The sequence below is a fragment of the Thermobia domestica genome, chromosome 11 (genome assembly GCF_964235325.1).
Source record: "Thermobia domestica chromosome 11, izTheDome1.hap1.1, whole genome shotgun sequence".
NCBI classification, from domain to species: Eukaryota; Metazoa; Arthropoda; class Insecta; order Zygentoma; family Lepismatidae; genus Thermobia; species Thermobia domestica.
This window is the reverse complement of record NC_137464.1, coordinates 124,484,246-124,556,334: the sequence shown is the minus strand read 5'-3', so window position 1 is coordinate 124,556,334 and position 72,089 is coordinate 124,484,246. Positions and strand designations below refer to the sequence as shown.

The following is a 72,089-nucleotide window of genomic DNA, read 5'->3' as shown; positions in this document are numbered from 1 at the left end:
ATTTCACTGTGATCTTCAGTATGTGTAGACCGTGGGAACAAGGCCAAACTTTCAATGTTGACTCGAAAAAAAAGTCCTTAACACGATTCTTGTTGCTACACACTACATGTTCCTAGCCACAGAAAAGATGCAGCGATAGGTAGGCTATTTTTCAATTGCTTTACATTAGCTTGATGTTTCAAGTCTTCTGTGTGTTTCTGAAGTTCACTTTTACCACAAAAGAGCTCAATATTAACATGTCTTACATAGCTTTGGTTCGATTCTCAACACGGACTGCAACTACCCGTTAAATTCTGCATCCGAAAGGCACTCTTTGTTAAACCTCGCTTATCACCGCTCATCTTAATAATATATATAACTTCACCGCGAAGCAAATGTTGCATTTCTCTCTTTGATCCTAACACAAAACAAAACTAACCACAGCTGTGACACGAAGGAGCTATTTCGAAAAGAAACAAGCTGTGCTTCATAGAGATGTGTACCAAATGATAGAAATATAAAGTATTGTTTAATATCCTGTTTATTGATATCAGTTGGTGTTCTTAATGAGTTTACTCATTAGTTTAGAAAGAGTATATATGGAATTTGGACATATGTTGTACGTATTCTCCTGAGAAATTGATGAGACCAGAAAAATTATAAGGACAGATGGAATAGGTTTAAGCGCATCTACGTGACTTTATCAAATATTTATTCTCCATAATGGTACCACGCGGAAAACTTGGTATAGGCCTACTTTTATCTTTGCCTCCCTCTGTTAGCTGTGTCGTATCATATATATCGGATGGTTTTGATATTTCTTCTGATCATTAAAACAACAATGGTACCTGTGTGCGTGCAGAAATGCAAAAGCACAAGGTAACTTCCTATTTGTTTTGGAAACAACAAACCCATTTCACGTGTGCGAGAGAAATTGAGCACAGCGAGATCGGGTGTTTACTCACGGTCAGTTCGCAGCAGGAGTCCATGGTAAAAGATTTGGCTATCTCGAAAACCTTACAAATACAAAAGACTGCGCTTCAAAGAAAGTTTAGACACAGATGTTTCAATTTTCTTTTAGCATCTTTCTTCAGCAAAAGAGTCGGTTCATTGTATTCGAAAAAGGGAAAGGAGAAAGGGTGAATTTATATTTTATGTGGGGGGTAACGTTGCAAGTAGTATAAACAATACATACCGCTTTCGACTCTGTACTGAAGCACTTCCATTAGCGGTATATCACTAGATCTATCCTGACCCTCATCCCACCTCAAGTTGTAAAGTAGAAAGGGACAGAAGTATTCAACATGACTGCGCACTTGAGTTTCAGTTCACAATACTATAACCAGTGAGCAAGTAAACAGTCTTTTGTAGGATCGTGTTTTACTTTTTGAATTTATTTTTGAACATTTCTGTGAATTCAACAACAGAACGCAGTAGAAATACGGACTAGTTTTTACTCCAATCATTACTTTCGCTCCAACCCATGGATGCCACATTTATGATTTCGTACTAGATTTAGTGATTTTACTATTGAACTAGTGATCTAGTACGTACTTGGGTAAATAGGCACATTCTAGTGATTTTTTTGCATTTTTTACTGATGCAGACAAATGAGAAGGAAATGGTTCTTAAAATAAAAGGAAGAAGTATATTGCAGTTCAAAACAAATGTAGAAACCTTAAATTATTTTTTCTTTTCCCTCTGACTGAATGAAACCCCTGCTGTGTAACGACCTTAGGTAAACAACGGCTATCTTTGGTCCGCTACCTCCTTTTGTTAGCCGACATGAGATGGGTTACTTTTTTTTTGGAAGAAAGTGAAGAAATAATTATCCAGTACATTTACGTTTTGTCAGGCACACAGGCGCAGTCTGTACTTGTTTCCTAACGAATTTTAGCAACATAACATAAATGAAACATATGTACCAGAAAATAGAGGCAATACAAACGGAAATTTTCATCTGTGACACATTTGATGAGAAATATAGTTAGATGTCACGTGCAAGCACTCTAAACATGTCCTATCCTGTAATTCTATTCGTATGTTTATGTAGGTGAGACTGAGAAATCAAGAAACAATAATAACTGGTTTTCTTCCAGGGGAAAAATCTAAATGTGAAGGGGTGTTACACTGGGACTTTAATTGCGTCCTTTGTACAAGATTAACAAGTAATAGCAATTTTTTAATTAATTTTAGTTCTTGGGGAGAGGAAGATGGAAGCGAACCCTCGTAAGGACCTCTGCAAGGAAACATAAATGCCTATGAATGCCGCCACTGTTTGTTACATTACACAAAATAGTTTTATATATATATATATATATATATATATATATATATATATATATATATATATATATATATATATATATATATATATATATATTGAGTTTTAGTCAGAGTTTTTATTCTGCAGGAGAGGGGGGGATAGTAATACCTGACGAACATTTTCTATTCTCAGAGTGTTGCAATGATGGCATTTCCTCCATTATAACTTGGCCAAGCTAGTTGCATTATATGTAAGGATTAAGTTAGCCTAAAAAGCTTAAATTTCTATGGCTGTTTTACTCTGTACCCATGTTTCTCATTTTCGGTCTACGGGACTCTGTGTCCGGAAATTTTCGATGGGTTCCAAGTCGGAAAATAAGTGTATCAAAGGCATATATATTATATCTATGGTTATATGAGGCATGGATCTACAGTTTAAAGTGGGATACCGGTAACAACTTCATGAGCTTCCACCGTAAATCGAACCAGAGTCTCCCGCGATCAAGGCGTATGTGTTAACTATACAGCCACGAGGAAATTCACATAAGCACACACACATATATATTGTTGAGTTGATTTTGACTTTACCGTCTCTTTCAGCAGCGAGGATATATGAAATGTAGACCTACTGATTAACGTGGAATCCGAACTACATGAGCTCGCGTCGGTAATTGAACCCGAATCTTCCACGGCAAAGACGCGTACACTAGCCGCGGAGTTCACACACACACAGAGAATCAGAGTCCTCACACACCAAGGGTGAGAGCTGTGCCACTGAGTCACAGCGGCCACGGGGCTAGGTCGAGTCCACTTTACGTTCATAGTTCCTTAGTACATAAATGTTACGATTATGAAATAGATTTTCCTTAATGAGCTGCATAAAAACAAAAGCTTTCGAAATGCATTAAACAATTAGCTCGATTTGAGTGTGAACTTAAAGTTATATCAGAGTGTAAATACGGATACGCACCAAAGCTCGAAAACTTAATACACTATTTCTCCTATATGGTCAGCATGTATCAAGCAATCGTTCAGCTTTCATTTGAGAGGATGGAAATCGAAGGCCCCTGAACAACTATATTACTAATGTGCGGAATGTATTTATCTTACAGTGAACTGCTTTGATGCCAAGTGGCCTAACTCCAAAATTGAAATTTTCCAGGAGTGAAAGTTGAAGTTCAATATCTCATGAACAATCCATATTTCTTTTATGTTGGGAACCAAAACCATAACTACTGTATGTAGTTCATTGTTTTATAACTTAGTGTTTACAAAAATCCTTTTAAAAAATTCCTATTCATAGAAGAGAATGGTACTTATCTGTACTAGTTCTTGGCATCCAAGCAGTCCATTTATTGTAATGCTAGCTTAATATACCCATTCTTCGCATGGGGGCTGTATTTTGAACTCAACACCTGTGGAAGTATCACCATTCATTTCAATGACCGTGAAAACTATGGATTTGACACTAGTATCAATCAATATGGGCTGTTTATACATGTCTCGGTATTCCTCACCCGCTGACACCCGGCCCGCATACAGTAGTAGCTGAATTTGCAAGTCATCGCTGATGGAAGTGTCACCATTGATCTCAGAGACCGTGAAAACTATGGATTTGACACTAATGTCGATCAATTTGGATTACTTTTACTACATGTCTCGCTAAACGCCCCCCTGAGACCTCCTGGTTCCAATTTTGACAAAAACGCTTCGCCTTAGACTTCGACCTGGACCAAGGTATCCGTGACCAAAATTTGGTAACTCTCGGTCAACTTGTCTGGTCCCAGGTCGGTCCCAGTAAACGCTCCCCCCCGAGACCCCCCTTGTTAGAAATTAAAAAAAAAACGCTTCGTCTTGATCTGGGGCCTGGACTAAGGTACCCGTGACCAAATTTTGGGAAATCTCGGTCCACTCGTCTGGTCCCCAGGTCGCACACAGACAGACAGACAAACACACAAACAAACTCTTTATTTTATTTATATTAGATAAGATATACTATGTAAAATAGTCTCGTATCATAATATGTGAGGTACAACAAATGTTACATTATATATTATCCGTAGCTCGTGATATGCTGCAACATATTAAAGCCTCAGAATAGTTGGACAAGCGAATAATCCAGAAGTTACGTAACCCTATTGCGTTCATGGGAACGAAAACACAATAATTATAACTATGCTAAATTACTATAGACTACCAACTGCTCATTCAGAGAATTTATGAAGTTCACTTTATCGCAATAGTTTTATACAAACTAGGTTTTAGACTACGGATAATAGTTTTATACAAACTAGATAATCAATTATTATTATTATTATCATTATCTTTGCAGTACAACCAAATACAACGACATTAACTATTAGTTCTAATTAACTGAATTGAGCTGAAAATTAAATCTTGATCTTTAAAGATTAACTATTAATTTTATGCGTTCTGTACCTTTCTGAAGGAATAAAAGCTGGAATTGGTTTCAAGGCTGTTTCTGAGTGAATACTTTCTTCAAAATAATATTAAAAATTATAGAAAGATTTTCGAGACATTCGAGTCGAGTCGAGATTTTTAAGAGCCGTCTCGACTCGACTCGTGTCTCGACTCGAAAATTCGAGTCGAGAAATACGTTTGTCTCGACTCGTCTCGAATTTTACAAAGAGTGTCTCGACTCGAATCTCGACTCGAATTCGAGTCGAGTCGAGTCGAGATTCGAGACATGTCTCGACTCGAGCGCATCCCTATTTATCCCATTACAGAGACATTTATCTCTTATAAAAACACCTTTCAAATAACTTTGTTTCGTAGATACAATTTGCAAAAACTAAGGCTCTCATTTGCAATTTCACCGATCCTTCTCGTTTCACTCACTGACGGAGTGAGGTTGGAGTGATAATTTTCTAGGAGTTAGATTTCTTCCTTTCCATTATGGCACTTTCATTCTAATCATCTTTTCGACTGTTGCAACATTCCCGAGATATAGAATGATAAATACCCTCTGTGATTTCCTATTCGAATATTTGTTCTGGTGTTTTCATATTAGTGATACTAGACGTTTTACCTGATGCAAGTATCATGTCTTGGTTGTCATTTTGAAAACGGTGACCCATATGAACAATCTTTTGCAAAACAGCACTATTTAGTTTTTAAAGATATGTCGAACGAGGTATCACTCATCCCATGTTTCCATTTACAATTTTGAGGTTGCGCCCTGGGCCCCCATGAAGGATGGCCCTGGGAGCCTCCGCGACAATATCAATCGATGTGCCACATGACATTTTCTATTTGAGTTTTTGTTCGGTTCATTTATGTTCAACCGTTTTCATATTAGTGGTACTGCACGTTTTACTGTATCTGATAGAGGCAACATGTCTTGTCGGTCATTTTGAATACAGTGCCCGATATGAAAGATCTTTTGCCACAACGCTTTTTAGTTTTTCAAGGTCTTTCGAACGAGGTACCACTTACCCCTTGCTTCCATTTAAAATTAAAGTTGGGCCCCGGGAACCTATGCAGGGCGGACCTGGGTGGCACCGCGACCATATATATATATATATATATATATATATATATATATATATATATATATATATATATATATATATATATATATATATATATAGACAGAGAGAGAATTCTATTTGCATCAGCAGTGGATTTTGTTTCGGGAGAGGCTTGAGGAATGAGTAAGAAACATTTGTGATGTACGTGCAATGCAAAAAATTATCACAAATTTATTTCGGGAGGGTTTTGAGCCCGATAACCACCCCCTAAATACGCCACTGTACATCAGTCAACCGCTCTCATATTATCTAACACAGCAACGAAACAAATTTTTAGTGAAGGCAATTTTAGTATCTATCAATATTCGAGACGAGACCGAGACTGACCTAAGTCTCGTCTCGGTCTCGTCTCGATTTATAGAGGTCTGTCTCGGTCTCGGTCTCGTCTCGGTATTTAAAAGTCCGTCTCGGTCTCGGTCTCGTCTCGGTATATAAAAGTCCGTCTCGGTCTCGGTACTATCCCTAGTGTGGCTGGTACCCTCTAGCTTTTAACGATTTTTGGTTCGAGTCCGGATATTTGCTCCCCCGAAACTCAAACCCACAACCTCGTGAACGATGTCCTTGCCTCCTAGACTTCACGACTACCGAGGTCAGCAGTCAACTAGTTTTTAGTATTCAGATACAAACCACCTATCTTTCATGTTTATACACGGTGTTATAATAATAATAATAATAATAATAATAATAATAATAATAATAATAATAATAATAATAATAATAATAATAATAATAATGTTATAGTAGAATAGTAGTAGTATCATTAATAATAATTATATTGTCAATCCCTTGGAAAATGGGCCAGTGTCTTGTATGGGATGTAACAAGTGTTGATACTTTCGCTCCTTCATACATAACACTAATTTGTGAGGAAGCAGGAAATGCAGCAGAAGCAGCCGTTAAACGAAAACATACAAAGTACTCCAGACTGAAAGAAGGTCATCTTTTTGTTGCCTTTGCTACAGAAACGATGGGGGTTTTTAGCAAACAAGCCAGTAAATTTTTGAATGAATTAGAATCAACTTTAATTAAGAAGACAGGCGAAACAAGAAGCAAACAATATTTACTACAACGAATAAGCCTAGCAATACAGAGAGAAAATGCAGTCAGCATTTTAAAATCCTTGCCGTCAGCACAAGAGCTGGATGATTTTTTTTTTACTTATCATAAATAGTATAAACAGTAGTATAAACAGGGACATCGATTTGTTTTTCTAAGAAATGAAAATGGACATTTGTCTTAATTTGTAAATAGGTTCATATGTAAATTTAACACTGGAAGATTATATTGTCTATGTAGAATACTTGAAGAAAGTGCTTGAAACTACACACAACATTTGGCTCGTTTTGGCTCAACTCGACTCGAAACTCGAGTCAAATTCGAGTCGAGTTGGAGGAAATTTTTTGAGCCGAGTTCTCGAGTCGAGCTCAAAGATATCTGTTTCGAGTCGAGTCGAGTTTCAATGAAAACTCGCTCGAACTCGCTCGTGCCAATCCCTATTATTTTTTCTCTGTCCAGGTCTTCTCTGAAAAAAAGGTGTTCTCTCCTCCAAATTTCACATTTCTAGAAGTAGCTATCAGTATCTTCTCGGCGTTGATGAGTGAGTCAATCACTTGTACACTTTCGTGTCACAGCATTGATTGCCTCACTTTCCCTCTTCAGTAGTGGATGTTTTGAAACACTGGAACCCGTGGATGAAAAAGAGAGAGAACTTTCTTAGTTACCTTTATAATGTGATCTGGCTGTCTCCAGTAGAAAGGTCAATTGGATTGGACATATCTTGCGAAGAAATTGTCTTCTTAATACCGTTATAATGTAGAAAGAAAGATGGAAGGAAAGCGAGGAATAGGAAGAAGAAGAAGAACACAACTGATTAATGATTTGAAAAATAGAGGAAAATACAGGAAGTTAAAAGAGAAAGTTGAAGTTTGAGAAACGTGGAAGAAACATTTGCAGGCCCAAACCTAAAATTGAAGAAAAAACAAAGAAACAAACAAAATCCTCATTAGTCCCTGCCAACAGGCATATTTAATAATAATAATAATAATAATAATAATAATAATAATAATAATAATAATAATAATAATAATAATAATAATAATAATAATAATAATAATAATAATACCATCATTTTCTAACAGAAAATTTTGAAGTTTACTACTATGGCTGGTCTTTTAGGAAGATGTTGATAATGGCGATTTCGTTCATAGTTCAAACATACAGTAAACGTTGTATAGACAATCGTATAACGATATAAATCATATCACGAAAAGTTTATCAAAAGGGATAGGTTACTGGTGCGGTTATTGTTTGCGGACAATTTTCTCAAAGAGACCTTTAACAATCATGTATAATTTAGGAATAAAGAAACCAAATGAAGTAAATCGTCATAAAAACTATCCAGTAGGAGAAGAGTGAGTTTTGCTAGGACAATTTCCTCAGAAACTGATCATGTGATTTTTTTCTCATTTTATTAATAATCCTAGAAATCAACAAATGTTGCTGTTAGGAAATTTAAAAAAGGTTGGTACTTGTGAGGACGAATTTTTCTCGAACATTTTTTTTTTCTGATACAAGTATTAATGATTTTGTTTATATTTCGTAAACAAATATTTAATCAATAATTCTAAAATATGACATAAATAACTCTAAAATAACCTCATGAAAGGTAGAATATGAAGGGGATGAATTCGTTTAGTATGTCATATTTAATAATTACAATGATTTTGTTTATATTTCATTTCTAACGCTACAATATTGCATTATTCATGATTTAGTTTGAAAAATGGATGCAAGACAGAGTAGTGCAGTGGGTCATACTCTTTTCCTTCTTTCTTAAGGTTTTGTAAACCACTGGTTATTGAATGAAAGAATTTTCCCTCTAATCGTATGTAAATTAATTGAACAATTAACCAGATACAGACATATACAACTGAAGACAAAAACTTAAAGATGCAAGTGTCTTTAGTTGAGAAATGTTCATTTATTTTTCTCTATCCACTAATATGAAGTTCGACAAGGGAGATCATGTATGTTATGTGTGTCAGTCAGAACTCTTATAGAACGGCTTTGTCCGTCTATCGACAGACGGTGTCAGAGCGCAAACGGATACAGATATCGATATGCGGTTTTCTGTTCAGTGTTCCAAAGATACGTTTCATCTCCTGCATTAACTCATTATCCAAACCAGAAGTGGTTAAAATTAGTCATCTACCATATACTTTCACAATGTTGGGTAAACACTAAAAAAGTTGTACCTTATCGGGAACCAAATTCACGAGAATTTCAAATTAATTTTCCCAAGAAGAGATGCTGGTGCTATGCTCAAGTACATCTTCTTCTTCCAGAGTACGTTTAATCATGGATAAAAAAGAACTCCTTGAACACAGGGGCGTCATTTAGGGAGGGCAGGAGGGGACAATTGCCCCTCCAAGAGTTTGAGTAATACATATACTTTAATCGATTGACTAAGTACAAAACGTGAAAGTCTTCTTATGTCGATGGTGCTTTTGCCCCCCTCAAGCGAAGTCTGAAATGACGCTCCTGCTTGAACACCGCTTAAGCTAATCACTTATGTTCTGTTTCTTGGCTTTGAGTAACAAAAATCTTTTAGTATCACTATCATTATTGGTGGTAATGGCTTTACGATTATATGACTTTTTTTAAATGAAATAATATTTCTTTTAAATATTAACGTGTGTTGAATATTTTTCACGGAAATTGTTTTAACAAACTAGCTAAAACGCTCGTTCTTTGCACGGGAAAAGTAGGTTTATAGAAAATATTTGCCCCTTCCCCTTTGGATACGAAGTTTTAATGAAAGCTAATGATAAAAACATTAAGATACTTTACTTTGGATATACATTTTTGAAACGTCCTCATCCCTCCCCTAGAACGCGCCCTTTAACCAAAGTGACATGATAAAAATCCAACTTGTGATGAGTACTCTCTATGCTCCAAAAGTAATTTCAAAGAGATCAACTGTGTTTCCGACTCCTAAAACTACGTGTATTCGACACTAATCTCGTCCATTTTAATAATTTTTCACCATTTCTTACTCCCATGACGATCGGAGCTGAATGTGGACTTAAACAGTACTGGAAGTGTCTGAGCGACCCCAATAATTGTGGATTCGACATTAATATCTGTCGTTTTCGATTAATTTTACACGTCCTCTCTTAAGCCTCCTAGCGGTGCTAGAGGTGTCTTAAAACGACAGTTTTTTTTAATTACTCCGGGAGTTCCAGTTATACTGAAACATACACTCACTTACACAAATACACATATCTATTTATGACTTAGTTTATGTAATTCTATGAGTCTGCACTTCCTCGTTTCCGAATGAAGATGACGCCATTAAGCTGAATTGCAAGTATAATCTGTTGATCCAGTTTTGAAATAAAATAATGAATAAAGCAGTAATCAATACAAAAGAACCCAGGAATGTTTCGACTTCGAATCTAGAACCATTCACTGAGATGCTGATCAGTAAGCATTCAACGGAGATAAATTAACTTATGACTTCAGTTCAATAGAAGGAAATACTATCCAACCAAGAAGATGAGAATAAGTGATTCAGCGACTATGAACTGTAGTAGTTGTTTATCTTAATGAACTGAATTCGAACTTATTTATTGTCAAAGAAAAGAGGAAAACATCCAACGCAAAACCAGAAATTTCAATAGTTGGCATGGCCAATAATTGGCATAATACTACGCAGAGATACAGGCAGGAAACTGTAGTTCAAATATACATGAATAGTATCCGGAGATAATTGAAGCTGATTCTATTTCATAAGAACACAAAAGACTTACCTTCAGTTTGTAGTAGTAGTAGTTAACTTTCAGCGACACAAATAAACCAAGACTGAAGAAGAAAGAATATTTCTACAAGCAAACAAAGCAAATGTTTATAACTTGATGTGATTTTCGTACAGGAACAATTCTGTACTTACAGCAAATGAAAGAGACAAAGTTCCATAAAATGTTTATTGAAAAAGTTGGCAACATTTTCCGACCAAAGAACGTTGACATTAAAAAAAGAATGTCTTTCAAAAGAATTGTGTCGCATTACAGAGTTTTGAACTTGGTATTGATTAACTCAACCTGCAAACTGCTTAGAGCAGCAAAACTCTATATTGTGACATTATAAAGAAGAAGAAAACATTGTACGGGAATTAAAAAAAAAAAAAAAAAAACCCGTACTTGTCTTTAAAAGTGAACATTTTAATGATACTCCTTGTCAGTCATAGAACTACGAATTTTGAGGAGGGGAAATGTAAGCATATGAGATAGATCTCATTCATGATTTAATAATTTTATTTAATTGTTGTTGTTTTATATATGTATATATAAGGGCCCAAAATTTCCGGTCGCCAGGTCGCCATTGGCGACTAGAAATTTAGAACTGGCGATCAGTGTTCAGCAGGAATGGTTTCTGCCTGAAGCCACGGGGCTGCGCTGCGCTTCTGTTTCGTACCAAGATAATTGTCACTGAGTGAGAGAAAACAACACGGAATGTGAAGTCTTCACAACGAACATGGAAAGTGGAGTCTTCACAACGTTGTAATTCGCCCCTCCTGTCTCACCATCCTGGCACGTCAACGCCAGAGATCTTTTCCCTCGCTGTTTCAAGCACGAACAGCTGAGGGAACAGTCCAGTGCCTATTATAGAATAAATCAACTAATCACGTCACGGTATCAGTAATAAATCAATAAATAACAAAATAAGTAAATACATAAAATATTTTTTAAAAAATAGATGTTTGCATGAAATACCGCTATCACTGGTCACCTAACTACTTTCTCTTTTCAGCCAATCAATCAGTCAATAAATAAATGAAGATGTATTATGTATGAATAAATTCTGAACCTAATTGTCTGGTTTTGAAATTTTATGAAGTGATGTAATCTCTCTCTTTGTCAAACCAAAGGCCGTAAGGCGGGGGGAAGCTAAGTTGTTGTTGTTTCCATCATACTTTGTTTATGTAATTCTTTGAGTTTGCATTTCCTCGCTTCGGAATAGAAATGGTGCCACTAATGTAAGCTGATTTCTATGCACAATCTCTTCATCCACCTTTGAAATAAAATAATGTCAAAGCAGATAATATCCGGCAATCCCAGATTACTACAACCTATCTTCAAAAATACAAAATATAAAATACCTGGAAATCTGTGGTACAACACAGATAGACAGAGCAGTTAGAGAGGAAGATTCAGTGAAGTAGTTGCGGAAGAAAAGTAAAAATTGTAAGTACCTTTATTACCGTGTACTACCATGATAGGTCACTTTTATCTTCATATCAGGACACCAATAAAAGCAGAATTAAAGGATCGGAATCTGGACATTTATTTAAAAACTCTATCTTGCCCTGGATTCGATGTCTTGTTATTATTGCCCCTTTTCACGAACTTTAAATAAGGAGTAGCAACATATAGATTTAACACTTTATTAGGAGAATTATTTTTCTTTTATTAGGGCTATAATAGTACAATGCTTTTCATATCCAGTCATTAAGAATAAAAAGGAGCTTATTTTGTAAAATACCTTTAATAGATAGAATCATTCAAATTTTAAAATCAAGGTTACAAGACGATGTAATTCAGGGAATAGGAAATTCTTATTATTATTATTTTATTTTATTTTATTTTAAATCACGTATCCCATCGCCGTAAACATTCTCCATTTTTCTAACTCACAATCTACATGCTTAAACATTTCACGAGTCAATAAAATTGTTTTATGACTGTTCTCTGAATAATTTATAGATTTATGTCTAAATTTTCTTCATACAGTACATGATTGCGATGATAAACACTAATGTTCTTTCACACTTCCAAACTATGCTATGAACAAGTATAGAAAGTCTTGTAGAACGGTTTTGTCCGTCCGTCCGTTTGTCGACAGATATCAGAGCAAAACCGGTAAGAAATGCATTTCTTTGCAATCGACTCATCGTCCCAATAATAGGTTCCATCTCCTCCGATAGCCCTATATTCAAACAAGAAGATTCAAATTAGTCAACGTTTATCGCCATAAAACCAAAAAGGTAACAGATAGCGAGAACCTGTTTTCGGAAACGATTTAGCGTATTAAGACAACGTACCATGACTATCCTGAACAGACTACCATAACTGAATATGGTTCAAGTTTAATATTACTTCCGGTTTCAATACTGATTTCCACAGAGAAAGAACGGAAGATATATGGAGATGCAGTTTTCTACAATTGATTCTTTTCCCCAGGAATAGATACCATCTTCTCCATTAACCTTCTATTCAAATCAGAAGTGGTTCAAATTTGCAAATTTCCGATTTCAACGTTTATCGCCATAAAACAGAAATGATAATAGATATTGAGAGCTGTTTTTAGCAAACGATTTAGTATCTCATGGCAACATACCATGACTATCCCGAACACTATCAAAACCAGGAAGTGGTTGAAATTTACTACTACTTCCGGTATCAATACTGATTTTCATAGAACAAAAACGGTAAGAGATTTCGAGATGCGATTTTTTGCAATTGATTCAGCGTCAAAGGAATAGATATTATTTCTTCCATTAACTCTCTATTCAAACCGAAAGTGGTTTAAATAAACTATTTCTGGTTTCTATATTTATCGTCATAAAACGAATGGTTATTAGCAGAGCCCGGATGTTGTTGACCTAAAATTTTCTAAAAAGTGACCTACAAAATGACACTAAACTTCCTGTAAAATGACCCTAAAAATCACAAAAATTGACCTTAAAACTTGCGTTTTCTTAAACGTTTATTTCGTTAAACATTGACATTTTTTTAATGTCAATTGGGTTTTCAGTTAACATTTCTCACTCATATTCAAAAAGTATTGTTTCACTTAGTTGCAGTCCATTGATCATTTATTTCTATTGATCAGTCCATTGTACGGCAGTGTAAGTATTGAAAGCGTCAATTCACTCCCGAGTTAAAGCTAGGAAGCACTCTTAAACAATAAAAGTTCGCAAATGTAGACTACATAAAAATAATAGACCTGTTTAAAATCCTTGTACGCCTTCTAATCAGGGGCGTCATTTAGAGGAGGCAGGGAGGGGCAATTGACCCCCCCTGAGTTTGATATTTCTATAGATTTTATCAATAAAATACTAGTAAATCAGTGAAATACGCGAAATTTTACTTATATCAAAGGGTTTTGCCCCACCCACCCCCAAGCAAAATCTGAAATGACGCTCCTGCATCTAATCCATTTTTAGTTATTCGCGTTATCACATCCTTTGAGGTCAACAACCCAAAACTATCTGTTTGGCCACCTACCAACCCCCACCTTTCGTTAACCAGCTACAGCTTAGTTTTCATTGGTTTGTTATGAATGCAGTTTTTCCACATTCGTAAACGTGTTCATGTAAAGGTTTCCTTACGTAGAAGAAAAAGAATAAAAAGAATAAAAATACCATAAGTGATCTAAAAGTTACCTTAAAATATTAAAAAATAACCTGAAATTTCAAAATGGCAAAAAGTGACCAAAAGTTGACCCTAAAAAACTATAGTTTTAGAACCTAGAGTTGATGGATAATGTTTTTATTTGAACTTGCCTTGTCCTATGCGTAACAGAAAAAAGTTGACTTGTCAACAAGGTCCGGGCCCTGGTTATTAGATAGCGATACGTGGTTTTCCGCAACGACTCAGGTGTGAAGAGAACATATCTCATGACTCACAATACGTACCATACCATAAGTAGTTGAAATGTACTATTAGTTCTAGTTTCAGTACTGATTTTCATAAAACAAGAACAGTAAGAGACATCGAGATGCTTTTTTTTTTTTTTTTTTTTTTTTTTTGCAGTTGATTCAGATTTCCAAGAATAGGTTCCACCTTCCCCATCAACGTTCTATTCAAACCACAAGTGGTTCAAATTAACGATTTCAGGTTTCAATCTTTATCACCATAAAAGAAAAACAATAAAGCATAGCGAATAATTGTTTTTTGATATGGATTCAGCGTCCGAGGAACAAGTTCTATCTTTGATCTTGTTAATCTATTAGAAGCAGTAGTTATAGATGTTCTACTAGGTTTGAGTATTGAATTCCCATAGGTTGGAAGTCTACTGTGGTTTCACATTGTGAAACGAAACTTACTTGTTTACTTTAAAATACCTAATACAAAAATATGTCTTATTTAATTCATTACAAAAGCTTTATCGTAAGAAAAAATAATAATATTCTATTGAATTCACTAGATTCCATAGATCTACTAAACATGAGACTGTGCTTTAAAACAGAAAATAAAGTTTATAGTTAGCCTACCTAAAAGTGAGTAGCGTTATTTTCCCTCAACAGTTAAGTTGTATTTTTTTTTTTAGATACAATCTCCTATTTTATACGCAATACATAAATAAGAAATAATCTATTCAAATAGAATAAAAAATATCAAGTGCATCAGATTGAAAATGGATGACATACTGTTTAACGCCATAAAATTATTTTGTTATGGATTTTCTCTCTTAAAAAAAAAGCATAATAGTTTACCCGTAAGGATGTAATTTTGTTTAGGTTAATGTGATCTATCTATCTATCTATCTATCTATCTATATATATATATATATATATATATATATATATATATATATATATATATATATATATATATATATATATACAGATAGATAGATAGATAGATAGATAGATATCGTTTTAGACCAGAGATCTTCAACTTTTTCGAGCCTAGCGCCTACTTGAGTGCTTTCCGTCATATTAACCCAATCCACCAATGTCCAAGGCTGAATGTAAGACTCGGACATTAACTTGTTCAATTCTTAAATCAGCTTGAAGAATGTATTGACAATCGGGGGAAGGCAATGGTAAGTACCATTTCTGTTAAATTGAGCTACTATATGGAATGGGTTGGGACTGGGCCACAACAGTATGAGGCTAGTTTACTTTCGAAAATGTACCTGCAGATGGTAGGGAAACATTTTTGATATGTATATACCATTACATTGCATTGGATGCAAATTTTGAAATTTCTCTCCCAGTTTACTTGAAAGTTAGAAAATCCCCCCCCCCCCACTAATGGGTATGCATAAAGTGAAAGGAAATTTTGTTTCTATAGTTCGATTTACAATAGCCATCTTTTCTTTTCATTTCCCTTACATCTCTTCCACCAAACGCCTCCTAAATAATCTGTAACATCTTTTTGTTCCACGTGCCCCTTTGCAAAGGAGAACGCCCCCTGGCGGCATTAATGCCCACGTTGAGAACCACTGTTTTACACCATCCCCAATAGAAAATCTTTGAAACGATTTTTGGTTTTGAATGCAAGAATATATTTACTTCTGATCTAGAGTAATGTTATAATTGAATTAACTCTGTTCTCTCCCTCTCACTCTTCCCCTGTGACCCTGAACACTCACTAAGTAGCCATGCAGCAGAAACTCTGGAGAATTCCAGTTGCTGAGTATTGATCGCCGCAGTTCTCGCTTCCTTCGGAATCGTTAACGGAAACGTAGTGCCGTGTGGTAGAATTTCTGTTAAGTTTTTTTGACATAGTCGGTGTAGTACGGGGTGAGAAAGGGAATTGAGAGTTTTGTTTTCTATATACATAGTTATTAATATCTTACCGAAATACGAAGCTTCATAACAACTAGTTAAACACAGGCACAGCTAGTTCCAGAAATTGGAGAGCATGCGCATCGCATCGGAGGGCTGGCATTAGATCATTGAATATTCATATCGGTGGTATCATCTGATGAAGCCATAGTTTACATAGTGATGGTGTTAGTTAAGTAATGGTGTGTGTGTTGGTGTGTCATTTAAGAAATTGGTGACCATAGCCGTGGGTGCCTTTGCCCAAACGATTCGGCGCGGCCACAAGATGAGTGGGAGGACAGCGCCAGGCGAACAACAGACACAACAGCAAAATGACGTGAAGTTTGCTGGGGAGGAATCCAAAGACAAAATGTATGAACCGAAGCAAAACAAGAAAATCATACGATTGCTCACTGTTATGGCCTACGTGTTCTCAGTGTCTTTGGCTGCGATAATGCTCTCTTTGTACTATGTCTTCCTTTGGGATCCTAAAATTCCAGCTGGACAAGTTGTTCCAAATCCTTCCCAGCAAGTGATGTGTAGCCCTAACCCTTCTCATGACAAAGTAGAAACATCGCCTCCGCCTACCACCTTAGGTAATGTATCTAAATAAAAAATAAATAAATTTTGTCTTAGCTAAAGTAACGTTTTCAACGAACAGTTGCAGTAGTACTTTATTTATTCGGGAAACAACGAAAAAAACATGATTCGGGGAGCTTTATAAAATAGCTTACTGAAATTCTAATTTTACACACTAGTTTTCAAGAGAGCGTATGCTCAAGCGCTATATCTGCCGTTAAAGGGAATATATTAGGACGGTGCTTTACAAATTTTGTACTTTAGATGGCTTATAGGGACGTCAAAAAGCATTCCAAAGTTTCATTTATTTATTTACTTTTAATGTAAATCAATTTGCTGTTCCAATTGGCTATGCTTTGACTTTACAACTGTGAATAGAAAAATAATCTATTTTGGATGGAGCAGTATATGCTACTGTACTCATGGAGAAATCATTGCCCAATCAACTTTTAGATGCGTGAAGTTATTGTTATTACTACTAGCTGAACCTGCGCTCTCTACACAGCGCATCATTCGCATATGAGCATAAATCTCCTTATCATTCCTTACAACATCTGTACATGTCCCTTTACAGACACAAGTGAAAGACGTATCGATTAAAAAAAAAAGCCAAGGGATATCATAAAGGGGAGACTTTTTTCGATTATTTTTTCTCAATATCTCGCACCGTTTGCAAGATTTGAGCCTGCTTCCGGTTGGAGTTTATAATTCATGTATGACCAGTGTTTTCTTTCTTCTTGCATGCAGTATGTAATAAGCAAATACATTACATATACAATTAATTATAATGTCAGTTATATATGGTGTTCATTGGGCAAAACACTCCCCCCTTCCAAAAAAAAAAAAAAAAAGGTTCATCTTAGACTAGAGAAATGCTTATCCTTCCTTTTCCATTATTATTTGGCCATGAAACAAACGCCTGAGACATATGCAACCCATATGTACAACAGTGTGGTGTTGAAATGTATAATGCTTAGGATGTGATGCTTTAGTCTTTTTTTTTTTTTTAAATTTCAACACTTCCAATGTACCCCGTAAAAATGTAATAAAAATTGTTCATTTATAATAACTTATCTTCTAATCAGGGGTGGTTCTGTAGTGTAGTCACTAAGAGATGGAGTGGGTCCCACCGACTCACTCTGACCTACCGACCTACTCTGCTCACTGTATTGTAGACAGTCTTTTCTAAAGACTGGTGAATTTGTCTACGTTTTACTTTCAAGACCTGCATTTCCCTTCCTTTTTTACTTGTTTCTGTCTACTTACCTGAAATGAGTATACTCGTATCTAAGTGAAAAAAGAACTTCAAGCACTTTTGGATATTGATATTTTTAATTGTAATAATAACAATAGGACTTTTACTACTACTTGGCTTTCAAGACCTGTGATTTTTAGAGGAGCTAACTACTGGAAAAAGTACATTTTCGAATCACTGTAATACATAAATTATTATGTAAAAGATTGAACGTAACTATGTGTGCCTGATCATCACTCCAAATTGCAAAATCAAATGAAATGGCTTTTGGTATGTAGTTAGGCCTTAATCCAAACTGGGATGTTACATCGAGTTCATTATAATACATATCCTAAGGAGGTAGTGGGGATCCGAATTTTTGCGAAAAAAAAATGAGTATCTCGCAAGTCGTTAAACTTACGGGGCTGAAATTCAGTGTATTAACTCTTCATTGAAAATAAACAGAATATGTCCTAGCATTTTTAAAATTCTCCTTCATAGGAGAGGGGGGATTTTCTATATATGGAAAATTGGTAGTGGGTTGGTTTGTAAAGATGATCGAAAATGATCGATATTAGTTGAGAGAAATTCAGAAACAAAAAATAGAGTGCTTCGCTTTATATATCCATTGCTTGCTACTATAATAAATGCCGATGCTTATGTTTATTATATGGAGTGCTTAGAGTACAGGGCAATCAACCCATAAAGTTGTGAGAAAAATAGACATAATATTTGTACTGTAAGCTTAATTACAAGGAAATTTTAAGTTTGAACTCTACGAATAATTATATGGAAAATTGTACACTTTTTTTCTTTACGTTGGTGTAATTACCTTGATTTGGGACTTTTAAATTTCATCCTTTTATCCACTGAAACGTATCGATAAGTCAATAAGGAAATAATTATACTATGATAATTTAATTGAAATTCATCGTAATTTAGCCCATGACAAACAGCAGTGTGGTAATTGAAGGGGAAGAAGAGGGGAAATTAACAGGCACCTCTGAACACTTTCCCGGAACCTCGTTCCCTTTTGCTTTCTAGAGGGGAGGGAACTTAGTAAGGACATCAAACCTTCATGTGTAATTAAATTTATAAACAAATAAGAAATCATCAGTTTATTAGGCTTTAATTGATAATGTATGCGCAAGAACCCAATCGAAGGTGTGGTAGATTAAGTTTCTGTTCTCCATGAGTCGACATTGCCAACTGACATGGTAGATATGGAAAAGATGTTATATGGTGATGGAGAGGTGATAATTCTTTCTGAGTATTTCAAAACTGACCTAGAAAATTCGTTATCAGACTTAAGTCTAACAAGAAGATTGTCGATGAGGAGTTGCAGAAATTTCTACGTCGGGTAGAAGTATTATCAATTTCCACGACAGAGTCCGAACGGGGATTTCCCCTTATGAATTTACAGATGACTGGTATTTGAAATAGACTGTGCTCAAATATTGTCTAACTTGTTGATCATTAATGTCAATGGCCCGCCGCTAGACAACCTCAAAGTAGACGAGTTTGTTATTTCTTGGCTAAAGGATGTACACTCATGTCCAAAATGATTGTCGCATATCTATAACTATCTTCTTGTAAGAATATAATTTGATAATGATTTTGCAGCGTACTTTTAATACTGATACTATGTGTATAATCGGGAAATGTATATTTGTTGTAAATTTCATACGAAAATAATTGTAAATACGAAAATTAGAATGAGTAAGACAAAATGTTGCAAAATGGACAAGAAAGTTTTATTTTCGTTTTAGTGTTCTTATTTACTGCTCTTTTGACATGAAATTTTGCCACATACATATCTAGGGATGCGCACGAGACAAGATTTGAGACTGTCTCGACTCGAAAATGTGCTGTAAAAGTGATGTCTCGACTCGAAAAATATATATTTTTCTATTGGAAGAGCCGTGTCTCGACTCGAATTTTGTCAGGAAAATTCTGTCTCGACTCGACTCGAACGCATTCCTATATCTTTGTCGATTATACACATACTAACATTATAAGAAATACCGGACGAATTCGTTATCAAATTATATTCCTACAACATATTTATAGACATGCGACAATAATTTTGGACATTTTAGTGTACATCGTTCCGCTGCGAATGATTTACCACGAAAAAGTTCTGGAGGCCAACAGGAAAGAAACACGATTTCAGATTTGTTTCAAGGTGGCAAATTACGAGTTACGGAAAATGTATACTTGTATTATTAATGGCTAATTTGTGTTATTCAACTTTGTACCTAATTTTAATAAGTCTCTCCTTGCTTTTTATAAACTAGAAGGTAAACTACTTTGAATAAATATTCATAATAATTGCAATTATGCATATTTGTAACTTAAAATTAACGTGGTGTTTTAGTGATTACACAAATTACAATTATGAGCATACTTTGTGGAGATACTCTCACAGAGGGTACCCGAGCACCTTTATACGCTATGAAAAACTGATTTTTCAAGTTTTTTTGTGAGAAAAATACTGTGGACTAAGAAATCATAACCTTTTCCATATTGTACAGGGGTATTTTCCTGCGAATAGAAGTTTGTTTTGGAATGCGTTGAGAAATTAACACTTGCAAGAATACTCTCCTAGTAGAAGTATATTTTAGGCACACACTATTCCCCCCCCCCACCTCGAAGTGCTTCAATTTCTACACTGACAAACACTTTACCATTTTATATCGTAAAGGTCAGATCCACCGTTATTGTAACAGAGTAGTACTTGAACGATTGACCGTAGAAATTCTAATTCCGATTAGTGACAATTTCACAGCCTTGTTTTATTACAAGTGAGTAGTCAAGATTTATTAAATTCTTTAGTCAGTAGAGAAGAGGCCGTGGATCATGTGTCAGAGTTGATGACGATGGATTTTGGTGAGTCAGAGTAGGTCACAGTGGATGAGAGTGGTTCATGGTGGGTGGTGGGTCAGAGTGGGTCACGGGTGGTTGTAGGTCAGAGTGGATGACGGTGGGTGGGGGTCAGTGGATCGTGGGTCACGATTGGTGGTGGGTCAGTGGGCCATGGGTCAAGTTTTCGTTGACCCACGCCAACTCTGGAGTCACTTGTCTTTCCAATTGACACGAAGAATAAAAATTAATAAAAAATAATTGCAGGCTTTTGTTCCTTATATGAATTAGGAACAACCGAACATATTTTAATTGTTTTAATATGGAATCTGCAGTCATATTGATGTCCATAAGAGATTTGACAACATAGCATAAGTAACGATGCTTGATGTTACTTACTATTCACATGTTCTCGCTTGGATCTTTCACGCGTTATTCTGCCTCACAGAACAGCCCTTTATGAACGCTTGCCTTTAAGTTCAATGAAATCACACTTTAATGTGATTGAAGCAATCGTCGGGGATCAAGTTTCTGGTGGACGACAATGTGTCTAGAGGTTTTCTCGTCTTCTCCCACATTCTCATTCTACGAATTCCTTCATAATCATCTACTTCCATTAATCATCTGTCTCCTTCAGCCTAAACGTCATAAATGTTAGACTTGAACTAGAAATTCACTATATTTCACGCACACTTTACAAATGCGCGTGAATGTTTTTTTAGTTTTGACACGATTGTTATCAGCAGATCAAGAAGTAATACACATTGAAACATATCTACTTGAAATGATTATATTTGTTAACCAACTAAATCAAGCACTCTCTCTGCTTAAAATAGTATCCATCAATGAAAATGCAGAAAATAACTCTGCTTATTATTTGAAAATATCATGAGCATTTTAACGTATCACACACGTTCTGTGGAATCTTTTCAGCGAATGATATATTGTTTCTCTGCTGATTAACGTTAATTGCAGCCAGGATCTATTGTTGGGAATTGTTCACGAGTTGAATAAAATCTGTATATATAAAATTTTTAGATGAACGTTAACCCATAGATTAACTAAAATTTTTATATTTCTTAAAAAAATCTTAGAACCACCAATCATGTTTATGTAAGTTTTACAAGATAAGACCGCCAATCCTCGATATTACACAGAAGGTGGAAGCAGGGCCGTGCTGGGATAAGGGCGGTGGACAAGTCTACTAAAAGGGCGCCCATACAAACGGGAATATATATATATATATATATATATATATATATATATATGTGTGTGTGTGTGTGTGTGTGTGTAGAGAGAGAGAGAGAGAGAACTTTGAAAGAAAGTATGGGTGCCATTTTATATCAAAATCATCACCAAATTTGTTTTAATATTAACGTAAATAGCTAACCTCGAATCGAAATCCTCTTTACTATAGTACTCGCGCCGAGTCGCGAAGCTTGACCTAGATCTATCGATTTCACAACCCAATAGAACGCGAGGGTGTGTTCCGGTCGTCAACTCCCACCCATCAAATTTTGTCAGTGTCTTCTCTCGTGCTACACGGAAAATATCTCCCGAGAGTACAGTGTTGTCGGATTGTCGTCAAGTTCCGTTTTGTTAATTCTTTTTTGTTGCGTTATATTTTCGTTGTTACTATTTGTGCTATTGTTTCCATTTTAGAATAGTTGTTCCAGTAGTTATTGTTGTGCAGTGTTGTTATTGGTAATTTTTAAGTGCCTTTTTTATATACTTGTTTACTATGTCTTCAAAGTTTGGCAACATAGTTGGTGAATTTCAGCTGTTCGACGTTTCCCCAAGTGTGCGCTCGGGAAGTGGCTCCACGAATTGTACCGAAGTTTTCCGATGTGTTGAAGCTCAAGGAAAATATTTATATAATTGGTTTAAAGCCCAAGCTTCACGACTCGGCGTGAGTACTATAGAGAAAAACTTTTTAGTTCCTGTAATAAAATTTCTGTCAAATAAAAAGAAGCTAAATGTATCAACAACTTAATATAGCTCTATGGCCTGTGGACGCAGGAGGTTCAGTGCTACATTTACAAAAGCTTCCCATTGATTTCTGTCCGTACCCAACTGCACTACTTTATATTGCAATCTCTGCGAGAACCATTTTAATATTGTCCTCCCATCTGCGCTTCAGTTATCCTAATGGTCGTTTTCCTATTTGGATTTCCAATTACAACTTTAAAAGCGTTTCTAATTTCTTCCATTCTGGCTACATAACCTGCCCATTTGAGCCTCCTAGACTTGATGACTATAACAATGTTTGGTAAACGGTATAAAATTATGCAGTTCCTCCTTATGAAGTTACCGCCCTTCCCGTTCCTCTTGGAGTTAGAATATTGGTTTAAGAATCTTGTTTTCGAATACTTTCAGTCTACGATTTTCCCTATGTCAGTGACCATGTTTCGCAACCATATAGCACAACAGGCATGATTATCGTTTTATATTTTGAGCTACAAATTCCTCAATAGAATTAGCGACAACAAAAGATTTTTAACTCAATAATAACACGAAATCCCTGCTTCTAGTTGACATTAAATTTTTTAGTGATTATGGTTTTGGTCTGTTAATAATGATCCTAGATATTTGAATGTATCCACTTTGTCGAAAGAAAATTTTATTTGGTATTTTAACGCATCTATAAAATGCAGTATTACGATCCCGAAAAACTTCCATTTATTTAGTTTTCTTTGCATTTACTTTTAAGCCTATATCTCTGCAAGCGTTAATTAAGATTTCTGCATTCCTTTTTATTGTTCTATCATTCCCTATTAAATTTACATAATCAGCATACGCCATAACCTGGCAAATACAATTCAGCTCTAGCACCTGATTGCCGTCTTTGATTTTCATTATAGTGTTCTCCTGAACTAAGTTCTCCAGAATAATGGCGACAACGCTTCTTCTTGTTTCAGGCCATTCTCAACGTGAAAGCTCGTGAACAAGAATTTCTCTCCTTGAACCTTACTTTGGGATTCATTTAAACATATCTTAATTAATTTACCTTTTTCGGTGTTGCAAATTCTGTAAGCATGTTGTACAATGTTTCCCTTCTACCAGAGTGTAAAGTCAATAATTGATGTGCCAGGATATTGTTTTCTCATTTCTTTTCAAGTATTAGTCGAGTGGTAAATATCTGGTCGATAGTTGATCGATTTTACCTACATCCGCACTGATAATCTCGAATAATTCCATCTGCGTATGGAGTCAATCATGCTAATAGAATGTTGAAGAGAATTTATTGGATGTTGACAGAAGAGAAATACCTCAATAATTATTAAATCTGTTTGGTTGCTTTTCTTCTGAACTGGGACTCTTTTCACTCTTGTGGTAATTCCTCCTTGTTCCAGATAAGGAGAATGAGTTTGTGTATCTTGCTCTACATTTTTTCCCTCCAGCTAAAATTAAGTCAACCAGAATTTCGTCTGCACCCGGAGATGTGTTTCTTTAATTTTTTTTTTTTTTTTTTTTTTTTAATAGCGATTTCTATTTCTGTCTGGTTAGGTTCTGGAATATACGGTTATGCTATATGCATTTCACTTTCTCCACGCGCATTAGATTTTGGTTATGTGTTAAGCAAATCGTCAAAGAAATCTTTCCATCTATTTAAGATGCTATCCTGATCAGTGAGAACTGTTCCGTAGCTTTCTTTAATATATATGCACGAGGTTGATAGCCTTTCTTAAGTTCGTTGATGCATTTATACATGTCCTGAATGTTTTTGTTTTCACTATTATCTTCAAGTTAATTAATTTTAACTTTCAAAAGTCTCGTTACTTTGTTCTAAAAGTTTTGGAAGTTTTCTGCCAGATGGCAATGAAATTTTATGTAGTTATTTCGTTCGGATTTTGTAGCCAACACTGTTTCTTCTGTTTTCTCTTCTCTGCTACTTTAGTGCATTCCTGGTTGAACCATGTTTGTTCCTATGTATTTCTGCGTGCTCCAATATTTGTTTTGTTGAAATTTTAATGTTATCTCTAATTTCAACCAAATATCCTAAACACTAGTGCACTCCGAACCTTCTAAAACCGAGAATCTATTCGCCACTTCACTCTGGTTCCCCTCTCACCTGACTCTAATTTTTAAAAATTAAACGATATTGGTGGCGAAACAACGCTCTGTTTTCAGATATTGAATATTTCCTTTATTCAACGATAGTCTCTCTCTAACTATCGAATCAACTCCTCTATAATCAGTTGTGTTAGATTGTTTTCTTCTATCTACTAAAACATGATCAGTTTGATTATGTGTTTTTCCATGTGATGAAGTCCAAGTATATTTATGAATGTCGCGATGTTGGAATTTTGTAATCTTCACGATAAGGTTTCTGGATGTTGCACAGTTCACGAGTCTAAAGCCGTTGCCACAACCTTCCTTATGCAAACATTTATTCCCTATAATCGGTTTGAAAATGTCTTCTCGTCCTACCTTCGCTTTGAAACCGCCTAACAGAATTTTCATATGGTAATGCAGGAGATGATCAAATACCCGTTGTATTCCTTCGTAAAAACTATTTTTTTTAATCGCCATCCTTATTTTCTGTTGGGGCATGTGCATTTAAAACAATAATATTACACCACCAACCCTTAAGAGAAGTAAAAGAAAATCTATCATTAACAAATTCAACCCATGTAATTGCTGATATTACGTATTCGTTTGTGAACGAAAAGCCCTGTTCCTAGTTGGTAATTTTTAATCCGTTGCCCGTAAAAGAACGTAAAATTTCCCGACTTGACTCCTCCATTTCCTTCTCATCTAACTTTCTGATATTCCACTAGGTCCATCCTCTATTTCTAAACTTATTCTTTACAAATTTCAACGCGCCTGCCCTATAGAGACTTCTTATATTCCATGTTCCAAATCTCATGTCGATTTTACTTTGCTAAGTTCTTGCCAAGTTATCAGTTCTGATCTGGGGATTCTGCAAACTTATCTGAACAATCCTTTTTTTTTTTTTTTTTTTTTTTAACAGGATGAGGTTGTTAGCCTTCCCAAGGTGGAGAAGAATCACCCCTTGTCTCTCCGTGACTGCTTATTCAGTATATTCGCAGCTAATCTCTATATCCCAGAGGCCATCTCCTCGATCCACAACCTGAGGACGCGCCGTGCAGTGGTGACAGGAAGACCACATTTTACGGAAATAAATATAGCTATATTTCAGAAATACTGTACAATAGGTACTGATTATCCGAACATTGCTTTAAAACACACAGGAATAATCAATATGTTCGGACATATGGATGCGTATTAAGACTGTGAAAGTTTCGATGCCGTGAAAATCGTAAATTAGAGACTAGTGTCAGTGTAGTATTACATAAATGCATCGTACGTTTGACTATCCAAACTATTCTTGATGTATCACATTGTTTCGTTATATAGCTACATAACTTTACAATAAGTGATTATACTCTTTACCTGTTCTCTGCCAATAGCAAATGTATGAATTTATAATACAAAACTGAAATACAGAAGAATAAAATAAAATAAGAATATAATGTGATATTTCACAGGGCATCTTATGTAAAGGGCGCCTTCTATTCTTCACAGGTTTTGTACTACAAGTCAGTATTTGAATTTATTATACAAAGCTGATATACAGGGTAACTAAAACCACTTATCTATAATGTGATGTTTCGTAGGGCGCCTTATGCAAAGGGCGCACTGTACCTTTCGCGGGTTCTTTACCAACAGTAACTGTATGTATTTATTGTACAGAACACATCTTTGATGTGGTCTCGCAAGGGCGTCTAATTTAAAGAGCGCACTGCACCTTTCACGGGCTCTTCACCAATAGAACTGTAAGAATTTATTACTAAAAGCTTTTACCTTTATTTATACTGTGATATTTCGGAGGGCGCACCGGGACACGTCTTATACTGAATTAAAATGCCAATACTTATTATTATTTGCCATTTTTAACGCTTTTCTTGAAGTCGGTTACTTTTAGTTAAGAGATTATACAGCGGGTTTCACATTTTCAACTTGAAGGAAACTTCATATTGTTTTTTTTTTTATTATTATTTATTTATTTAGTGAGTGCAGAATCCTACTTGAATATGATAGAAAATGTCCCCTTTAAAGAGCAGAATTTTCGAAAATAGTAAAACAGATATTTCGTTATTTTTAACTCTTTTAGGACTTATGGTATCTTTAGATACATGGCATAGTGTTGTCTTTAACCGTTTTTTTCATTGGTCAAGTCAAACATTCCAGATGCGTTTGGAAACCAGATTGTCAACTTGGCAGCGCCAACTAGGGGCTGAGCAGGGGCGGACCAAGGCAAAATGTTCACCCGGGCAAAGTGACTTTTTGGCGCCCCCTAGTCCTAGTCAGTATTTTATATTTTAAACCAATTTCTGAAAAAGAAAAATTAATACTCAATACATAATATGGGTAAATTTAGTACCTAAAACTGGCTTATTGCAGAAAGGGACTTGAGTCACTTTTTCACAATTCTGAGAAAAATAGGAAAAACCGCATAACATTGATAGTGTAACAAATAAATGGACCATTTTTGGCTCGAAGATAAAGCATAGCAAAAGTCTAATTTTGCAAACCTCAATGTGCCCCCTTGCACTTCGCTGCTAGAGACAGTAGGAATGAAAAAGTAGTGACTCAGGTACCTTTCTGCAATAAAAGTAAAAACTGTGGGAAATAAGACGAGAAATTCCCTACAAACGCTTGTTGTTGAGGCTTTACCATACGTTAGGTTACATAATTATGACAGAAAATTATAGATTTGTCAACGAATGACAGTACGCTTACCTAAAATTTTCCTACAAATGCCCGTTGTGACCTGACCACATGAGTTAGGTTAGGTTATATTTTCTATAGAAAATTAAATATTCGCTAATGAATAACAGTGTAATGCATTTTCTGGATTTTATTGTCGGTGTTTCAAGTACAATAATGTATGAGTTTTTATATACATGTGTTATTCAACATCTGAGTCTGCATCATTGTCGCCTGTAGTGGACCACTGAAGAACCTCTTCACAAAATCCTTTGACGCCGTCAGGTACATACGTCAAGGCAGTTCGTATATCCTTCAATTTAGCAACCTTGATTGGCATACGAGCAGGTGGGAACGTACACTCATGTCCAAAATGATTGTCGCATATCTATAACTGTCTTCTTGTAAGAATATAATTTGATAATGATTTTGCAGGGTATTTTTATTACTGATACTATGTGTATAATCGGGAAAAGTATATTTCTGGTAAATTTCATAGGAAAAGAATTATAAATACGAAAATTAGAATGAGTAAATCAAAATGTTGCTAAATGGGCAAGAAAGTTTTGTTTTCGTTTTATTGTTCTTATTTACTGCTCTTTTGACATGAAATTTGCCACATATCTTTGCCGATTATATACATACTACCATTATAAGAAATACCGGGCGAATTCGTTATGAAATTATATTCCTACAACAACATATTTATAGATATGCGAGAATAATTTTGGACATGAGTGTACATGGCGAAGGGAGTACAATTCTTACACCTTTGGACATTTAGAAGGTGTGAGACGTCAAACCTTTAATAAATTCTGACACATTGACAGTAGGCCTACCCTTATGTTGAACACAGTATTCAAAGTAGTGATACTTAAAAATCTGAAAATACTGCTTATTCTTGTAATAACATATGGTAGTTTCCACAGATGGCACTTTTTTTTTTTTTTTTTTTTTTTTTTTTTGTAGATATGAGGCCACCACGTTGCGAAATCAGTAATGTCACTGGTGTCGATAAGTTTGACAGTATTTTGACCACTACGAGTTGCATTACAGATTAGCATGCACAGCAGTATTTCTTTCAGAAACTATCTTCCGGGGCGGCACTTAGTATTCCGGGGAGCACTGCTGATACTATTCTATTTATTATTATATTACAAACGTATTATTTTGGTCTCCTCCGGGGGCACTCTCAGAGCTCCGGGAGGGGCAGTGCCCCACCAAAAACAGGTCTGGAAGAAACACTAATGCACAGTTCGTACAATGTATAATACGGCTGCAATTTCTAATGGGACGTCGAATAACACTAAGCTTCCGGTCGCATGGAAGATATAAGTGACTTCTGAGTGGGAAATGATGCACGATCTTCTTAAATCGTCCAGTGACCGTGAATGCTAGTAGAACGCGACACAATGCATGGTTTTTATTTTGTTCACGACAATTGTCCGAGAAACGATGGAATTCTTTTATACTAACAAGGAAACCTATCTAAATCCTCGACGAGTATCGCATTGAAACTTGCACAAGTGTAAGGAAATATTGAAAAATGGAAATATGCTTACTCTTACGATTCACAACGTCATCGAACCGGAAGTAGAATGATCGTTCCCCCATAGCCCCTGAAAGTTATGTACACTGGTCATACATGCCAGAATGTGATACACTGGAACCTGTTTTCTCACGAAGACAAATATTGCAAACTCAAGGGAATAACAGTAGGTGGTGATTGGGATCTCTAGTACGTCATTGATGCGAATCGATGTCAAATGGAACACGATATGATACACCGATCATAAGTTCGAAACAAACACGTTTACTCTGTGGAGAAAAGGGACACGCTGACACCACAACTGAAAAATGGCTTTCTATGATTATTATTATTGTTAGTAGTATTATTAGTTCTTCTTCTTCTTCTTCTTCTTCTTATTATTATTATTATTATTAGTAGTAGTAGTAGTATTAGTAGCAGTATGATAAGTAAAAATAAAAATGATGAAAAGAAGACAACAAATGTATTGTTGGGCCCGTTAAGTAACGAAGGACTTTAGCCCGTCTTGAGTGTCCTCTAGCACTATGAAGGTTTTAAAATTCACAAACAACCATACCCAGCCGGGATTCGAAGTCGGGACCCTTGAACAGCTAACCTGATGCCTCAATCAACACGAACATGAGGTTGGCAATTAAATAAAGAAGGCAACAAAGAAATAATAATAATTCTATGCCAGTGGTTCTTAATCTAATTCCGATCACGACCCCCATATTATCACATCCTCCTGCTAGCAACCACCTTCTGACTTGTAATAAGCTTGTGTCGGATTTTTAATATACCTATTGCGGAGATCTCACCATATACATTTATTTCTATAATAGTAGAATCCATTTCTTGTATATAGTGAATACAATAACCTCCCTAAAAACGAATGGTTTAAAACCAAATTTGGCCCGTTCATTCGTATTACAAATATCGAATCCGATCCGTCCTACTATTTCAAAATGGAGGCCGTTTGAAAATTTTAAAACTTCATAACTCCCTCAATTTTGGGTCATATGATAAAAGAATAATGTTCATGTGCATTCTTCTGATATTTCAATATGAAGTTCTCATAAGTTTCATATCGTACTTATTTCATTTAAATTGATATTTAACCAACTTTGCAACTGTTGAAAATGTTTAGTAGACCAATTTTTTGTTGTTCTTTACAGTATGTATACAAATAAAAATTGTCTATCAGAACAAAATTCAAAATAATTATTATTTATAAATATTCTCTGGTATTAGATTCTAATTATACTTATCTCCTTTGCTCATCTTCGCAATCCCCAGGTTGAGAGACCCTGTCCTATATTATTTCTTCTTCTTGTAGACCTCGTGTTCACGTGGGTTGAGGGGTCCCGACTTTGAAGCCCTTCTAGGGTATAGTTGTGTGTATCCTAAAACCTTTATAGTAGTGCTAGAGGATACTCAAGACGGGCCAAAGTCCTTCGTCACTTAACGGTCCCAACAATACCTGAACATTTGTTGTCTTCTTTTCATTATTATTATTTTTACTCATCATACTGCTCATATTAATAATACTAATCATACTGCTACTACTACTTCTACTACTACTACTTCTAATAATAATAATAATAATAATAATAATAATAATAATAATAATAATAATAGTCATACTACTAACAAAATAATAATAATAATAATAATCATAGAAAGCCATTTTTGAGTTGTGGTTTCAGCGCGTCCCTTTTCTCCACAGGGTAAACGTGTTTGCTTCGAACTTATGATCGGTGTATCGTTTCGTGTTGCATTTGACATCGATTCGCATCAATGACGTACTAGAGATCCCAATCACCACCGACTGTTATTCTCTTGAGTTTGCAATATTTGTCTTCGTGAGATAATAAGTTCCACTGTATCACATTCTGGCATGTATGACCAAAGTATATAACTTTCAGGGGCTATGGGAAAACGATCATTCTACTTCCGGTTCGATGACGTTGTGAATCGTAAGAGTAAGCATATTTCCATCTTTCAATATGTCCTTCCACTTGTGCAAGTTTCAATGCGATACTCGTCAAGGAGTTGGATAACTTTCCTTGTAAGAGGCACATAGTCGGCAATATTATCTAATAGGAAAGACGCCACGGTATTTGGTCCTTTTCGGACTGTCAACGCTCATGCAGTGTGGAAATTGAAGCACTTCAAGGTGGGGGGAAAGTTAGTGTGGGCCGAAAATATACTTGTACTAAGAGTGTACTCTTGCAACAGTGGCGTATACTGGTTTGATGGCTTGGGCTACCACTAACTTTTATAATACCCGTACATTATTATTATTATTATTATTATTATTATTATTATTATTATTATTATTATTATTATTATTATTGGACTTTTTTCCACTTTATTATACAATCTTCAAAATAAGGAAAAAAAACTTTACACCATCCTTTTATCAATTAGATAAATATCATTTTCTCTTCACTAGCAAGACATATTATCTTATTAGTATTACGGAAAAACGATCGTACATTTCTACCTTTATTTGTTGCATGAAGTATCACTACATTTTGCATTGGATAGATGGTAACCCTACTCACCAGAGCAAATGGAAGCTGTCCGAGTAACAATGAACGCTGAAATAGGCGATTAGGAAAAAAGGAGCCTCAGTCTGTGAGAGCTACGCAAACTACTGTAAAACACAAAATTGTCGTTGCGCTAACGCAAATCGCTTCGGAACGAGGCTCGTGATGTAAAAAACAATTCACAGAGACCCCAAAATCCACTGTCATTACTCGTCTAATCTCCTTTTATTCTTCACTCACATCCAAGAAACCGATTTCTCTAGAGGCAACTGCTTTTACCTGGCGGAGTACGCTGTCGGCGGAGGTGGAGCGAAGGGGAATGAATGCTTTGATACGATTTTTACAGTAGTAGTTAGAGAGTGATTTCTGCTGCGTTGTCATATTGAAGACTCTTTAAGTTCGCGAGGCGAGACAGGCTGCGTGCAAAGAATTCAATGGATCTTTCTAAATACATTCAAATTCTCAGAAACTTTTATTATTGAAAGAATATACTAAAGTATAAAATTATTAATATAATTTAGTTCATATTATAACTTATTTTGTAATATTCTAGGGCTGCTGTCGGTAGGCCCGGTAGTCCACAAAATACGCCACTGTCTTACAGACTGTGTTAGTTTCTCAACACATTCCAAAAGAAACTTGTACTCGCAGGAAAATAACTCTGTACAATAGGGAATAGGCTATAATTTCTTAGTTCACAGTATTTTTCTCACAAAAGACTTGAAAAATCAGTTTCTCTAATGTACATAGTGTATAAAGGATCTTGGGTATCCTCTGTGAGAGTGTCTCCATAAAGTGTGCTCATAATTGTAATTTTGTATAATCACTAGAACACCACGTTAAATTTAAGTTACAAATATGCATAACCGCAATTATTATGAAAAAGAGGTGTATTATACAAAAAAAAAAAAAAAAAAAAAAAAAAAAAGTAGAACAGATATTTGTTGAAAACTGTCTTATATCCATTATTCGCAGTAAAATAGCTTCCAACGAAACATAGAACTAAAACTGAGAGACGTTACTTTTCAGCGTTTCGGATAACTCACTGTATCAGTGGCGTATTTAGGATTTTGTTTCGGGGAGGGCTATGCACAATACGGGGAAGAAAGGGGCAATTGCCCATCTGAGTTTGAGAATTAATATTTTAATCAATTGTCTACTAATTCTGTACTAGAAAAAACGTGAAACTCGTATGTCGGTTAAGGATCTTAATCTGTAAATCCGAAATGACACTCCTACAAACACACGTTGAAGATTTGTAATCTCATTTCAACTTAACTGATTTCAATTTAGAAAAAATTGGAATATTCAATTTTTACCTGAAAGAAAATGTTGAGACAAGTTGAAGCTGAAATATACTGACTGCAGTTTTAATGGCAAGAATTGTAGACTGGTGAATCTTATGTGATATAATACACACACAAATTGATACATTAGGGAAATTTTCAGGCATTTGATTAGTCGTCAAGTATTTTAATACTTCAAGGGGCTTTTAGCATTTTCATCTGGTAGTAGGGAGAGTGAAACCAGTAGTCACTGCTGAAGTTGGAAATCCTCAATATCACAATGCTCTTCATCTGTTAAAGCCACCTGAAGGTCAGCACATTTATTCATCAGAAAACCTTGACTTTATTTTTGATCCTGCATAAAAACCCAAATAGGTTATGATAGTGGTTTAGTTGAAAAGACCGTTCTTCTAGTGAGCTTATGGGCTGATCCAAAACATGAAAATAAAAGCTATTTTTGAAATTTTGGGATCCGCACTAAGCTAATCAGGAGCCTCATACTCAAATTGATGTTTGGTTTTCCATGTAGTAGTAATTGTAACCCACTTGGAAATAGAGGATCGATTTCGAGAGTCTCTGCAATGTCTCTTGCATCCACTAGTAGCTCTTCAAACCCTCTATCGGTTCGCATTGCTTCATAATGACTTTTCACTTTTGCGATCATTTCAACTGATTTTGAAATGTACATTTCTTCTTTCTGAAGCAATTTGCTTACGAGATTGATTCTGAATAGAATTGTATGCCAAAGTACGAGACAGCAAATGAACTTCAAACTCTTAATCTTGTGGGCTAGACTTTTAGCTTTGCTTTTTCCAAACTCATTACTTCTGGAATCAATAGACGGTACTACTTTCAACAAAGGCCGACAGTTTGATGCGGCGGTGTCACTTCTAAGAAATCAAAAAAGTGCTGTATATACTGTTCCTCCAACACTATCACTTTAAAAGAATAACATATATCCAGTAACATTCATTTTCTGAGAAAAGTTTACAAAGAATATGGTCCGCTATAAACAATACCAACTCCCCTTCCACTCTTTCTTCTATATGCCATGCCTCCATTTGTCGATACAGCCCTCCTAGTACTATGAAACTCTCTTCTTTCTTCTTCCATGGTGAAATTTGTAAAATATGAAGTAATTGATGCTACTTTGCAAGAATGTAAACAAAAAAAGCCAGTAGAAATCACGTTATAAAATTTACTTTTTGAGGCTAGTTTTGGCGCCCTCCTGACAGTGGCCCTTGGTCCACCCCATGGGGCTGTGGGCGTGACTTTTTCTTAAGGCAATTTTAAAAAATTCTTCACGTCTTTAGTTTCCAAGATATCAGGTTGAAACTTTGCATACGGATTGTGTGCACCTTTGGTATTTTTTTTCGAGATCCCTACGTGAACCTAGGGCCGGGCCCAAGGAGCGCAAGTGTTCCTAGGGGGGCGATTTTTTCAAAAAAATTTCAGTTTTCTCCCATTTTTCCGGTTTAGGTGCATTATACGGACATGTGAGTGGTACCGTTGGAAAGGGCTTATTAAATTGAAGAAAATGGCATTTGAACCATGACTCTAGGCCAAATAGTAATGATACAGTATATTTTTATTTTATATATATATATATATATATATATATATATATATATATATATATATATATATATATATATATATATATATATATAGCATATATTTCCCGCTTCGCTGGGTTGAAATGAAAATTTAAATGCACAACTGCGTATCTCATGTGTTTAGTACTCGTGAAATATGCTGTTTTCCTTTTTAATAGCATCAATTTAAACGGCACCAGAAAGATAATTGATCATCTCCGCAACCCGGAAAACCATGAATTCGACACTAAAATAGGTCATTTTCGAACATTTTATTATCTCCCCTCTCCCGAGATGCGGGGCTGAATTTGGATTTAAACAGCATCAGAAGTGTCACTGTTCATCTCGGCGATCCCAAGAACTACAGATTCAACGACCACCCCCAAAAATGTGGATTCAGCACTAATATCGGTCATTTTCGAATATTTTTAAATATCTCTTTCTCCCCCTCCCCCAAGTGGTGGGGCTGATTTTGGATTTAAACCGGATCGTAAATGTCACTGTTCATCTGAATGAGCCCGAAAAGTATGGATTAGACACTAATATTTTTCATCTTCCATCATTCTTTTATTTAGCTCCCCATTCCCCTCCTCCCTGCTGCGGCACACGGCATCAGAATTGTCATTTAATCTCAACTACTCATAAAACTATAGATTCGACACTAATATTCGTCATTTTCGATAATTTTTAAATGTTTATCTCCTCCCCTACGTTGTACCCTCCCCCTCCCCAACTATCAGGGCTGCACTTGGATTGAAACAGCATCAGAAGTGTCACTGTTTTTCTCATCAACCCCGAAAACTATGGATTCAACACTAATATCGGTCATTTTTGATTATTTTCAAATTTCTCTCCCCTCCCCCTCCTCTACGTTGCATCGCCAAAGTGAATAGCCTAAAGTAATCCCTGTCCCTAAACTCATGCGGTGTATGTTGAAAATTTGATTAAGATCGCTCGGGTGGTTCAAGAGTGATGAAGTCACAAAGGCAGTCATTTTTATTTTAATTTTTTTTACATATAGCTTCCCCTCCCTCTCCCCTAGGTTTACTCGTGAATGGGGATGCGAACGAGACGAGTCGAAACAGGATTTTCCTGACAAAATTCGAGTCCAGACACGGCTCTTCCAATAGAAAAATATACATTTTTCGAGCCGAGACCACTTTTACAGCACATTTTCGAGACGAGACAGCCACAAATCTTGTATAGTGCGCATCCCTACTCGTCAAAGTGAAACGACAAAAGACACCCAAGGTCTGACCCTCATATATGTTGAAAAGTTGATCAAGATTGGTTGGGTGGTTCAAAAATTATTAGGTTTTATTAGTTTTTATGTATATGTCCCCTATCCCCTCCCCCTCTCCTAGGATATACCGTTAAAGTGAAATTACAAAAATGTTTACAGATCCGAACCTCATATATCTTGAAAATTTAATTGATATCGGTCGAATAGTTCAAGAGTTATTAAGTTACAAAAATAGTCACTTTCAACCTTACATAAATTGATATATATATATCCCCCTCCTTCTCCTTCAAGGGCTCCGATTTCTCTCTAAATTTGGGGGGGGGCATTCAGATGCAGAAGGCATATATATGAGGACTTTAAGACAAATTGCATTCAAATTATGCTAAATATTGTATATTCATAAATACAATGGGGGGGGGTCCAAATGAGCTTTGGGAGGCCCGGGCCCCGTCGGCCCCCAGCATCGGCGCCCTTGTTCTCCTCCCCTACGTTGCTTCGTCAAGTTTAAATCATAAAAACAATCCTAGGCCTGAGACTCATCTATGTTGAAAATTTGATCAAGATTATCAAGCATTTTTTTTTTTTTTTTGTAATTAAAACCACTAAAAACTATTTCTTTCATCTAAATACATCAGTTGTAAATTAATATTACATTGTTGCAGTTGAAACAATAATGAATAACAATGAAAAATAATTAGTATACAACAATATTGACACATTACTCTTGTTTTTAAAGTAAGAAAATCTGCTCCAGTGCTTTACCAGGAGGTATGGTTCCTAGTATTGAAGCTACATTACCTCTCTGCACCGCCATGCTTATTCTTTGGGTTAGGAAGCTGGTTGCTCTTTCATCACCGGATAACTGTGTGATGCGTTTTCCTACTTCCTTTATGAAGTTTAGGCCTTCCCTTCCCCACGAGCTACCGGATTCAACTGCAACTGGTACGAATTGATATTTTTCCATAAGGTTGCTGTATTTTCTTCTTTTCTGTATCTCTTTCCGACCTGCTACATTGCCCGCCTGGATTGAAGAGAAAGGAAGGTTGGAAGGTGCAAAAGTGTCTGTGCATGTGAAGTCCCAAATTAAGGCTTTACTTTTCTTCCAAGGAATTAAGGACATCCCATCTGGTCTTTTTCCATCTGTTCTACTACAGCCATTTGGCTCCCTTATTGCCGGTACACCTGCGGAGATGAGTGCTCTCACAATGATGTCGTTGCAGCTCGAGTGTCGAGGGTGTCTACCTGTGCTTTTTATGCAGGAGAGACCATGTAGTCCTTTTTTGTCAACAGGATTTTTGCACGCTTGGCATTTATGGAGTTCGCAAATATCTGCTCCCAGCCTTAACACAATTGCTATTCTAAAAGATTCATCATTCAGGTGAAGGCCTAGAGGACGTGAGGGCAAAGCTTTGAGCCAAGCACCTGCCTCAATGGACGATGCAGCGAACAGTCTGGCATTGTCTTCTGGGTTGTGTCGGAAGACTGTAGTAAAAATGAAAAATTTGATTGTATGATAGGTTCTTCCCATGTGGATTGTTTAGCCCTGAAACTGAAGTCGGGTAAATCGGAGCCCACCAACAATTACCATGTGGACGAGCAATCTTGAACTTCAGAATCCCAGTGGAGATTGTTGTTCTGTTGGAGAAGTGATTTTATTAGACATTGAGAGCCGTAGAATGATGCCAAGAAGGCGGGAATAGCCAAATCTAAGGCTCTTCGAATGCCTAATCCACCAAGATTAACTGGAAGAGATGCCTGAAGCCATGTGCTATCTTCAAGGACACAATTTAGGATAGACTCCAAACCAGATTTTATACTGTTGTCATATCTTTCTAATAAATCCTCTTCTTTCCATGAAGATGAACATCGCAGGAAAAATAATAATCTTGGGATGGAAAATGATGTTCTTAGTAAGTAAAAGGCAGAATGAGCAGATATTGATGATAGACGTGAGAAATACATGTCTAACTGGTTAATCTTCTCAGTTAATAGAGTTCTTCTTGATTCAGCTGAGAGAGCAGCTCCAAGGAAGAAAGCGTTTGATGGCGACATGAATTGGATACCTGGAGCTACTTGGTTGTATGACGAAAACAGCGTGTGCTTTTGTTCATTATTGTTTATATACAGTATGGCGCTAAATTCGTTGTACAAAAGCAGAGGAGTGATTCCTGAGAGTAAAACAAACAAAAAAGTTCCTATAAACATAGTGCGAAAACCCCTTCGTTTATGTGTTATAGGCTGCCAAAAACATGAAAAAATGAATTCTAAAGGTCCATAGCTCCAAAACTATGGGACCTACTGTAGTCGGCTCAATACTTTACTTAGGAACTAGTATGTGCTCTATCCAAAAATACGTGTTTTAGAATCCTAAGGTACTCACGCAACAATTTTTATGGAGGTATTTGGAGAGTATTTTATATCATAAGCCCGTAGTCAAACTCCCACTTTAAAAATTGTTGTGGAAGCAGCTCAGGATTCTGAAAGACGCATTTCTTAATAGGGCACATACCGGTACTAGTTCCTAAGTGGTCTTGACCCGACTAAGGTAGATCCCATAGGTTTGGAGCTATGAACCTTTAAAATTTATTTTTTCATGATTTTGGCAGCCTATAACACGTAAACGATGGGGTTTTCGCCCTATGTTTATTGGAACTTTTTTGTTTGTTTTACTCTCGGGAATCACGCCTCTGCTTTTGTACAACGAATTTAGCGCCATACTGTATGTATAGACATAGATATAGATATAAATATAGATATATGGCCTAAATTCAGACTTTCAATAATTTTTCTCGTCCTTTGTTTTCAAGATACAAGATTGAAATTTTACACACGTATTATGTACATAACAACGCATTTTTTTTTTTTAAATTCAGAGCCCTACGTGAACCCAGGCCCGAGTCAGAGGGACAAAATGTTCCGGGAGAATTTTCAACAAAAATTACGGGATTTTCCGAAATTTTCCGATTCATTTGTACGATACGGACATGTAAATGGTACCGTTGGAAAGGGCTCGTTATACTGAAGAAAATGGCGCTTGAGCCATGACTGTTAGTCAAATAATGATGACACAGTAAATTTTTATAATATATATACATGTGTGTAAATGGGGATTACCTTCAGCCTTTCAAAAATTTCTCCCGACCTTAGTTTTCAAGACAGCAGATTAAAATTTTGCACACGTATTATGCATATAACAACGTATTTTTTTTAAAAATAAATCCCTTCGTCAACAAAGGCCCTGGCCAGAAGGGCGCAAAAATTTCAATTTTTTTTTCGAATAATCTCTCAGTTTTTCCACATTTTCCCGTTTCTAGTGTACAATACGGTCAAGTGAGTCCTACCGTTGGAAAGTATGCTCTTTCCAGAAAAAAAGGAGGTATAAACCATGATCCTACGATAAATAGTAAAGAACGGTAATCAGGAACTTGAATATAATAGAAAACAATTACTTTCTCTCCTGTGTTGCTTCTATAGTCCTATTTCCCAAGCATCTGGAAGAAAGACTGTAAATTTACGTTCAATACAGAGATAAATATTTACGTCTGGGATCACTCGGTCTCGGACTTATTCTAGGAATGGCCAAAATTTTCCGGAATCGGAAATTTCACTTTCTGGATTTCGGAAAAATTCTGGAATTCGAAAAAATCCGGATTTCGGAAAATTACCGGAAATCAGAAAAATTACAAAATTTAGGAAATTCCGGAATTCAGAAAAAATCTGGAATTTAGAAAATTCCCGAAACTTTCCAAAATCGGAATCTTCCAGATTTTTCCTAATTTCGGATTTTTTCCGACATCGGAACTTTTCCGAATTCCGAAATTTTACCGAAATTACTTTCCGGAATTGGCCATCCCTAGTTTATTCACTACCCTCAATGGAGATCGTACTGACTAATCTTAATGAAGCTCAGTATAACTCAGATTCGCATTCTCTGTGCTCGAACTTGCTATTTTCAATGCCGCTCGCACTAGCTCAATCTTATTCCTATTTACCTCATTAGGTTTGGTTTCATTATCCTCTATTAAGCTCACACTCTCTCTGAATTATCGAGCTCGAGGCCGTTTGGGCTCGCTTGTTTGGACATATTTGTTGTCATTTTCTTTTTAAATATTTCTATGTGAGCTTTGCAGTTAATAAACATATAAAATCCGCAAAACAATATTATACAATATTTACTTGGCAGAAAAGTAAACTAAACAATTCTCAGCTGAACCTTTGTTACTATATATATCAATTGAAAAACCATATGTTTCCTAAAAATAGTTTTAATGACCTAACTCAACGCTATCTTAAAAAAAAAAAAACTGCTGTGTAACGGGTCCCATTCTAATTTAGCTAAGAAGGATGGTTGATAAATATTCTCAAAATGACTGTGAGTTTTGCCTATGAGGAGAATTCCCACTATAGTGATATCACAAACGAAACTAACTTTTCTTATTTGCAGAAGAACTGTCGAAAGATCATTAGTGTCAATGAGTCGAATGTTTCCTTTTTAACAAAAGTTAGTCATTTCTCGAATATTATCACCTGCAATATTGACCCTCGATATTGGTTTTGAATACGAACCATAGATACCTATTGCATTAACGCTTGAATCGTAATTCATCTGTATTTGCTATCAACCTTAGAGCACATAATTGTGCTTCATTTCATAAGGGTGAAACATAGAGCTTGAGGGCAGTTAGAAAAGAGTTCTGCAACTGTCTCTGTATATGCGTTGAGTGAATGTTGTGTATATCTGGATGGAAACTATTTTTGTTACAAGTATTCTTCTCGTGAGGCAGCAGATGTTTCCAGACGTTCAGCTTCAAAGGGAAGTTGGCGTCTATTATTAGACAGTCATACAAGTTGACTGATAAATCCTTCAAAGTTTATATTCGAATTCAACTTCTAGATAGTAGAAGGGTTAGTGAATGTTACTCCTCAATACGTACTTTACATATTTCAATTATTAATGTATTTAATTCCACCTCATTTGATTCTAACATGATCAATTCAGCAAAGCACGTTATATGACGCTCGAAGAGTACATAAAACCTGTCCCAGTGTAGAACAAAACACGTACATTTTTCATGATAGTAGAATTCTTGCTCATTTCCCTGTTAAATCAAACCAATCTTTAGCAAATCGAAAACAGAAGTGTTTTCTCATCAACTTTTCTTTATTGATAACTTTGGATTAAATTGCCCAATTTCAATAGAGTTTAACCACACATAGGGAGTTAAATTCTGTCTACACCAAGGAAGCTTTATTTCTATTGGTAACTTTATTTCTAACCCATATGTAAATAAAAAATCTAGTGGTAGAAAGTAGTTAGCCCTATATTTCTACAGTACACCATTCTAAAAATAGCAGCAACATTAATTGAATTGAAATTAGTGTCGCTCACGAGATGACAAATTTCGTCTCGTCTTGAAACCGAGATAAGTGTGTCGAGCTCCTCCATGGCTAAGCGGTTAGCGTACGCGCCTTTGGCGCGGAAGACCCGGGTTCGATTCCCGGCGGGAGCTCATGTGGTTCGGACTCCACGTTAATCAGTAGGTCCACGTCTCATATAGCCTCGCTGCTGAACGGGACGATAAACTCAAAATCTACTCTACTCTACTACGAGATGAGTGTTTATAAATTCGAGACGAGACATTTTCTCATCTCGATTTCGAAACTAGAATCGAAATGAAAGGATAAATTTTTCAAGTTTTGTGAGCAACACTAATTCACCCAAATAGCAGATTTTAAACACTGTTTTAGTGTTACATATGTATAAGATCGGAACCATGAAATAAATATAAACCAACATAGAGCTTAAAATAGTGCCGGAAAATGCTTTCTTAGGGTTGCCACATTTCAAAAATAAAAACCCGGGACGCTGCTAAATTACGAGAATCTTTGAAATGCTTAAAATGAAAAGAAGTGTTATATACTAATTTACTTTTTTCCATTAGATAGAGTTGTTCAAGTTTTACGTAATCACATTTTTAGCCATTTTAGTAGACCTCCTAAGTAGTTAAGCAAACATAAGTAGATGATTTACCCCTCTCCCTGGTAAGCATTTTTTTTTAATTTCTCAGGAACTGTTATATTTCGTGGCTTTCAGAGTCTGTTTCAGCTCATTCAAGGTATGATGTTTCCTTTCACACGTTTTGTCTATTCCTGTTGTAACTTTTTTTTTTTTTTTTTTAAAAAAAGAACGGTTAATTCATTTCAATATGTTCTGGCGGCGTTTGTTATCTTCAAAGAACTTTTGCTGAATTTTTACTTTATTTTTGTTAAGAGACTAATTATAAACCTAATCCTGTGAAAAAAGCAAACTATAACACTCCCTTCCTTTCATCTTCGCTGAAATCTGGGACATTTAAGTGTCCCGAGAAATATTTTCGGGACGCCGGGATGCAGATCTCGATTTCGTGACGGTCCCGGTTTTTCCGGGACGAATAACACCCCTATCCTTTCCGTCAACTTGGTCCCATTCTATGATTTGCATCAATGCAACACAAAATCTATGCATTTTTTTGTAGTTTGCAATAATAGTACACAGTTATAATTTATTTTTGATTTTGACACGTTGTGTTAAGATGAGGCGACGTTAGATGAGGCAAGGAGATGGGTAACCCCCCCCCCCCCCCAGTGGGATTGTCCGTCCCCAAGTCCCCAACCAGACAAGTTGTATTGTAATGTAAGTCAAGTAATATAAAACTATTATAATAGGTAAACAAAAAATAGTTTCTTCTTCTCAAAAAGTTCTCTCCCTCGCTTGGCCTTTCCCCGAAGAAATTAAAGCTGGCGTCGTCATTGGTTACATTTGGCAATATTTTTGCGATGGCTGGTACGGAATGACAGTCTTTAAAACTCTCTCTCTCTCCACTAATTCATAAACACAGAACGAATTACTTTCTGAGATCAGAGCAGTGTTCCAGAAGCGAATACACCATGCGCACGCAGATGCTGGTTGATGTATTTTAAAAATCCCAAGTTTCTATACAGAAATGAGTCATGCGGGCCAGAATTACCATGAGCGCGATTTCGGGCAGTTTGTTGGATCATCAACGTCGCAATGATGCAAGATTTGCATCCGAACAGTCAAAAGAGAAAACACAGGATGGTCAGCATAATAAGAAAATAGTGCGACTTCTTACAGTGATCGTTTACGTATTCTCTGTGTCATTAGCTGCTATCGTTCTCTCACTTTATTATGTGTTTCTGTGGGACTCCAAAATATCTCCTGTCAACAACACAACACTAAAGGGAACTCCAGCGCCATGCACTTGCCGGAATTCAACTACGTAAGGAAGAATTGCTTTCAGTCATTGCTGTACGTATTGTTTTCATTTTATTTACTAACCTTGTTTGGAATTAGAGCATTGCCGAGCTAAATAATGTCTTTTAAACACATTACATGTTGCTACCACAAAAAAAAAAAAAAAAAAAAAAAAAAAAAAAAAAAAAAAAAAAGAAAAAGAAAAAGAAAAGAAAGAAAAAATAAGAAACAATTCAATTCCATATTTATTCTATTATCGCATTTGCTCCTCTTTTGAATTGGATCTCCTGTAAAATAATTAGCTGTCCGTTGTACACCCCACGATTTTGGCTCCTTAAATTGAGTTCGAGTCACGGTGAGAGCTCACATGAATAAGGAAACTACACATTATTTTTACTACAATATGTCGCATGTTTAAGAATAGTTGTTTCCAGTTTTTAATAATTTTGTAATCAAAATAGTGACAGTAGCTTCCTGAAAATCAGACCAATAGCAAGAGAGCTATTTCCACCCTGGCAATACAGCGACTGGTCAAGGGACTTCGGATTTTGTTACTTTAAACTGGAAATGACTGTTATTGGACATACGATATATTGCAATATGAACGACGTAAAGATCTGTCTTTACGCATAGCATAGATGTTAAAATAATAATAATAATAATAATAATAATAATAATAATAATAATAATAATAATAATAATAATAATAATAATAATAATAATAATAATAATAATATTCTAAATACTAAAACAAACAACCCTCTATTACTTGATCCTATAGGCCAAACGAGACGATGAAAATTGATTATATAGTATGGGATAAAAATAAACGGCCACAAATGCCATTAAAATTAATGACGATTTTGGTCGTTTATTTTTGTTCTGTACTTAACCTGTAATTACAAAATGAATGCGTATAATAATAAATATCAATGATTAAGGCTTGAAGGCCCAATCGTCACGGATTAGCTAGCTACAGCGCCTCCAGTACCCCAGCCGGCAAACAGACTTTACAGTTTAATATGTGAATTCAAAATTAAACTAGATTTATTTCTCATACGTTCTGCATCACGTACAAAATATGTAATCACTTGTTAATTGCCTAAAAAGAAGAAAAAAGAAACAAAAATGAAGCGCTTCTTTCAAAGATGACCACACTAGCCCTTAGTCACCGTAATACTGAATACTATTGCGTTCAACTCGTTTGTCTTGAAGATGTCCAAGGATTACACAAGTGCCTCCAAATTTACTGCTGATAATTTGACACATTTGGCTCTTGATAGTCCGTAACATGGGCAAAATGGTATATGGAATTCACCCTTTTGATTAGGTCCTGCATCTGTTCCTGTATATGAGGGAATGGTAGTTCGGTGGTAGAACGTTCATCTTTTTCGATTTTAGGCCATGTGAGTTTGTGGTGGACACTATTCTATTTGTGCGTTTTTTTTGGGATTCTTTCTTGTCCTCCTTCACTCTCATTCGCCAAATATTTCATAAATCATTCACTTTCATTAATCATCCGCTTCCTTTAGTCCAACTGGCATATCCGTTAAACGTTTAAATAAACAAGTCATTTCAGTTTTTTTTTTACCTGTATATAGAAAGTTCCGCGGGTTTAATATGCTGATAATAAAACAAATATATAATATATCCCTGGCAATTAATTTTGACTTTTAAGAGCAAAATATCTGTGGACTTGCCTTTGTTTTTTGTCCTTTTAAAAGTTACAAAACAGCAAATATTAACATTTCAAATTCGTTGCTTGGTCAGATTGGAGTTTAGCACCCCTTTCAATACGGAGGTTATATGAGACATGCGCCTAAAATTTAAGATGGAATTCAAACCATCACAATATAGATCTACTAAAATTTCAGTTATGTCTCACTAGAGGGGGCTAACACTTCTAAGCTATCTCATTACCAATAACAATTTTTTTTTACACCTCAAACATTTTCATGAGATCTTTCAGTTTAACGTCCTACGATTATGCCCTTTAAGTTAAAGGAGACGCTATTAAAGCAAATGAAGATGATGAAAGATTTAGCGGAATGAGGCTGTGGAAGGGAAGGGGAGTACAACGAGAAACACACGGATGTAGTTCCACAAACTTCCTTGGGATGGGATCGAACCAGGAACCCCACACGCCGCTCTACCACTAAGTCACCGTGCCCCTCTCAAACATTTTTATTATTTGATTTCTTCATATTTTATAAGTAGAAGTTCATACAATTCCCAAATTTTAGTATTGGCACTTAAGTTGCAATAGTGAAATATGTTGAAGAAAACGCTAACCTCTCTCTCTGTATATATATACACCTAGGTCCCTATATTTCACTAGCTGAAATGCCCGTTCTTCGCTCGGGAGAATACGTTTATGGAAATTTGAACTCCCAATCCTCCTGGTGTCCCGGATTCGATCCCAGTCCTCGCCAAGTGAACTTTGTGGTGGACAAACACCGTGTGCGTGGATTTTCTCGGGGTTTTCCCGTTTCCTCCCACTTTCTTCATTCCACAATTTCATTCATTACTCATCATCACCGTCTCCTTTAGCCTAACCGGCATAACCGTGGGACGTAAAACTCAAATATTTCATTTTCCCTATCCTCTTTACGATACTTTAAAACCTATAACACTCTATTTTGGTCTAAATTTTGAACTCCCGTGCACCTTCAGAACACAGCCGTTAATCAATGTGACATTATTAAAACTTTGCGCAAGATTTGTTTCAAGATGCATTTCTAACGAGTAATCTGTTCTCCGTGATGGAATCACAAACACCAGACAACGTCTACTCCAATGTGGCGAAAAAAACATAGAAATTGCACCTCCCTGACTTAAAAGCTGAAGTTTTGGAAATGCTGGGTCATATGTACACTTATTTGAATTTTGAACTTACATATAAATTTTCATCTTCCATTTCGAGGGGCTTGTGAGATGCTCAATTCTTCCCATAAATTTTCAATTCAATATTTCTTTAGAATATCCTCTTAATCAAAGTGGTAATTGAAAACTAGCTCGAGGTAGAAACTAAATAATTTCCGAAACTAATTTCAAAGTTTTCGTCATTTTCCTGTTCTGTGATCACAAACAACAGACAACGTCGCTTTCAATTAAATAAATAAATAAATAAATAAATAAATAAATAAATAAATAAATAAACATGCCCCTTTCTTATTAACAAGGGATTTTTAAAAAAGCTGAAACACATGAGGAAACACTTATTTTTAATGAGAACTTTTATGCCGAATTTCATCTCCCTAACTTCAGAGATTTATGTGGTACTCTACTACAAAGAAAACATTTGATTCCCCTTTACCTCCCTTAGCACAAATATTTTTAAAAAATCCTGTCCTTTCATGTTCTCGTAACAAAAGGAGTTTCCTGTCAAACTGTCACATTTTTAAATACAGGGTGGCCTAAAAGTACTTATACACCCCTGTATTGATCTAGTATAACTCTAGTTTACGGGTTTATTTGCTTCGGCTGTTCCGTGCTTAAGGTATAAATAAAAGGATTAAGAAGTCTACCTGATGGATAACAATAAGAAATGATATAAAATGCAATGAGCTTATCAGTACGGTACTGTATATCTACTTTTGGGCCACCCTGTATACTGCATTAGTATTTAAGACTCATAAGAAACTTATATATGAACCAATGAGTTATATATGTCCCAAACTTATATATGAACCAGGAGAGGGAATGACAGAGGGGAGTGCAATTGGAAGAATAGCTCGACAGGAATGTTGCCTCTCGCCTACATCATTCAATATCTATCTAGAAGAGATAGTGGAAAAGAGCCTACAAAATGAAGGCAGAATTTCAGTAGAAGATAGAATGGTTAAGTGTATACGGTGTGCAGATGATATGGAACTTGTTGCAGATCTGAAAAGAAACTCAATAAGATGTTAGAAAACTTGCCGAAGAGCTGTGAATAATATAGGATGAAAATAAATGTTAGAAAGACAAAAGCCATGGTGATTGGAACGAAGGGTAATAAAGAAGTAGGAAGGGAGAAAATAGAACAGGTGACAAGTTTTCGATACCTGGGTAATATTATTAGTAATGATATGAAGCGTGAACGCGAAGTAAAATCGAGGATAGGAATGGCGAAAGAAGCCTTTAGGAGGAAGAAAATACTAATTTGTAGGACCTTGAACAATGAGTTGAAAAAAGACACATAAAGTGCCTCGTGTGGAGTATTGTGCTGTATGGATTTAAAAAAAAAATGGAGATGCATGGATCAAAAACACGCCGAAGTGATTAAAACAACTGGAAGCTTTCGAAATGTGGGTGTGGAGAAGAATGGAGAGAATTTATTAGGTCTAGCAGAAAACGAATGAGAGAGTGTTAGAAATGGTGGGAGAGAAAAGAACAATTTTAGAAGTTATTAAGAAGAGGAAGAGAAACTGGTTGGGATGCTGACTAAGAAGGAATTGTGTCATGAATAACGTTTTAGAGGGTATGGTGGCAGGAAAGAGAGGGATTGTGCGAAGGAGATTACAATTAATAAACGATATAAAAACAGAAAAATCGTACGTGAAGACGAAGAGGTTAGCGGAAGACCGTGGAGCACGGAAGCTTCTCAGTTACAGCACGTGACCTGCCAATAATTGCAGAATACCTATGATAATGTTGATGCATTAGTGTGGCTGGAATTATCAGTGAATCGATTTCACTCTTCCATATAATACTACATATTGCCGCCCCCTTCTCCTTTCAGGCGTGGATTTTTCTAAAACACATAAACACGTGTTTTCTTTATTTTAAATTAACAGTTTATAAAACGAATTTCACACCTCAAATTTAAGCTAATCCTTACATTAAGCATTTTCTGATTGGAAATTGTAATATTATAGAAATTGTTCTCCTTATCTCATTTAGAAGAGGAATTTTAGCAGACGTTGAAATAGGTATTTAGTCATTTTTATTGAAACGTTTATATATCGATTTTCACAGTACCAACTGAAGCTCAGAATGGTCAGTTTGTCAATAAAGAAAGGGAAATTTCGATATTGTAGTAGCGACCACTTTTTCCCTATAAGGAACAGAATTTTCCAAAATGTTGAAACATGTTCCATTATTTGTAATTAAGTGTTTACATCACGCATCTAACGTAAACGAATCCCCAGATATGGAACGTTGTGAATAAATAAAGGGAAATTTCAATATTATAGAAATTTCCTCCTTTCCCCATTAGCAGGGTATTTGCCAGAAATTTTCTTCAGGAGGGGTGTAATGAATTGGAGAGGGGGTGTAAATTGTAACGATATGTTTTATGTTAAAAAAAAGTAAGTTCTTAAGCGTATCTTTTCTTAATACTACATACACATTACAAATTTAGCATAACCTCGGCAAAAAATTGCATTATTTGCTCTAGTTATGAATAGAAGAAAAGAAAAATATTATCCTTTCACTTCTATTTGCTATTGTATAAACACATTTTGTTAAACACAAACAAACTATTTGCTGAGCAAAACAATATATTCACATAAAAAGTACATACGTGTTATAGTTTTGCCAACTAACATTTTGACTTCATCATACACTAGATAGTATATACAAAGCAAGTATATACAAAACAAGTATATACAAAGCAAAGCTTCTACTTATGGAAAATATTACATTTTGTTATTTTCACTCACTCACACCAGGGGCGGATCCAGGACCGACTTCTGGGAGGGCGGTGGGTTGTCATACTGCTACTTTTAAGGGCTCCAAACTTTGGGATGGGTTATATATATATATATATATATATATATATATATATATATATATATATATATATATATATATATATATATATATATATATATATAATAAGAAAGTTTCCTGTTCTGGGAAGGGGGGCGTCGCCCCGATCGCCCCCCTGGATCCGCCCCTGATTCACACACCACAGACATATACTTGCCCTCATACATATCTTTTGTACTACCAAAGTTGCACCACAGTCACTTATTCTTTACGTATTTTTATCATTCATTCTTTATCATCATTTATTCTTTAGTTATCTACACATTTCTGTGAGGTTGATTTAACCAGATGTTGTAAGCTTCATCTATCACTTCATTTAGCCTTTGTTTTTCTTCTTCAGAACCGGAGCGAATATCAGGAATATAGGGGCCTTCTATACATATTCTCATTAAATCGTTTAGGATTTTCACAACTAAGCTGGCATCGTTCTGAACCTAATACTCTGTTCATTGTAGAAAATGAATGCTCTACTTCTGCTGTGCCCACAGGAAGTAATAGAAGAACACTTGCTACTTTGAACAGAGTTGGGAACATTCTTCTTCTTTGTTCTCCACAGGCAAGATCCAAGAGTTTTTGGTGGATGCTGATGTTAGGACCTGAAGAAACTCTTCTGTAAATTGTATACCCTAGTTCGAGTTCAGATTTAACATTACAAATGCTGCCCACTACAGTCAAGCCAGGTGAGCCGAAGGTGTTTTTGAGCACATCATAGAAGTGAGACAGCTATTTGAGAGGACCACCAAATCTTTCCTTCATGTTGTTGATAATTTTTGATTTGTAATTGGAGGGAAGAACCTTGAGTTCTTGGGGTTTCAAGTTTTCTTTCATTCTCACACCCTCAGATTTTGCCTTTCCTACAACACTTGCAGCTTATTCCAAAATCCCTTCAAAAGTGATATCTTCCAAATGTGCAATGACACCTTCTACCAACTTCAGCGTTGTAACCATATCATTTTCACTTGACATTTGGAGACTTTTGTTTAGTTTTGCAAGCAGCTGTAAAAATGTATCTAAGAGTACAAGTGAGAAAGTTGTCGATGCCTTTCTTAGTTCCAGCAATAGTCCACCAACATCTGCTGACATGTCTTCTGCATCAGCATAGATATGCTCTAACGCAATGCATATTGCAGCATAATGTTTGATTACCACAGAGACACTACCTTCATATGAAAGCCACCTCTTGGAAGCAGGTTTCACCAATTTGTGAGAGTACAATGTCTATTGAAGATTCCACTTCCCGCAAAACTTTCGGCCTCTTGTGACTACCATGAAATGTTGTGTGCAGTTTACTGACTATATTTACAACCCTTTTGATATCTTTTGAAGTTCCACACGTCCTTATGGTCCATGTGGTCCTTACTTTTGTTATGTTTTCTGTAAGTTCTCTAGATGAATTTAAAGAAACAGGGACTAACAAAGGCGATGTGCTTTTTATCCCGCAAATTCATTTGACAGACACACGCTCTCCACCACCGTTTCTTGTTTCAAGCTCTTTTATCGAGTGAATGAAACAAAAGCAGTTTACAATGCTGTCTTGACGGAACAGCCTGCGGGCGCCACCACTAGGGCGCCAGCTTATCACGGATAGGTTTTCAGTTTCCTACTGCTCGTTTGGAGTTACTTAATCACTTTTATTTTACTGATTATAGTAAGCCAGATTTGACATTGTTCTGGTATCAGATATCGGTTCTAACATGGATTGTTTGTATGATTGTCAAGCGGTTCTCTGAGCGCAATATTTCACACAATTTCGTGAGTAGAGAAATGAAAATATAAAATCGAAGCTAATAAAGATTTAGATTGAAGCTCATATTTAGATTGTTGAGTTTCGTGCCAGCTACCAGCAAGAGATTATTTATTGGACTATATTTTATACTTATGGCACCGATAATAGTAATAACATAAAAAATTGTACACCCCCTTTGGGGGATATCGATCTGTTTTGCCAGGGGGGATATCGCCTCTCACAGGGAGGGTGTAGAGGGGGTGTAAGAGGGGTGTAAGAAATTCCCTGCCTTTAGGAACAGAATTTTCGAGAACAGTGAAATATGGATTCCCTTATTTTTATTTAAGAATTTATAAACCGAATTTCACGACTTTTTCAAGTTAAGTGAATCCTCACAATGGACACTTTCTCAATAATAATCATCATCATCTGCAAACATTGACATCATGGGCAGCAGAAGCAGGTGTAGAAGGTAAAATTGTGGGGGGACAACCAGAACCCAGGCTATGATAGGTATATCATGAGTTTACTAGAAACTTTCATAAATAATAGCTTCGATTAGCTTTCTCGCTCAAGAAACGGGGGGAGGGGAGGCTAGGCCTCCCGACACAGGCCTAGATCCGCCACTGATGGGTAGGTTATATTCCGCAGCTGAGAAGGTTCCATGGTTGGCGGTCTTCAGCTAACCTCTTCGTCTCCACGTATGATTTTTCTGTTTCGATATCATTCGTCAACTGCAACTTCCTTCACCCTTTCTCTTTCTCCATGTCGTTGACATCGGACAACAAGAATCGTAGTTTGGATTAGTGCAATTTTCTGTGTGTACGTAATAACTGGAAAAGTTTTCTGCATTGAATTGTCACTTCTGATGAAAAAGTGATTTGCAGTAACAATCGTAAACGGTCAAGACAATGGTTTGATCGTGATCGACATCATCACAGAACGGTTTCCTAAACCATACTTCCATGTATAGAAGGTGTTATTGCTGGTATGGTGCTCTATGGCAGGAGTGATCCATTATGTCATTCGGTATTATGCCATTATGCCATTATGTCATTCTTTCGTATTTTAAACCTATCAGGAAATACCTATAGTCGATAAGTTCAGACCTTATTAGAGAAATCTATTTGTCTTTGATTTTGGGTAAAGTTCACATAACAATATACAAATTCCAACAAATTAATTGCATTGTAATGATATTTGAAGTTATATATGTATTATTCAATTCTGTTGCAATTTAAACTTTGAGTTGTCCCCCGCAAGCTATCTGACCACGCCACTGGTCGAATTTTGTTGATTCAAATGATCAGTTACTCAAGGTGATGGAAAACGGATTTCTTTACCTCTCACAAACAATTTCTGAGAAAGAGGCCTGAAGGTTGTCTCTTCATATGTTACATCTCGTTGGTACCCGCCCCCCCCCCCCCATTGCTCCTTTGTATTCGTATATATGCTCTTGGGGTCATATTGAGAAACAGTTTTGCATATGATTAGCGTCGTATTAAGAATTAAGCTAACGCGTAATTATAATTTTCGGGCTTGGGTTTGCAGGACTCTGAAGTGGACAGCGGTGTTTGCTGTTTATTATTATGACAAGTACGGTAACGATATTTACAATAGAGTATTAACGATTTTGACCTACATTTTACAATGAACTGAATGCTCAGGCGGAATAATTAGTGAAAAATAAAACATGTCATTGTTAGCACACACTAGTTCTTCGACTTAACTAATGTCTGATTTATTTTCCCTTACTGTCAGTTTGGTATCAATAATGAGGGAGCAGCATCAGATTTTAAAAATTCTTTTTGCTGCAAACCTAGAAGCTGATTTTTTAATTCCCTCTGTTAATCTTCTTGTAAAATGTAAGTAGAATACACTTGAGCACCATTCACATTAAAAGTGTCCTCTCGCTCACAGTGAGAAATCCATATTCGTCGAAGTTCTATATTTCTAGAAAATCAATGCTACATTATTTCATCTGTCTTATTTATTCTATTATTACAATGAGCTAAAACACAATTAAGATTGTTTCTGCCCATGTTTGGAACAGTATACCAACTAGTGTAATTGTTTAAGTAGTTTTCTACTTGTTATTCTCTTGAACGATATCTTCGTTTTACATCACCAACCGCAAAGTACCCTTACTGGGGAAAAACAAAAGCAGTAAGGCTGGTTCGAGAGACCCCTAATTTCATATCAGTGTTGCCTGATCCAGATCAAAAAGTAGCGATGTTTGCTCTAAAACAAGTAGCGGATTTGAACTATTTGTTGCCCACCCCAAACATAACAATAAATTATTTTACTGTTATACATTTTCTAATCATATAGCCTATATCGATTTAATAGAACCACTTAGAGTTGGAAATACGTTAGATGTCTAGGTCGGCAACGGTCAGAAGGCGACCGCAATTCAGACTTTTGGCGGTGTTTTGTTAGGGAAAACTACATACTACATCACGAGCAGTAAAACTACAGTGTGGAATGAACTGGGTAGCCAGTGATAGTATATAACGGACGACCTTTCTGGAGACATGTTTGCTTAAGTCAGTTTTGTAGGTTTTAAATACACTTTACAGCGTTTATAGTTTGATTTTTCTCTTAATTCATCACCTCTTTAATTCATTCACTAAATTCTTTATATGGGAGCCATGGATTTTGGAAGGTTTTGTTGTAGCTCCTTACTCATTATATTAACATGGATAATACAGTAACACAATTAAATTTGCATTGTTCACATTTACACAGCTCCGTACAATTATCATAGGCGGCGCCACAGTTGGTGCAGTGGGTGCAGTTGCACCCACGTTAACTTCGATTTTCAGATTTCCTACAATAATCCTTTCTATTTTGTATATTTCTTGTTTCCTATGTTTGGATATATTTGAGTGACTTCTTAAGTCTCTCATAAGTTACTTGCGATCATACCGTGTTTTTCTATTTTTTTTTTTTTTAAAATAAAACTTATGATTATTTTTGAGATCTTAAGGCTCAATACTGCAGAGCGTTCTGGCAAATGTTAGGATATGTTGTCCCATCTTAGCCTGCATCCACATTACCAAAATCCTGGCGCCGCCTATGACAATTATCAGGCCTAGACATTCCTAGAGACATCAACACGGTCAATGATACTAAAACAGCATAAACTCAATGAAAGTATAGTGTTGTCAGATCTGGAGATTAAAAAGTACTAAAACAATAATTAAACTAGTATCGAATACGATGGTTCATTGTGAATAGAATATTCAGCAAACAAAAGTTATGTTGTATTATATAAAACTAATAATTTGTGATTTTATGTATGCAAATAGAAAGTAGCGTATCCTTAAGAGTTATAGCCTGCAGTTAATTAAAAGCAGCCCGAAAGTAGCGTCTCGCCCAATTTGAAATTTTGGTAGCGAGGGAACTTAAAAAATCGGCCAATCTGCTACTTGTAGCCTACCCTGGCAACACTGTTTCATACGACGACTGATTGCTGACAACTGTTATCCCAACGCCCGTGCTCATTCAATACAACACAGAGCCATCTATTGATCAGAGTGTAAAGTACTGGTGTTTGGCTTCTTTTCGCAGTCTGCATATTTCGTTCACATTTGCATATTGTTAAAAATTACTGGGTTGCCATGACGTATTTTCAGGGTATAACATAATGACAAACTTATAAATACATGCATTAATACATATGTATATCACAATATTGCTTGGGTTTTCTTTCATGATTCCTATCAACAAAATATCCATTATAGATATTCTTTCAGTTGCATATAACACATTTTTAATACAGCCTTCGGCTGTTGAAATATTACTGGTTTGCCGTGATTTACTCCCAATCCTCATATACCATTTTGAGGACGCTGAATCCAATGGGATTATTTTTAGACACATTTGTCCATGGCATCATAAGAAAAGTTACCTCAGAGTTGAGCTCTTTCAAAGCTTCTTTATTTAAATAACATGGTCAGAGAATATTTTTCTTGAGACTTTCACCAAACTCAATCGATTTTCATGTACATAATACGACATATATTTTCTTTGAGCAGTGGCGTAATAATGGTCTTTGGCGCCCCTAGACAAAATCCGAAGTGGCGCCCCCCTCATCCATCGAATAGGCTCTATGCATAACCATCTATAACTTATGCGTACGCGCAGAAACAGATATAAACCCAAAATTATCAGTGGGTAGTGATGAGCAAATGCAAGACCAAGGCTAAGACCCAGGTAGTCTTGGTCTTGTTCTTGCACATCCAGTCTTGGTCTTGGTCTTGGTTTTGGTCTTGCTTGCAAGAGTCTTGCAAGTGTTCCTTTTAAGAAATCTTATACTTTTCATAGGTAAATTTTACTCTGGATATAAGGGATAATAGATTCTAGATTCTACAATGCGCTTATAGTTACGGAAATACAATGTATGTTTCTAAACATAATACAGTTTACCTTCGTGTTAGTATGATGATAGTGTATAACGTAGGTGATGACTTTTTATTTTCAATGGGTACCTACGCTTCACTACTTATATGAAAAATCACAACGTTTCATAATCTTATATATATATAAACGGATCCAATACTCCACTGGTTCACAAACTGGGGAGACTACCCCTGAGACGCATGAGAGAAAACGAAGACGGCACAGATTACTCAAATATGCAAAATTGTTTTTACACTCTAAAGGCGTCAGATGTTTTCCTTTTCAACCACGATTAGCTAATCTTTGTACTGAACAAACTTCTAATTAAATATTGAGATTTTGTTTTACTGATTCTAATATGTACTCTAAGGGGCCGAAACGTAGATATGGAGAAAAAAGGAGAAAATTAGCTGGGTTGAACGGAAAACGAATGAGAAAGTGTTAGAGATACTAGCAATATGGGAGAAAAGAAGAATTTTAGATGTAATTAAGAGGAGGAAGAGGAACTGATTGGGACATTGGCGGAACTGTATTATGAGGGATATGCTAGAGCAGTGGTGTCCAATTGTAGTGAGTCTCAGGGCCATCACCGCCTTTACTAGTAAGGTGGAGGGCCGCAGCTAATAATAATAATAATAATAATAATAATAATAATAATAATAATAATAATAATAATAATAATAATAATAATAATAATAATAATATACTACAAAAGAAAAGAATAAAAAATTATTTGAAATATTACATAGGCCTATCTATTCAATGTGACAAATGAGGGTGACTCGTAGCGTTAACAAGGACTGGGATATCTACATCCATTCCTGTTGTTGCGAGTCGAAGGAGATGTAGAGAAGAATACTCTACAAGACAGCTTCTGAAGCGATTCTTCACAATCTTGATGCTGTAAAATGCACTTTCACAGAAACAAATGCTACCAAACATTGACATTGTTTTCCGACCAAACTCACAAAAGTAACAGAAACATGTTGCGACGGATGCCCGCGCCTTTCTGTTGTACAGAAGCTCTAAATGAATGCCTTATTTCGAAAGAAGAATGGAAACAGTAAAAGAATGAATATATGAAAATAGTATCAGTAATAACAATCGTAAATCGCGAGAGCTCTGTGGGCCGCAGTAAATGGTTTGGCGGGCCGCCATTTGGACAGCACTGTGCTAGAGCGTATAGTGCAAGGAAAGAGAGGGACGGGGCAAAGGAGAGTGTACTTGGAGAAAGATATTAAAACTGAAACTTGCTACGTGAAGATAAGAGGAGACTAGCTGAAGACCACCGTACATCGAATCTTCTTCAGTTGCAGCAAGTGACCTGCCAATAATGGAAGAATAGTTATGATAACGATTATGATGGTGATATGATTAGCAATATTAGCCAAAAAAAGAGACAGAGAAACTAAAATAATAATGATTATAATGAAACCTTTTAATATTTTAGAATAATTTGAGTAAAAACTGAAAACGACTCAACTGTCTATGTCTTTTTTGTAACCTCAATTTATATAAGTACTTTTGACCTATATTAGAAATACAAAATAACGGCATCAAATTCCAAGTTGTTTGAAATAACTGTACAAAATCATTCTCACTTGTGAATATGAATTATTTATTGCTGTATGTCATATCGCTCAATTCTCAATGTGCCGTATACCTAAGGAGGCTAAAAGTTATATTGATAAACAATTATTCAACGTATAAGCATCTGCCCATGAAATCAAACTTGCGGTCACATTTTCTTGTCAATGTCATGAAAATGTTATTTCAATATTAATTTTATGAGCACACATTAAAAATTTCCAACGTATGCCTGAGCCTCGGAGACTCTTTTGCCATATTTATACCAGGGAGAGCCGACAAACTTTACCAGCTCGAAGATCTAAGATTTAAGTTTACTCCAGATAAAATACACCTGTAGAATAGTGTCTAATTTCTGGATAAGTATTCATCATGGTTTAAAAACGTAGGAATATATCCTAATCCAGCACCAATGACACACTTCTTTGTGTGCAACAAGCTTTAATTAGAATGACACCTGTGTGACTTGAGAACGAAAAACATGAAATGAAATCTTTAAGTTTTACGTCCCACGATTATGCCGGTTAGACTAAAGGAGACGGTGATGATGAGAAATGGATGAAATAGTATAATGAATAAAGCGCGAGGAAATGGGAGAATCCCGAGAAAACCCACGCACACAGTGCTTTTCCATCACAAAGTTCATTTAGCGTGGCTTGAAAATGAGTAATAACTATAGAAAACGCGAACAACCGATTCAGAATATGACATTCTGTAGCTATGTACTACAGAGCCAGATCGACTCACACAGATTGCATAAACTACTGGAACCCATTCACTCCAGCGGCATTCTTACTGAAGCCAAGAAATTCAAGTGAAATATATAATGATTTTTTCTCTTTCCTTTTCACATTCTATAAAAAAATTCAAGTTGTACCAGTACTTGTGCAAGACTCTTGGGCAAGAGTCTCGGTCTTGGTCTTGGTCTTGCAGGTATAGTCGTGGTCTTGGTCTTGGTCTTGCAGGTATGGTTGGTCTTGGTCTTTGTCTTGCACCCCTTGATCTTGGTCTTGTTCTTGAATTGGGATTTCTAGTCTTGGTCTTGCAGTTATGGTCGTGGTCTTGGTCTTTCACCCCTTGGTTTGGTCTTGGTCTTGGTCTTGCATGCAAGACTCTTGCACAAACTGCAAGACCAAGACTCTTGCGCTCATCACTATCAGTGGGAGGGTATTGACCGTTTTACTTTTTATATCATTGTAGTATATCTTTTAGAAGTAAATTGGACAGTGTGCTCTGTTCATTAAAAATATGCTAATGTAAAATTCGGACTTATTTGTAGTGGTAGTGTAAATTAACAGTAATGTATCAACCAATATTACCAAAAGGATTTCAAATGAATATATATAGAGTATTTTATGATTTTACATAATTATAAAATAAATTATACACCTTGGAAAACCACTTATAAGCATTTTTCTATTTTCAGTTTTTTAATCGACAAATTGTATGGAAAATAAAAAGTGTTTCTTTCTCATTTTTGCTTCTGCAAATTCTTTTATCAAATCAGAGATGGCCAATTCATGAACTGTTTCTCGCTCAATACTCAGCATGGCCACACACCAAAGGCATTCTTGGGCCATACTGTTTTTGAGATATGCCTTGATAAATTTTAACTTATAGAATGATCGCTCACCAGTTGCAACTGTAACAGGAAGAGTTACATATAAACAAGAGTTACATATAAACATATAAACAATCACCAGATTTGGAAATCCTGAGCTGAATTCAAATTCGATAATAAAATGAATCTTTTCGTGGGTTGAAAGATTTGAAAGTCTGTCTTGAAAAGTTTCTCTAAAAGTCAACTCTTTTCGTGGAAAGTCACTGAATAAATTGTCTGCATACAGAAGCGCAGCCATAAGCCTGCTAGATGGCCTCTTCTTTAGGAGTGGTTCGGAACATTGACGGGCATAAGAACGAAAATCTTTCACAAAGTTCTCTCATTCCCTCGAAGCGTATCCTTATGTTTACTATTACGAAGTCGAATTCTTTGTTATCGCCAATATATATATCTGTTTTGATATCGTCAATAGCCTAATTCTGTTTCTATATAGTCTAATTAATCCCTCTCTCTCTTTCCTGCCACCATACCCTCTAGCACATCCCTCATGATATAGTTCCTTCTTAACCAATATCCCAACCAGTTTTTCTTTCTCTTCTTAATAATATTTTTCTCCTTCCATTTCTAACACCCTCTCATTCGCTTTCCTCTTGACACAGCTATTTCTCTCCATTCTTCTCCACGCACATACCGGTATTTCGAAAGCCTTCAATTGTTTCTCATCATTCTTGCACAATGTCCATGATTCTGCCTTATAAATACAGTAAAATACAGTACACGAAACAATTTATGAGTCTTTTTCAACTCTATTCAAGGTCCCACAAAATAGTATTTTCTTCATCTTAAAGGCTTCTTTCGCCATTTCTATCCTTGCTTTTATTTCACGTATCATATCATCACTAATAATACTACTCAGATATCGAAAACTAGTCATTTGTTCTTTTCTTCCGCTCCTACTTCTATATTTGACACCGATCGCTTCGTTTCAATCACCATGGATTTTGTCTTTCTAACATTTATTTTCATCCCATATTCTTCAGAAACCTTTCTCAAGTTTTCTACATCTTATTAATTTTCTTTTTAGATTCTGCAACAACTATATTAACCCCAAACCGTATACACCTCATCATTTCATCTTCTACCGAAATTCCATCTTCATTAGGTAGACTCGTTCTCGCTATCTCTTCTATATAGCTATTAAATAATGTCGGCGAAATACATAATCTCTGTTGAACTCACCTTCCAATTACACTGTCCGCCTACTGTGCATGCACCAGCGAATTTCCATGAAAGATCATGAATAATTCTGATAATTTATATAGTATTTATGGACGAATACGTAATAGAACCTATATGAATAACATATATCGTTCCTCAAAGTAACGAATACGGTAAACATAAAAACATCAATAGACATATTACATCAGGGTGAAATAGGCATAAATTTCAGACACTTCAAAACAGATTTCATTCGTTCTTACCGCTGGTCTAGTGGCTAGCACGTGTGCTTTTGGGGTACGGTGTCCACGGTTCGATTCCCGGTGTGGGAATTTTAATTGACCTAAATGTTTTTGTATTCGTGTTCCTGTCGTTCAAGCTTAAAGGAAATGATTGTAAAACGTGTATAACCGAGTAGAAAATAAAGACAACTTACTCAGATACGTTCAGTGAATCAGTTAACTTAAAGACAAGGAACAAAGTGTCTAAGGCATTTGTAAATTAAAAGGAACTCTTAAAGGTTAGTTCCAGTCTCACCAAAGTAACATTTTTCTTTTACCTGTTCTCAAAGTTTCTCTTTGTATTTCTATCGGATTCGAATAAATGCAACTTCGAATAGAGACCACGTTGAATTCATTTATTGAGTAAGCCTGAAATTCTTATAAGATATGGCTACGATTTTATTATTATTATTATTATTATTATTATTATTATTATTATTATTATTATTATTAGTTAAAGTACGAAGTTTGAAATCAGGTGATGCAGTATTTACGTAAACTAAATGATAATTTATTTGATAATATTCACTAGCCCACTATACATTTGCGAGGTTTTGCTTTCGGAAATGAAGTGTATACGACATTGAATAGTAAAAATATTACATTAAAAATATGTTATTAAAAATATTGATTAAGTATTTGGAGTTAAACATGCTTTCCAGTAAGAATTATATATAGAGAGGATTTACTTTAAAGTGCGATGCAAACGAATATTCTGGTTTTAATCCGATTAGAAACCGATAACTTACACAATACTATTTACTTCATTAGTTCAATAAACCTTTATGCTTATCGTATTATAATTATCTTTAAAATTATGATTTTGTGATTTCAAAACGTAGAAGGAGAAATAAATATAATATTCTACCTAGGTATTTGTTAAGGAAACCTTTGAAACAGTGATGATTTCAGGGCATGACTTATGGGAGAATTTGAGAACCTGTCGACATAAATTCGTGGCCATATCTTCGATCATGCTCAAAGTGGACTAATAATGTTCTATCAATTTCCTCTCATTCATATATTGACCATTACCCGGGGAGAACCTTCTGAAATCATCAATGCTTATAATTAGTTTTTCATTATAAATCAAAGAATAATAATGAAAAATTGAACATACTTAATATTTTGTTTTCAGTTTTGGATTTTAGATTTGCAATTCATATAATGTTCCCTTCTAATCGAATTTGAGAGAAAAGTAGTTGGCAAAGATTTATTCAAAGAAATGTTTTCAGTCTTCTGATGAAAATAGGAACACATTTTTAAGGAAAAAACCAAAAACAAAACGAATACTTCCTAGAGGGTCTGAACACATAAACTTATGATTGAAAGACTATTGACCCAAACCGCTCGACCAGTTCGTACGTCTTCACTGAGCTTCTTCAGACTTCTGTGTAAAGTAGTTTCCTGCTCCACACTTTCTTTTTTTGTTTATGTCGATACCACTATAAGTTTGTGGTGAATATTTGGGCGTTACAGGTCTTGCAATGCATAAAGGTCTTTTTCGTATAAACTCCATTCAATTTTACGTCCTAATAACTTATATGCAACAGGTTGAATCTTGAAATGATTGGGGTTGGAGTGATCGTAAATGTTTTCATAGTTAGGAGCCTGGATATGCAAACCCGCTTAACGTGGGGATTTACTATGTAACGTACACTGGTAACGTTACATTCTATATTTTCTTATTTTTGCATAGTATTTGACTTTCCTTTATTTCAGGTTGTGTTAGGTTATACTTTATTCCTAAAAGTACTAAGTTGTGTTTATTTTGTTGTTATCCGTGATTCGTTCATTAATGTTATTATTTTATACTGATGCCATACGTGGCCTACGTAATTTTGATCTGCACCATAGCCTGGGTATGTGTATTTTCTACCTGCGCGGTAGGCTATGTGATTATCTCTAGAAACTAGTTAGGCATCGACTTAAATTAATTCAGTATTAATACGTAACAAATGTTTTATGTTCGGTAAATATTATTGACCCGCGTATAATTTGTCTGTAGACTTTATCTGTAGACCTCGTTAGTGGAGAGAAACCTTATTAACTGATTATTACATTGAAGATAAAATTTAACATTGCTACTCATTGCAATAAACCCACATTTTAATATGTATGATTCTTTTTAATAACAACTGCATATTCACGTAAAAAAAATTTTCTATTATATGGAAATGTATATTTGTATTCGTATGTATGTATATTTTTAGGCCTACCTTAAATGAAGTTACATGAGAGAGAAGCTCTACTCCCTGCACTGAATTGCATAATTCAATTCTCTTTATAGTTTTCATTTGTTTACATTACAACAAGTATTACGCTGCGCTTTTGTTTGAGAAGAGTACAAAGAAGCGTCACATGGCGGGAGTAAGCGAGAATAATACATAAATTTGATATACGTTGCAGACTTTAGTTTAGGATTTATATATATAGATAATAGTAATATCGCAAATCTTTAACTTTGAGCGAGGAAAGATGTTTACTTTTATTATTATTCGTGATGTAAATTATCATGTAGAATGTGCGAATAGACAAGCCGTGTGCAAAAAGAAGAGAAGAATTCAGCCATTTTAAGAGAGAAAAATGTGACGACGTGGAGCTTTTATCTTTAGAAATTTATTATGCGAAATTGCACGATTTTAGCCAACCTGTGAAAATTCGGTATTCTAGGACTAACCTGAAGTGCGTTTAGATAAATGGATAAGTTCCACTTCTAAATTATATTCAACCTCATGTGGATATTAGTCGTCACTTTTGAATGTTCGCCTTGTATGAATGAAACTGGATTGGCGAACCTGTATTGTAGAGAGCAGCATCATGACCCGACCGGCAATCACCCCTTAGAGAGGAGTGGAGTTTGGTGGTGTCAGGAGATTGCTAACGACGTTTAACTTTGTGAAAATCAGGTAACCCGAATTTTCTTTAAATTTTTAGAAACAGTCAGGAACTTGCAACTATTAAAAACCAAGATGGCGACTTCCATGCTACCATCATCATAATAATTTTTACCGAAGTAACTGTGTTTTAGTATCTGTTTTATGTGTTAATAATGGTGAATACAACAATGTCGAGTTAATGTGTGTGCGGCTTCACACATCTTAAACATTCCGCAATTGTCTCTCCACTAATGTAGTCTCTCAGAATTCTCTAGAAACATGATAGCGATCACGAATAATTTCTGTTGCTATGGTAACTATGTATAACGCCAAATGTTAGGTTTCTTATTATTTAAATAGTCTGAACCGTAGAGTTAAGCAAAGAAAATATAGAAATAAAATCCAAGTACGGAACTTAAGCATAATTTTTGTTTTATATTCTATTAATATCAGGTTGATGACATCTAATGACGGAATAATCACCTCACTTGAGCTTGTTGCACTTACTTATATAGGATAGACTGATCTGCTATGTTAAATTGATTTTTTTTCTTGGCACTTCAGTTAGTTCGAGACTTTGTTTTGTAATTCTCCCAACAAGAGATATGTGTTACAGATTAACTTTAAGGCGCTGTCTGGCAGATTTTTTTTTTTTTTTTTTTTTTTGTAGTGCATGCATGTTCATTTGTATATAGTTCATGTTTCCATTATTTCATCATTTTCGAGTTTTGTGGCTGAGTTGAGAAATTCAACATTATGGCCATATAGAGTGATGCCTCATATCTGAAACTACTTCCTTCTATATGAGGTTGAGAAGGAATATAAAGGGTGGAACACAACAGAGGATAAATAATCGCTCATATAAACCCACATTTTGGTAAAGACAGCTTAATTGTTAATTGCATTTTCATGAGGAGTCAGGAAATAAAAATCTTGTTGAAGAAGGAATATTACAATGTACCATACTTAATTTTTATATACATTGTGCCATAGATCAGTCTGGAATAGCGTCAAAGTTCGTTTTATGTGATACTATAATGAGGTACTTATGAAAACAAACAACATGAACCTGTATAATTTTATTTCATTGTCAAAGGAATACAGATTTTTTTTTCGAAAATCGTATAAATATGCTGTTGAGTATGATATTTTTTTTCCTTCTTCCTCAATCAGATGACATTTGATGTAAGCTATATTGTTAATAATGTCAAAAAATGTTTCTTTGTATGATGTTACCTGAAAATAACAAACGAGATCGCTGATATAAATTGGAACTATCTAATTTAGCCTTATAAACAAATTAAATCAAATATTATGGTAGTCTAGCGTAAGTAATCAAGTAATTTTTTTTATAAATTCTTACGAGCGGATACTGTCTTAGTAAAGACTCTGAAAGACGAGTCAGAATGCGTTGAATATAGTTTTCTAAACAAAACCGTAGTAAAAAAAAAAAAAAAATGAATATATCAGTTAGAAAAACATTGAACTTAAGTAGCATCCAGGATTTGCCTGGTATGTTTTCATTTTTTTTATGACGTGAAAAGTAACCGTTACAAAATTGGCTTAAATTCAGCCAGGATTCTATTTACTTCAATGTTAAGACATAATGAATAAAAACGAGCGTTACAAAATTGGCCATACCATCCAGAATTTTGATTGGTTTTCTGCGGAAGAACGGTTTTAGGGGGGAAAAAGCCCTCATTCAAAAGTTTTAAACTTGAGGCCCGAAAGGCTAGAAGAAATGAATCAAAGCGAATGAAATTGTACAGAGATATTGTAGACATAAAATGAGGGAATACGGGTTTCGTATTTTCCTGAAAAAAAAAAAAAAAAAGGTTTGGGTGGGACACAGACTCCTACAAAACTTTGATCGTGAAATATCAAAAGTGATAATAACAGTATGTCAGAAGTGCTTAAAGGACATGAAGAATTGGAACGACACATTGTGTAGTGACAATACGCAAAAAATAAACGAATACTAGTTTATTTTCTACGGAGAAACGGTTTTAATGGACAAAATCCCCCACCCAAAATTTTGAAATTTGAGGCCTAAAAGGCAAGAAGAAGTGCACAGAATTGAATGAAACTGTGCACAGAATTGAATGAAACTGTGCACATTATTGAATGAAACTGTGCACAGATATTGTAGACGTAAATTGAGGTAATTGGGTTTCGTATTTTCCTGAAAAAAGGCGGTTGCGTATATCACCGACCTTTTAACCGTTGATTACGGAACGTCAAAAGTGCAAATAACTATACGTCAGAAGTTCTTAAAGAGTATGGAGAATTGCAACGAAACTTCGTATAGGGACAATTCGCAAAACAATAAACGAAACGTGTTTCAATTGGTGCGGAAAAACAGTGTTGGGGCCTAAGCCTCCTTCGAAAAAAAGTAAATATTACCGTAATAGCGCAGGAAGTAGTAGACCAAAGCAATTGAAATTGTGGGTAGATATTTTAGAGACCCTATGTAAAATAAGGCCTTTCGTGTTTCTCAAGTGTCCCTATCCGTATTGCTTCAAATTTGGCACATCAACAGCAAACAGGAAATTAATCGACACATGTTTTAGTTTATGCGGAAAAACATTGTAAGGGTTAAAGGTGCCTCCTGAAATGCTATAAAATACACTATACTGTTTGTGCTTGTTGTTGATCTGCCAAATTAGAAAGAAATCGGATGGAGACACTTGTGAAACACGAATAAAATAAATGAAAAGGTCGGTTGCAAGTAAAGAGCAAAATGTCTTAACAAATAAGTTATTACACAATTTTGTATATGCTTAAATTCATGTTTTAAACTGTTCAAAATGTTTAAAACAAGTTTTTTTCGTGTGTGTGTTTTAAAACATGTTTTAAACACTTTGAACATCTTTTTTAATGTTTTAAACACATGTTTTGTTCTCTCTCTCTCTCTCTCTCTCTTCTTTTAAATCTGTATTTTTTCCAACCCTGCTGGGATCAGTCATCGTTACATCAGCTGAATGTTTTAATACGTATTTTCTCTTAGATTTGTGATTGCAATAGTTGGTAACTTGTGTTTTATTTATTTATTTTTGTATATCCTTTTTCAAGATACAGAAAATTGAATTCTAGGATATTAACATCAGGTAAACAAAGGAATTTCTCCGTGACAAGACGTAAAAATTCTGGTTGATCCCATCCAAACTGGGACAGTTGGGAATCCAACGTGTGGTTTTAAGATATGTGATAGAAGTTTGATGTTATAAAATCTAATCTATGATTGGATAATAAAAGACGCGCAATATTTGACTAATATTAGTTATAATTTAGTTGGTAAATGTTTTATTATTTCTAAAATAATGTAAAGTATTTAATATGTTACGTAAGAAATATGTTCACCTGATTCTATTGATTTAGTCAGAAATATATTATTCAAAGACTATCTTTCAACACGTATTGGGGAGATTAAATCAATGAAAAGGATACTCTAAGTATTAAGCTGTGAACGAGTTTGAACATCCTAGTTGAAATAATATGATCCTATAGCTATTAGTAAAAATTCAATATTGTTACTTGAAACTTGTTAATTGATTAAATCTTTTCTACTGATAATAGTATGGCTGATATAAAAATATTTTCTGTGTTGTTTCTTTTCAGACCCTGAACCGAATCAAATTCCCACTTCATCCCCGCGTTCAAAACTGGAGCTGGAGAAGAAATTGGGGAACGAATCCAAAGCCTTCAACGAAAGCGACAATAAGCGGAGAGGATGATTCATCTGCATTTACTTTTTCTTCTATTACAACAACATTTAGATATAACTTCTTTTTGATTCTTATCAATATCTTGATTATAATTCAAGAGCATAATATCGCTTCAGAAACTAGAATGGACAATCATTTTCATTCATTATTAATTAAAAATAAACAAATTCTCATTTAAGATTGTTTTCTCACTTGCTGGGCACTTTTCACTGTTCATTTTCTATAGAAATAGGTGTATTTTTTATTAAAAGTACATAAAATACTATTATTACGACACGATTTCATTGGCTTTCCCTAATGAACAATCTTCAGAAGTAATAGGCCTATATTGTAAAACAAAATTTGCAAGTTTCTAAAGTGGCGCATATTCTACAGGAAAAAAAAAAAAAAAAAAAACGGGACAGAGTGAAATTTTAAAGGATAAGGTAAGCAAGCTTCATTCCGAAACCACTACTAGACGCCACAAAATACATCATATTAAGTTGTGTACTTCAAAGTGAACGAACGTAGCTACGGTAGTTATAATAAACAGATCAATTTACGAACTTGGAAAATCAAATTAACATCATATTGGATTGGTAAAGGCTGATTTTATTGGCTCAGATTACAGAGATTATTCAAGCAACTCAGATACTTTATTATGAAGTTAAGGGGAAAAACATGCCAATAAAAATTTATATTTAACCTTCATAATTTCAAAAGTTAAAAATCACTCAAGTATCTTTTTGTAAGTTTCTGCACAAAGCCAAGCAATATTTTCCATGGTACGTATATACAAGCTTTGCTTTAGTAGATTTAAATCCAAATTAAACTACTCGCTGACCAAAATAATACCTTTATTGTAAAAATTATGAACCTTTAACAGTTTCGTCAACTATCCACTTGGTTTCTTCAGACACTATCAAAATGTACTAATAAACAAAAGGAAAAGAAGTTAATAGAGTTGAAAGAGATAGAGGAATATTGTAGAGAGATAGAAAAAATGAGTAAAAGAAACAGGGGAAAAAAGAGAAAGTTGTGAGAAAAAGAGAGAAAATTTGTACGTTCCGTTTAAATAAATGGAAAAATAAACACTGTTTTTACATTATAGGAGTTACTTGCAATATCTGAACATGAATCTTTTAATCATTGAAAGGAGCTCCAGGTAGAGATTTTAAATATGAGGTATGTCAGACATGACCAAGAGTGAACTTGAACCCTTTCTGTACTGGGTGCCATGTGTGAACGTAGGAGGTAGGCTGGGGACTGTTGATATCTTCAGTGGATGGCGATTTATTGTTGTCCAATGCAGTTCCAATAGGAGCTTGTATCGGAAATACTGAAGACATGATACTTGGTGCAAAGGTTGTTTCTGGGAGTACTAAAGGATTGAATACAGGGCTGGCCTTAAGCCGATTGGACCGATTGCTCCCAATCGGGCCCCGCGCCTAAGGGGGCCCCGCGCTAGTGCCGTCTACTCTACTGTCCAGTCTAATCTACTCTCCGGTGCCGTTGTAACAGTATATTAGTCCTCAGAGAAACAAAGTGTGTCCTGGTCCTTATGACTAAATTTTGGTCTTAATACATGTAATTAACACATGCCATTCTGCTCGCGGGGCCCCCCGCTAAGTGGCTATGGTACAGTTAAGATGGCTTTACTACTCACGGTTGTCAAGTACATATAACAACATATTGCAATACAGATACATCCATAGACTTCACAAGGGAGGGTATTACTTCTCCCTAACAAGTAGGGATCTAAAGAAATGATTTGTATTAAGTTTCTGAGTATAAGCAAATATTTTCTGAATTTAATGCTGCACTAGTTTTTTTTTTTAAACATTTACAACTTTTCTTTGTAAAAATAAGTATTATGTCAAGGGAGTATTCTGCACATCCCTAACACTCGCCAAAATTTCCTTACACACACCCCTGGGCGTAAAAATACTGTTTTCTTTGAGTTTGTGTAAAAATGTATATCATTATTCTGGGTGCACACCCTCTTTTATTTTGAACACTAAGTAGGCTAAAAGTTGCTGGCACTCTTACTAATTATGTCATGTGATACTACCATGAATGCAGAGACGGTATCAAATAAATCAGCCTCAGTGCGACTTCTTTACACATCCTTTCTCTTATTATAGCTATATTAAAAATACACAACCAGAGGATAAAATTTGCTCTCTCCTGCGAAAAATCTCGTGGATGTATTTTTTTTAAAATCAAGACAAGAAAACCGAATGTATACTAGTACGTATTGAATAGGTGGCTACTTATGAAGGTTTGTCTTCTAACTCGAATAATCCAATGGAAAGTACATAATCCATCTTCCAACAATTCCTTAAGGTTTGTGATTGTCTCATCACCATTTCATTTTGTCTGCAGTCGATAAAGATTTCAGACTGATTATACCTTTCATAAGTAGCTCCCTAGGATGTTCTCACTAGCGTACATTAAGTTTTCCTGACTTAATTTCTTTTCAAAAAGATACAGCTGTTAAGAAATTTTTAAACCAACGAATTCATATCAATGTGCATTTCATTATGTCTTACAAATATAAAATTATGGAAACATAGGCTTCACCTTTGTACTTCTCGTAAAATTCTAGCCCAATTTGATATTACTTGATCTCCTTCCTATTTAAAAAAAGTCAAACGAGATAGAAGATGGCCGACTTCAAGATGGCGGCGATGATGAGCATACCCTCAAATAGATGTTTTCTTCCTCCCAGTGTTGGTTAATGTGTTTTTGTTTTTCATTCCTTTACACGTTTTACAAATAAAATGAAATTTTCAAACTTGAAACACATTATTGTTTATTCTGATCAATCGCGTTTTTGGGTACTGCTGCCGTCTTTATGGACGGAAACACTTTAAATTTTACTTACACTCGTTTCTTGAAATTCCACACTTCTCTGCCAAGTTTGATCAGATTTATTATTTATTTATTAGATTTATTTGTTATAGAAGGAAACTATGAAATACTGGTACAAAACCTTCTTGAAAAATTGCGAGTGTGAAATGTGTATTTTAAAATTCATTCACTGTCTCCATTTCCATTTGAATTATTTCTCTGAAAAATTAGCTGCTATAAGCAATGAACAGGGTTAACGTTTTCACCAGAACATTTTGAAGATGGAGAAACGTTATACAGGGAACTGGATATAACCATTAGACCAGCAGGGAGAGCGCAATATATATAAATTTAACCAAGAAAGTTCTGTCGCTTTTTCACCCACCACCTTCGAACATCGATATGTCACCTAAGAAGTACCTGGAAGATCAACAATAGTCCCCATCAGCATCGACGACCTTCTGCCAACGTTCTGGAAGGCCATGGATTCCATCGCGGTAGAGCTTGGTGGGCCGTGAAGTGAAGAAGTTATCAAGTGCATTTTGCACCACTACTAGGGATTTGAACTGGTGTTCTCTAAGGTGATTATCCAAGGAATGGAACAGGTGATAATCGGACGATGCAATGTCCGGGAAGTATATTGTATGCAATAATGTTCCCCATCCAAGGTGTAGAATGGTCTTCCCAGGGTAACCCTAGCCATGTGGAGCTTAGCGTTGTTCTGTAATAGGAGGACCCCTTTGCGATTCACAAGTGCTGGCTCCAGAGTTTTGAGTTTTTTCTTCAACACGGCTCACCTGCTGACAGTAAACAGTTGCATTGATGTTCTGACCAGCTGGTAGTAGTTCTCGATGCACTATGCCGCGAGCAGTCCACCCAATACACAGAAGGACTTTTTTCTGGTGTAGTGCTGGTTTCGCCTGTTTTGGAACCGGTTCATGGGGTACTAACCAATGATGACATCGCCGTGGAGCTTCGTACAAGACCCAATTCTCATCACATCTCAACACCCTGTCCAGAAATGGCTACTTCCTCACACGAGACAGCAAAGAAACACACGTGTCTACTCGCGTTGTTTTCTGGTCCGGAGTCAAAACACGTGGGACTCATTTGACCCAACTTATAGTGCTTCCCAAGTTGATGAATGTGCTGCTGAATGGTTTCTCCACTCACACTGAATTGTAGTCCAAGTTCCTCACATGTCTGGGCACTGTTCGCCTCAATTTCTTCCTGAAGATCTTCATTATGTACAAATGTTGGTCTTCCGGCACGCAGTGCGTCTTCGAGTGTTTCGTCACCGCCCTTAAGCTTGTTAAACCAGCGTTGCACTGTCCGCATACTCACAACACCCTCACCAAAGGCCTGGTATATCGTCCGCCCAGCTGCAACGGCCTTTGACCCTAGTTTGAACTCATACAGGATACACACCATTATGACGCTCTGTGGAGGTCCCTGGTTACTCTGTCCATACACAAATTCACGGTAATTGAACTGCCACAACCAGGTAGTATGTTGGATATTCCCACAAGAACAACTGGTCTTCGCCTTATCTCCATTAGTATTCAACTCACAGTGTGAGGGCCAATTGAACACAGATCTCACCAAAAGCGGAAGAACTTTATTGGTTACCTATATATATATATATTAGGGTGGTCCTTATTTATATGGGGAAAAATAAATTTAGGAATTTTCTTGGACTAACCCCCTAAAATGGTTCCATATGGAACAAAATTAAGCCAGGAGAAAAATTAGATCCATTGAATAATTTTAAATGGTGCCCCAAACGACCTAAAATTTTGAATGCGTTTACAATACATAGTATATGCGGAAAAGCTAGAATAAACTCTTGTAATTTACAAACGGCTTAAGGGAATGGAAAGACAACGTGGATAATAGAGCAAGAGGAAATGACTAACCTAATTCTGTATAGCATTATTATGGCGGCCATATTGAAGTCCGCCATCTTGAATTCAGGTAAAAATTTTCAAATAGGAAGAGGGTCATGTTACATATCATTTTGAGGTGGCGTTTCCCCAGAAGCACAAATCTCGTATTATTCTCAAGCTACCGAAAATCTTGTAAGAGTTATTACGTGTGAGAAACGAAATGCTTCGATGTAATGATATTTTATTGTAGTTACGGACCACAGATTTGTAAGAATTTTGGAAGTATTTTACATAAACTGGAAACAAACTGCTAGAGAAAGTTAAATCTTTGTTTCCCCATGAACTACAAATAAGTTTTTCCATCAAGATGGTTCATAGACCATTATGAGGAAAAAGAAAAAATATAACATGGAAGAAATTGAAATATCCCTTATTTATGTAGTACTGTAGCTTTGGGGTAAGTTTTCAATAGGTTTTGAATCTTATATACTACACAGTTCACTTTTGTCACATCTAGGAAAAGATTATCTATGAGAATTCACTATGTGCAAAAGAAACTGTTTCTGATACTCATTTTTCGTAAAAACGATGTTGTAATCTTCTGTTAGTTTCACTCCCCTTTCTGCTGCATCGTTTATTACGGAGATGAATTTAACTATTGTCTTTCCTTGAAGATACATTGTTATCTGACCATGAAATCGGATCACACTCAAGTAACCCTTTGGGTATTTTAAATCTCACGAGAAAAAATTGTTTGTTGTATCAAAATCACTGATTTCTCTTTTCGCAAGAATTTTTATGGTATTATCCTTGCGTCAAGCCTCTTTGCTGCTTCACGGTGTCTTCTTACAGTTTTAATTCTTTCAACCAATTTTTGTTTTTCCACTATGTTAACTTCATCATCAAAAAAGTCCAATGCTACGTATTCCTCCTTCAAGTACCAGAGATGCCGAGAAAATTTAGAAAGAGCCACTTCAGATAATTCATTATCTATTTGCCTATAACTGTACAAAG

The 72,089-nt window shown here is 35.6% G+C and overlaps 1 protein-coding gene across 1 annotated transcript; it reads left to right on the top strand.

Moving 5' to 3' along the window:
- Positions 1–16,227: 16,227 nt before the first annotated feature.
- On the top strand, positions 16,228–66,807 carry LOC145664420 (uncharacterized). The gene is made up of 2 exons (XM_081731103.1): positions 16,228–16,949; positions 66,251–66,807. Exons 1-2 carry the CDS (start codon positions 16,640–16,642, stop codon positions 66,364–66,366), a joined length of 426 nt encoding a protein of 141 aa, XP_081587229.1. The 5' UTR covers positions 16,228–16,639; the 3' UTR covers positions 66,367–66,807.
- The last annotated feature ends 5,282 nt before the right edge of the window (positions 66,808–72,089 follow it).

Excerpts from the sequence above, each read along its gene's own strand:
- LOC145664420 (XM_081731103.1), top strand. The coding sequence starts at position 16,640 with ATGAGTGGGAGGACAGCGCCAGGCGAACAACAGACACAACAGCAAAAT. Across the intron at positions 16,950-66,250 it reads GCCTCCGCCTACCACCTTAG|ACCCTGAACCGAATCAAATT; the intron begins GTAATGTATCTA and ends GTTTCTTTTCAG.